Source organism: Tachypleus tridentatus, chromosome 10, assembly GCF_004210375.1.
Source record: "Tachypleus tridentatus isolate NWPU-2018 chromosome 10, ASM421037v1, whole genome shotgun sequence".
NCBI lineage: Eukaryota > Metazoa > Arthropoda > Merostomata > Xiphosura > Limulidae > Tachypleus > Tachypleus tridentatus.
This window is the reverse complement of record NC_134834.1, coordinates 18,129,262-18,201,350: the sequence shown is the minus strand read 5'-3', so window position 1 is coordinate 18,201,350 and position 72,089 is coordinate 18,129,262. Positions and strand designations below refer to the sequence as shown.

Below are 72,089 nucleotides of genomic sequence, written 5' to 3'. Positions count from 1 at the left end.
GAAAACAATAACTGTGTTTGATGATAGAATTCGAATTCGCGATCCGTAGATTTCGAATCGAGCGTTTCGCCAATTCTTCACGAAGCGGTCTCTGTTAGTAAATATAAATATCACGAGACTGGTTGAGTTAGGCAGCGACTTATTTTTTAGAACCGTATCTCGTTTAATGTAATTGTTAGGGACAGTTAACAGTTCCAAAAATCGTTGTATTAACATAAAAAAAAACCCAACAAGTACATAAATGGTTGAGGCGGCGGTGACATTGAATGTACGTCGGGCTGAAACCTATGAAACCGAACTGCAAGATTACGAGGTGCTTTTCACACGTCTTTCAACAGGACCCAAAGATGTCCCACTCTGTGGGCCAGCGGTTGGTTTCGGAAATTACAGCGACTCTAAAATTCGAGATTTGATTCCCCACGTTGGTCATGAGTTAAAACTATATGGCTATCGGAATCATTTGATGTCAGCTGTTAATGACGTCATTATTTCTTCTGGTTTCATTTTAAATTCGAAAATTATTTGATAATACAAAAGTTTCATTAAACTCGCATTTGTATATATTTTTTTCCAGACTGTGGTTTTGTCAAAAACAAAACAAAGCGTAAATGGTAAAGAGGTATTTATTCGCAAGGTAAAATAAGTGTTAAGTGAATAATTCAGCCAGTTTTACTGAATTTCCTTTTTTAAGATTCTAACTTGTGACAGAATTCTACGTAACATTTGTTTGTTTTTCAGGAACAAAACTGTTATTGGTATCTTCATGAATATCGCCTTTGTGTTAGCATCTGCGTTATCTTTAGCACTGGTCACCCACTTCAAACAATTACCTCCATCTGCGTTGTTTGTAAATCCTGATCTGAGGTAATGTTCGTTTTGTTAAAATAAACAAAAGTTAAGTATAAATATCGTGTTAAACAGCAGATAGTGGAGTAAAGACATATTAGAATGTGCGTGATGAAATACATACAATCTCACAGATAGATGGATAAATAAACAAATAGATTTGTAAAGAGACAGACAGGTAAACAGATAGATAGATAAATAGATTTGTAAACACAGATAAACAAATAGACTTAAACTGATACAGGTAAACAGATAAATAAACAAATAGATTTGTAAAGAGACAGACAGGTAAACAGATAGATAGATAAATAGATTTGTAAACACAGATAAACAAATAGACTTAAAATGATACAGGTAAACAGATAGATAGACTAATAGATTTGTAAAGAGACAGACAGGTAAGCAGATAGATAAACAAATAGACTTAAACAGATAGACAGACAGACAAATAGACTTACAAACAGACATATAGGTAAACAGATAGATAGACAAATAGATTTGTAAACACAGATAAACAAATAGACGTAAATAGATACAGGTAAACAGATAGACAGACAGGACAGACAAATAGACTTACAAACAGACATACAGGTAAACAGATAGATAGACAAATAGACTTATAAACAGATACAGGTAGACAAATAGATTTGTAAACAGACAGACAAGTAGATAGATAAACAGACAGAAATATAGATGGATAGACACGTGGGATTTGTAACTTGATCTCTGTTCTGTCATATAGACAACAAGAACAGTTCGCTCGTAATGTGTACTTCCTGCCGTACACACATCTCGGACCATTTGCTATTGGTCTACTTCTTGGATACGCTTACTGGAAACATCCACAGGTGAAATTTTCAAACGTAAGTTATCAAATTTCTAGTCCTTCTTGTACAATTGTTATCAGATTGTTTTGTTCAATTAAACAAAAAAAAAACGTACTCGAATCTATAATTGTGAAACAATAAATCAGAGGGAGTAAGTAATACCCTTCGGTTACTCAACAAATAGGTCCCCCGCTAGTACAGCAGTATGTATGCGGATTTACAACGCTAAAATTAGGGGTTCGATTCCCTTCAATGGGCTCAGCAGATAGCCCGATGTGGCTTTGCAATAAGAAAACATACAAACCAATAAACAGTGGGATTGACTGTAACACCACCACGGCTAAAATGGAAAGTCTGTTCTGTGAAGGGTTTCTAGCCCGAGAACAACAGATTGCGAGTTTATCACACTTACCACCAGGCCACGCCATGCCTCTTATCAAATAGCACATGAAATTCACTTCCGTATTGCATAACCTTAATGATATGTTATTTTTGATCCATATACAAATCTAACACTGAATAAAATATGTAACAACCCCCCCCACATTCAATAACAATATTTTCCACAGACATGGACCATACGCGACTAAGTATTTAGAATGCAAGACTACAAATCGTGTGTTCCTGCGCTTTAAGGTCATGGATGTGTTGCAAAAATAGTGCTCGAGTGATTTTATTTACATATATTTTTACTAGCTATCCTCCCTCTGGTCTACCAGTTCAGAATTATAAATAGCTATTGCATATATGTGTTATATGCAGACACAAAACGTGCTTTCTATCTGCTTTGGAATATTTTAAGATTTTTTTCGTTTAGTCAGTTATATTTGTACCTTTGACTCAAGCACGTAGTTAAGAAAACTGTTTAGGTTTTTATTATGGTTTTGGTTTTGTTTTCTGAACTACGTAATATTCTTCTGTCCATTGCGTTGTTTGTAGAATTAAAACAAGCACTCGATACAGTGCAAGTAGCCTGTCAAGCCTAAGTTTGACAGTTGACTAGTTTTTAGATTGTATTTGTTAAATAAAACAATGAATTTAATTTATCTTACAATCTCACTGCAAGATTAATTATAACTAAGCCTAACGAACTGTTATACATGGTGGTTTGTAAGTCCCTACCCATCCATATGTTATTATGTTATATTCAATAATACTAATAATGAGTTGAAGGCAGCTGTTACCGTGGCATTCGAAACAATAACCCCTGCTTTGTTGAGGAAAATGTCTCACAGAACATGGCGTCGCATGATATTATGCAGCGAGAATGAGGGACAGCACACAGATACACTGGATACATAAGATATATGTATGGGTAGGGACTTACGGGACGCACTGTACATACTAAGCCTAATCTATTGTTATACGTTACGCAGCTAAATTCTAAATTAAAAGCTTATAGCTACCATTTTAGTCCTTAATATTACCAAATCTAGTTATTTTTGTCCCTCAGCTCTAATGAATGGGCGTTAATCACAATTATAGCTTACGAGGCCTATAACTATTGACTGTAGCCGTCCAGTAATATTCTACTATTACTGTTTCTCGGCTAAGTGCTTTTATATGAATCATGCGAGTTTCTCAGAGTTTCAAGAGTGCTCGAAAATGAGCTGTCGTTTTAAAAGCAAATATTGTTGATTCTTACTCTCAAGAATCTTCTACAAATTTACAGAACAGGCCGAACTTGCGCAATACACAGCTAACAATATGTCACATGCAAAAAGAAAACGTAGGTATTCAAATAAACTTATAACGTTAAATCCGTTACAAAACATATTAAAACAAAAATTGTTAGATATTTACAACTTTATTATTATGTTTGTTACAATATATATAGAACGTCAAGATACTAGGATGGCTTCTTGCGGTCACTTTTGGTATGGCTTCTGTGTACGGAGTTTATTCTTGGAACAATGGAGCTGAACAACACCGACCCGCAGTTGTATTGTATGCTGCAACACATCGTATCGCGTGGACGTTGGGCGTTGCCTGGGTAACGATAGTCTGCATCACTGGACAAGGAGGTAGGTTCTGTGAGTAGGGTACAATGTTTGTTTTAGGAATTTCGCACAAAGCAACTCGAGGGCTATCTGTGCTAGCCGTCCCTAATTTAGCAGTGTAAGACTAGAGGGAAGGCAGCTAGCCATAACCACCGCCAACTCTTGGGCTACTCTTTTACCAACGAAAAGTGGGATTGACCGTAACATTATAACGCCCCCACGGCTGGGAGGGCGAGCATGTTTGGCGCGACTCGGGCGCGAACCCGCGACCCTCAGATTACGAAGCGCACGCCTTAACGCGCTAGGCCATGCCAGGCCTGAGTAGGGTACAAAAACGAAATAAATTACATATTTTGCCACAAAGATAGCAACGAAAGTTAAATCACTCAATTACTATATGTCAACTTTTGTATTTTTCATATATTTGTTATAACAAAAATGAAACGTAATATTGCTTAACCCATTGGGCGATTTGCCTGAGATGACTCTGGTACCCTCAGTCTTTCAAAAAAAAAAAATATTAGGGGTTTAATATATAAAACGGGCAGTAAAGAAAGCGAAATAAAAATCTTTACGTTTTTGAGCTCGTTTAAAAAAAACCAAAAACCTGACACGGAAGTGGTTAAATAATTCGCACAAATTCGTGAATTTTTGTATAAAATGCAAACATTAACTTACCTAACAAAACATTAGCTTATCCACAAAACTGCATAAAAAGACACATTTGGAACCGATAAATAGTTTGCTTTCCAGCGTCGTAATGAGCGTATTGTACCTTAAATATGATAATCATTCAAGTTGTTCAGGAGTTGGTTTTTGAATTTCGCGCAAAGCTACACGAGGGCTATCTGCGCTACCCGTCCGTAATTTAGCAGTGTAAGATTAGAGGGAAGGCAGCTAGTCATCACCACCCACCGCCAACTCTTGGGCGAATATTATCAACGAATAATGGGATTGGCCGTAACATTATAACGCTCCCACGGCTAAAATGGCAGGCTTGTGATAACTACTGACATGTGACATCCAGTTTTTAATAAGTTCTTTATAGATTACAATATCTTACAACTTTAATGCCAATACTAACGGAAAGCATGATTCAAACAAGTGTTAAGCCACTCTGTGAAGTGTTTCATAACGTGCAATCTGATCATTTGAACTCGCAATTATTTTAGAACTGTTATGAAACTGAAAACATTTATCACAAAAGTTGTCTGTTTTCACTCAAAGCTACGAAAGGAGCCATTTATTCAGTTCCGCAAATTGTAGCGTTATGAGAACTTAAGGTTACCACTGAGCCACTATGTTTATTCGCTACTAAAAACAAGAAACAACAAACAAACAAACACGGTTATGTTAAATAAATCATCTTTGCTTGCTTGTTTGTTTTTGAATTCGCGCAAAGCTACACAAAGATTATCTGCGCTAGTCGTCCCTGATTTAGTCGTGTAACACTAAATGAAAGGCAGCTAATCATCACCACCCACCGCCAACTCTTGGATTAGTATTTTACCAACGAATAGTGGGAATGACCGTCACACTATAAGACTTCCACGGCTGAAAGGGCGAACATGTTTGGTGTGACGAGGATTCGAACCCGCGACATTTGAATTACGAGTCGAACGCGTCAACCACCTGTCTATGCCGGGCCACATCATCTTTACGGAAGAAAATTCGCGAATCTTTGTTTCAAAAATAGACAACGAAAACTTTGCATTATGGCCCTGAAGATTTGTAAAGAGATAAATTTCCTAACTATAAACATAAATATTACGATAACTAATAAAACGCGTCAACGGTGGTCTTTTTACCATTTTTATGGCTTTCTTTATATTGGTTTCAATTTATTCTGAAATAAAAACCTAAATGCCACAAGACCATTCATAAAAAAAACGTAGAAAAGTTGTTGTATCGGGTTTTCTGTTTCTGTTTGTTAGGTATTGTCAACAAAATTCTGTCCTGGAAGTGCCTGATACCATTAAGCAGAATAACACTGGAGGTCTACTTTATACACCCATTGTTCCAATGGGTGTACATGGCTGCACTCCACGACAGGATCGATGCAAATCATTATACATTTGTAAGTATGTTGTTGTTTTTGTTGTTGTTGTTGTTGTTGTTTTATATCGGTAAGGTGATTACGTTTGTTTGTTTCTGAATTTCGCGCAAAGCTACACGAGGGCTATCTGCGCTAGCCGTCCCTAATTTAACAGTTTAAGACGAGAGGGAAGTCAGCTAGTCACCACCACCCACCGACAACTCTTGGGCTGCTTTTTAACCAACGAATAGTGGGATTGACCGTCACATTATAACGCCCCCACGGTTAAAAGGGTGAGCATGTTTCGTGCGACGGGGATTCAAACCCGTGATCCTCAAATTACACGTCGAGCGCCTTAACACATCTGGCCATCCCGGGCCTCCTGGTGATTACGTAATAAACAAGTTAATATTTCCCATAGAGTGACATTGGAATTTCACCCAATTGACACTTGGTTACAGTGGTTGTAGAAGCAGGGTGGCATTACAAGTCTACCTTCCCCACCCATGGTTACAGTAGTAGTTGTACGTGATAGAGTAACTTGACAAGTTTGCCTTCTTTGCCCATGGTTACAGTAGTAGTTGTACGTGGTAGAGTAACCTGACAAGTCTACCTTCTTCTCCCATGGTTACAGTAGTAGTTGTACGTGATAGAGTAACTTGACAAGTCTACCTTCTTTGCCCATGGTTACAGTAGTAGTTGTACATGGTAGAGTGACCTAACAAGTCTACCTTCTTCACCCATGGTTACAGTAGTAGTTGTACATGGTAAAGTAACCTAACAAGTTTACCTTCTTCACCCATGGTTACAGTAGTAGTTGTGCATGGTAGAGTTACCTAACAAGTCTACCTTCTTCACCCATGGTTACAGTACTAGTTGTACGTGATAGAGTAACTTGACAAGTCTACCTTCTTCGTCCATGGTTACAGTAGTAGTTGTACGTGATAGAGTAACTTGACAAGTCTTCATCCATGGTTAACAACGGTTATGTACGACAAAGTAACATTATATCCTATGTATCCAACGACAAGTGACTTTTGAGTTCTACATCATAAGACAATTCCATTAATTATTTATTTGCAAGTATTATTACGCAGATTTCAATTTATGTCAGCTTTTGTCACAGAAGTCTGCGTCCAGCTTATCATTGAATAACGACAGTTAGAACCCGAAGCTCTCTACATTAGAACATTTTTCAACCAGAAAGAGTCTTATGTTCAAACATAGGAATTTTATTTACATGAATATAAACTTTGGTGTCTATATTTCTTTTATAAATGCGGTTTTATATGTGTTCTAATGTAACCAGAACTTCACAATCATTTCCTTTGGAATGCCGTTATGGTTTCTTAATATTTACTTATACATGGCTGACTATGTTATATTAAATTCATTTTGAGTGAAGAGTTACGTCACCATAACAGCCGGTTTAAAATCGTGGTGGAACGCTATGTATGAAGACTACATTTTGATATTGCTTGGCGTCCAGTAAATAGTGCGCCGCCACTTAAAACTGATCGCTTTGGGGAAGTTACGTAACAGTCCTTTTCGATGCAAAGTATTCGTATACTTAGATTATAAAACTGTCTTCATTTTGGTGATTTATAATTTCGAAGAGAAGGATATTTCTTAAACTTAATGTTTTTTTTAGAAAGTAAGTGAATGTGGATCAACTTAATGTACCAGGACCACCTACAAAAATACCCGCAACAAGTCGAAACCAAGCCATGATAAGCAAAATACGCCGTTTTGTAAAAGTTGAGAATTCACGACACAGTGGTCAGTTGCAAAAATATCCCATGTGCCTTAAGCAACGTTGCTACCATGAACAAGAAATAACTCCATCTACATGAGTAACTCAAATCAATTTTACATTTCCATGACATATTATTCAAATTTTGCACACCGTACGCAACTTGAAAATGAAACAGGAACTCATGCTTTTGCGCATGAAGGCATAACGGTCAAATTGCTGAATATTAACTCATATACTTTTGTGTGCAATCGAACCATTTGAATAAACGTTTAAACAAAAACATCATCCTGATACTAAATGTATTGCAGAAAGTCTCAGAAGGGAAGGGTCTGAGATGAAAACGACAGCCTTAAGACGAAGCTTTTATTTCAATAGAAACAACGTTACAGAGGTAAAGCCAAGATGCCTAGTCGTCTGATAAAGCATAGTCTAACCGACGACGTGAAATACAAACGAGACGTGAGTTGTTTGTTTTGTTTGTTTGGACTTAAACTACACAATGGACTATCTATGCACGACCAACGAAGAGTATGGAAAATTGGTTTCTAGCAGCGTAAGTCCACAGACATACAGCTGTGTCACCGGGGTCGGGGGAGGGATACACCCGTGTTGTACGAAGCGGATTAATACATAGAAAATCTTCACATAGAAAAGGGCCGTAAGCGCGATTCTGATACCGGTTTCTCAGTTTGCTGTGTTATTGTTGTGCGATTTTTGGAGGGTAAAATGTGGCGTTTATTGACACATATTTAAATATGATTTAAAATGTTTGAGAACATTTTTGCCAAATATTATATTGAGTTTTTTTTAATATATTTATATTTTCACATTGAATGATTTTGTTTGGTTTCTTTTCAACAGCTTTATATGTATTTGGGTCATCTCTTGATTGTCTACGTCGTGGCAGTTGTCTGTTGTCTCGCTTTTGATACGCCATTTTATCGACTTGAGAAAATGTTGCTTACTGGAAAATTTAAAAAGAATGAAGAAAGCAGTAAGTTGTAGAGATAAAAAAAAATACTCTTCGCAAAATAATTTTTACGTTTTATGGGAAGCAATTTTCAAACAAAGAGATTGTGAAGTGTTATTTTCACTTTGCTATAAGAGGCCACGAGTTTACTACTGCCGTCTATATAAATAATTATTACAAACAATCGAATTTCGAAACCTTCACAGGTGATGTTTGTTGTTGTTGTTATTTTTCTTTCTAGATTAAACAACTTTATACCAAGAAATTTGTAGTATTTCTTTAATCACACACTTCGCCGTTTCGCTTTACCGCTTCTTCAAGAACATTCCGCTGAAACGCAAACCATAAAGAACATATTTGTTGTTATAAGTTCGTTTGTTACTGGTAATAAAGTTTTTTTATTAACCAATATACACTACACGAGTTAGACAATTAGAGCCCTGTGTTTATTTACTCGGATATTTGACGAAACGTCAAAAGTTAGCAACGCTACTCTACTACAGTAAAGGACCCCAAGCGGGGAAAGTGAAAAACAAACTATTTCTCGTCTTAGTCCATTCGGAAATTATCTTATGATGGTTCCTTATGGTTCCATGCATTCATCTTGGGTCACTGAAGAGTAAAGTGGTGAAAAAAAAAAACAGCGCATTGAAAACGTTTATCGTCTCGTTACTTGTTAATTTTCAAGCTAAGCACAAGGCTGCACAATGGGCTATCTGTGCTCTGCCCACCGCAGGTATCGAAACCCGGTTTACAGCGAGGTAAGTCTGTAGATATACCGTAGTGCCACTTAGGAGTAGAGAAGACTTCCGTTCCTTAAGCTTGTTGCTGTTATTCCAATTAATAATTATGTGACTTGTGACTTCTTCTAACGTGTAAAAGCACTAGACCTTTCTGGTGACCTCTTCGGTCAGAAGTAAAATGGCAAATATAACACGTTCCTTAAATATATCTTGTTACCGATTTTTAGGCTTATGAATAATCATAAGCGTTTTATAAATGTTCCTTATCGTCTGTACCATTTCTCGAGTGCAAATATTGTTTACTTCTAATCCTAAAATTACCGACTTGTTTTTAAACTACACTCCTTCCACTTCGGAGAATCGAGCCCCGAATTTTAGAATTTGAAGTTGGTAAGCATACCGCTGGCCCTTTGTGAAAAACAGAGGTTTGGGCAGGGATAACAACAAAACAGGAACCTATCAGTTCCTCATCTGGTTTTCTTCACCTCAACCGGACTAATAATCATTTTTTTTTAACTTGCTAATCTACGAAACCGCCTTTAAAGTTCCAGACATAAAACAGTTCTTACTAGTTAAGAAACTCGGCATATTTTTCCAATTAAGTTGTGATTTCGCCCGGCATGGCCAGGTGGTTTCAGCGTTCGACTCGTAATCCGAGGATCGCGGGTTCGAATCCCCGTCGCACCAAACATGCTCGCCCTTTCAGCCTTGGGGGTTTTATAATGTGACGGTCAATCCCACTATTCGTTGGTAAAAGAGTAGCTCAATAGTTGGCGGAGGGTAGTGATGACCAGCTGCCTTCCCTCTAGTCTTGCACTTCTAAATTAGGGACGGCTAGCGCAGATAGCCCTCGAATAGCATTGCACGAAATTACAATAACAACCATCAGTTGTGATTTATCAAATTACAATATACTTGTTTTATCTATTTTAACTGCTTCAAAATAAACAAGAAGTCTTTGGAATTTTTTTTATCCCTACACGCAAGAGTACCCACAGCTGGAAATTATTTGGTTTAAACAACAAAGCTAAAGTATATATTTATTTATAAGTTGGAAAAAGGTTATTTTACTTTGAATCCATGTCACGTAACATTTTAAAAGTATGTTTCCATGGAAACGTCTGTGTAACACTGGGGTTCTTTTTTTCTGTAAACAAACTGGTGTTTAACCAAAAGCTACTTATCACCAGACTCGTAACCAGGTTGATTAAATTAATCCAGATGATGAAAAATTAAACAATTGATAACTTTCTTCTCTGCTCAGTTACAGTTTTTGGTTTTGTTCCATGAAAGAATAAACCAGTACGACGATTATTTTAAACACTTGCTTATGTTATTGCACATTCAACAATCATTAAAATTGTTCCATGAAAGAATAAACCAGTATCACTATTATTTTAAACACTTGTTTATTTTATTGCACATTCGACAATCATTAAAATTGTTTAATGAAAGAATAAACCAGTATGACTATTATTTTACACACTTGCTTATGTTATTGCACATTCGACAATCATTAAAATTGTTCCATGAAATAATAAACCAGTACGACGATTATTTTAAACACTTGTTTATTTTATTGCACATTCGATAATCATTAAAATTGTTTCATGAAAGAATAAACCAGTATCACTATTATTTTAAACACTTGTTTATGTTATTGCACATTCGCCAATCATTAAAATTGTTCCATGAAAGAATAAACCAGTACTATGGTTATTTTAAACACTTGCTTATGTTATTGCACATTCGACAATCATTAAAATTGTTCCATGAAAGAATAAACCAGTACGACGATTATTTTAAACATTTCTTTATGTTATTGCACATTTGCCAATCATTAAGATCATTCCGTGAAAGAATAAACCAGTATGACTATTATTTTAAACACTTGTTTATGTTATTGCACATTCGCCAATCATTAATATCATTCCATGAAAGAATAAACCAGTAAGACTATTATTTTAAACACTTGTTTACGTTATTGCACATTCACCAATCATTAAAATTGTTCCATGAAAGAATAAACCAGTACGACGATTATTTTAAACACTTGTTTATTTTATTGCACATTCGACAATAATTAAAATTGTTTCATGAAAGAATAAACCAGTATCACTATTATTTTAAACACTTGTTTATGTTATTGCACATTCGCCAATCATTAAAATTGTTCCATGAAATAATAAACCAGTACTATGGTTATTTTAAACACTTGCTTATGTTATTGCACATTCGACAATCATTAAAATTGTTCCATGAAAGAATAAACCAGTACGACGATTATTTTAAACATTTCTTTATGTTATTGCACATTTGCCAATTATTAAAATTGTTCCATAAAAGAATAAACCAGTATGACTATTATTTTAAACACTTCTTTATGTTATTGCACATTCGCCAATCATTAAGATAATTCCGTGAAAGAATAAACCAGTATGACTATTATTTTAAACACTTGTTTATGTTATTGCACATTCGCCAATCATTAATATCATTCCATGAAAGAATAAACCAGTATGACTATTATTTTAAACACTTGTTTACGTTATTGCACATTCACCAATCATTAAAATTGTTCCATGAAAGAATAAACCAGTACGACGATTATTTTAAACACTTCTTTATGTTATTGCACATTCGACAATCATTAAAATTGTTCCATGAAAGAATAAACCAGTATGACTATTATTTTAAACACTTGTTTACGTTATTGCACATTCGCCAATCATTAAAATTGTTCCACGAAAGAATAAACCAGTACGACGATTATTTTAAACACTTGTTTATGTTATTGCACATTCGCCAATCATTAAAATTGTTCCATGAAAGAATAAACCAGTAAGACGATTATTTTAAACACTTGTTTATTTTATTGCACATTCGACAATCATTAAAATTGTGTCATGAAAGAATAAAATAGTATGACTATTATTTTACACACTTGCTTATGTTATTAAACATTCGACAATCATTAAAATTTTCCATGAAAGAATAAACCAGTACGACGATTATTTTAAACACTTGTTTATGTTATTGCACATTCGCCAATCATTAAAATTGTTCCATGTAAGAATAAACAGTACGATGATTATTTATAACACTTGCTTATGTTATTGCACATTCGACAATCATTAAAATTGTTCCATGAAAGAATAAACCAGTACGACGATTATTTTAAACTCTTGTTTATGTTATTGCACATTTGCCAATCATTAAGATCGTTCCATAAAAGAATAAACCCGTTCGACGATTATTTTAAACTCTTGTTTATGTTATTGCACATTCGCCAATCATTAAAATTGTTCCATGAAAGAATAAACCAGTATGACTATTATTTTAAACACTTGTTTACGTTATTGCACATTCGCCAATCATTAAGATCATTCCGTGAAAGAATAAACCAATATGATTATTTTTTAAACACTTGTTTATGTTATTGCACATTCGCCAATCATTAAGATCATTCCATGAAAGAACAAACCAGTACGACGATTATTTTAAACATTTGTTTATGTTATTGCACATTCGTCAATCATTAAAATTTTTCCATGAAAGAATAAACCAGTACGACGATTATTTTAAACACTTGTTTATGTTATTGCACATTCGCCAATCATTAAGATCATTCCATGAAAGAATAAACCAGTACGATGATTATTTTAAACACTTGTTTATGTTATTGCACATTCATCAATAATTAAAATTGTTCCATGAAAGAATAAACCAGTATGACTATTATTTTAAACACTTGTTTACGTTATTGCACATTCACCAATCAATAAAATTGTTCCATGAAAGAATAAACCAGTACGACGATTATTTTAAACATTTGTTTACGTTATTGCACATTCGCCAATCATTAAAATTGTTCCATGAAAGAATAAACCAGTACGACGATTATTTTAAACATTTCTTTATGTTATTGCACATTCGCAAATCATTAAAATTGTTCCATAAAAGAATAAACCAGTACAACGATTATTTTAAACACTTGTTTACGTTATTGCACATTCACCAATCAATAAAATTGTTCCATGAAAGAATAAACCAGTACGATCATTATTTTAAACATTTCCTTATGTTATTGCACATTCGCTAATAATTAAAATTGTTCCATAAAAGAATAAACCAGTACGACGATTATTTTAAACACTTGTTTATGTTATTGCGCATTCACCAATCATTAAGATCGTTCCATAAAAGAATAAACCAGTACAACGATTACTTTAAACACTTGATTATGTTATTGCACATTCGTCAATTGTTAAAACTGTTCCATGAAAAAATAAACCACTATGATTATTATTTTAAACACTTGTTTATGTTATTGCACATTCGCCAATCATTAAAATTGTTCCATGGAAGAATAAACCAGTACGACGATTATTTTAAACATTTGTTTACGTTATTGCACATTCGCCAATCATTAAAATTGTTTCATGAAAGAATAAACCAGTATCACTATTATTTTAAACATTTCTTTATGTTATTGCACATTCGCAAATCATTAAAATTGTTCCATAAAAGAATAAACCAGTACAACGATTATTTTAAACACTTGTTTACGTTATTGCACATTCACCAATCAATAAAATTGTTCCATGAAAGAATAAACCAGTACGACCATTATTTTAAACATTTCCTTATGTTATTGCACATTCGCTACTAATTAAAATTGTTCCATAAAAGAATAAACCAGTACGACGATTATTTTAAACACTTGTTTATGTTATTGCGCATTCACCAATCATTAAGATCGTTCCATAAAAGAATAAACCAGTACAACGATTATTTTAAACATTTCTTTATGTTATTGCACATTCGCCAATCATTAAAATTGTTCCATGAAAGAATAAACCAGTACAACGATTATTTTAAATATTTGTTTATGTTATTGCACATTCGTCAATCATTAAAATTGTTCCATGAAAGAATAAACAAGTACGACGATTATTTTAAACACTTGTTTATGTTATTGCACATTCGCCAATCATTAAGATCGTTCCATGAAAGAATAAAGCAGTACAACGATTATTTTAAACACTTGTTTATGTTATTGCACATTCGCCAGTCATTAAGATTGTTCCATAAAAGAATTAACCAGTACGACGATTATTTTAAACTCTTGTTTATGTTAGTGCACATTTGCCAATCATTAAGATCGTTCCATAAAAGAATAAACCAGTACAACGATTATTTTAAACACTTGATTATGTTATTGCACATTCGTCAATTATTAAAACTGTTCCATGAAAAAATAAACCAGTATGACTATTATTTTAAACACTTGTTTATGTTATTGCACATTCGCCAATAATTAAAATTGTTTCTTGAAAGAATAAACCAGTACGATGATTATTTTAAACATTTCTTTATGTTATTGCACATTCGCCAATTATTAAAATTGTTCCATGAAAGAATAAACCAGTACGACGATTATTTTAAACACTTGTTTATGTTATTGCACATTCGCCAATCATTAAGATCCATTCCATGAAAGAACAAACCAGTACGACGATTATTTTAAACACTTGTTTATGTTATTGCACATTCGCCAATCATTAAGATCATTCCATGAAAGAATAAACCAGTACGATGATTATTTTAAACACTTGTTTATGTTATTGCACATTCACCAATCAATAAAATTGTTCCATGAAAGAATAAACCAGTACGACGATTATTTTAAACATTTGTTTACGTTATTGCACATTCGCCAATCATTAAAATTGTTCCATGAAAGAATAAACCAGTACGACGATTATTTTAAACACTTGTTTACGTTATTGCACATTCACCAATCAATAAAATTGTTCCATGAAAGAATAAACCAGTACGACCATTATTTTAAACATTTCCTTATGTTATTGCACATTCGCTTATAATTAAAATTGTTCCAGAAAAAAAGAATAAACCAGTACGACGATAATTTTAAACACTTGTTTATGTTATTGCGCATTCACCAATCATTAAGATCGTTCCATAAAAGAATAAACCAGTACAACGATTACTTTAAACACTTGATTATGTTATTGCACATTCGTCAATTATTAAAACTGTTCCATGAAAAAATAAACCACTATGATTATTATTTTAAACACTTGTTTATGTTATTGCACATTCGCCAATCATTAAAATTGTTCCATGAAAGAATAAACCAGTACGACGATTATTTTAAACATTTGTTTACGTTATTGCACATTCGCCAATCATTAAAATTGTTCCATGAAAGAATAAACCAGTACGACGATTATTTTAAACATTTCTTTATGTTATTGCACATTCGCAAATCATTAAAATTGTTCCATAAAAGAATAAACCAGTACAACGATTATTTTAAACACTTGTTTACGTTATTGCACATTCACCAATCAATAAAATTGTTCCATGAAAGAATAAACCAGTACGACCATTATTTTAAACATTTCCTTATGTTATTGCACATTCGCTAATAATTAAAATTGTTCCATAAAAGAATAAACCAGTACGACGATTATTTTAAACACTTGTTTATGTTATTGCGCATTCACCAATCATTAAGATCGTTCCATAAAAGAATAAACCAGTACAACGATTATTTTAAACATTTCTTTATGTTATTGCACATTCGCCAATCATTAAAATTGTTCCATGAAAGAATAAACCAGTACAACGATTATTTTAAATATTTGTTTATGTTATTGCACATTCGTCAATCATTAAAATTGTTCCATGAAAGAATAAACAAGTACGACGATTATTTTAAACACTTGTTTATGTTATTGCACATTCGCCAATCATTAAGATCGTTCCATGAAAGAATAAAGCAGTACAACGATTATTTTAAACACTTGTTTATGTTATTGCACATTCGCCAGTCATTAAGATTGTTCCATAAAAGAATAAACCAGTACAACGATTATTTTAAACACTTGATTATGTTATTGCACATTCGTCAAATATTAAAACTGTTCCATGAAAAAATAAACCAGTATGACTATTATTTTAAACACTTGTTTATGTTATTGCACATTCGCCAATCATTAAAATTGTTTCTTGAAAGAATAAACCAGTACGATGATTATTTTAAACATTTCTTTATGTTATTGCACATTCGTCAATCATTAAAATTGTTCCATGAAAGAATAAACCAGTACGACGATTATTTTAAACACTTGTTTATGTTATTGCACATTCGCCAATCATTAAAATTGTTCCATGAAAGAATAAACCATTACGACGATTATTTTAAACACTTGTTTATGTTGTTGCACATTCGCCAATCATTAAGATTGTTCCACGAAGAAATAAACGTTGTTGTATAAATCACCTGATGAACAACTAAGACTCTAAACATTGTTGTATAAATCACCTGATGAACAACTTATACTTTAAACGTTGTTGAATAAATCACCTGATGAACAACTTATACTCTAAACATTGTTGTATAAATCACCTGATGAACAACTTATACTCTAAACATTGTTGTATAAATCACCTGATGAACAACTTAGACTCTAAACATTGTTGAATAAATCACCTGATGAACAACTTATACTCTAAACATTGTTGTATAAATCACCTGGTGAACAACTTATACTCTAAACGTTGTTGAATAAATCACCTGATGAACAACTTATACTCTAAACATTGTTGTATAAATCACCTGATGAATAACTTATACTCTAAACATTGTTGTATAAATCACCTGATGAACAACCTAGAGTCTAAACATTGTTGTATAAATCACCTGATGAATAACTTATACTCTAAACGTTGTTGTATAAATCACCTGATGAACAACTTAGACTCTAAACATTGTTGAATAAATCACCTGATGAACAACTAAGACTCTAAACGTTGTTGTATAAATCACCTGATGAACAACTTATACTCTAAACATTGTTGTATAAATCACCTGATGAACAACTTATACTCTAAACATTGTTGAATAAATCACCTGATGAACAACTAAGACTCTAAACGTTGTTGTATAAATCACCTGATGAACAACTTATACTCTAAACATTGTTGTATAAATCACCTGATGAATAACTTATACTCTAAACATTGTTGTATAAATCACCTGATGAATAACTTATACTCTAAACATTGTTGTATAAATCACCTGATGAACAACTTATACTCTAAACGTTGTTGTATAAATCACCTGGTGAACAACTTATACTCTAAACGTTGTTGTATAAATCACCTGGTGAACAACTTATACTCTAAACGTTGTTGTATAAATCACCTGATGAACAACCTAGAGTCTAAACATTGTTGTATAAATCACCTGATGAATAACTTATACTCTAAACATTGTTGTATAAATCACCTGATGAATAACTTATACTCTAAACATTGTTGTATAAATCACCTGATGAACAACTAAGACTCTAAACGTTGTTGAATAAATCACCTGATGAACAACTTAGACTCTAAACGTTGTTGTATAAATCACCTGATGAACAACTTATACTCTAAACATTGTTGTATAAATCACCTGATGAACAACTTATACTCTAAACGTTGTTGAATAAATCACCTGATGAACAACTTATACTCTAAACATTGTTGTATAAATCACCTGATGAATAACTTATACTCTAAACATTGTTGTATAAATCACCTGATGAACAACTTAGACCCTAAACATTGTTGTATAAATCACCTGGTGAACAACTTATACTCTAAACATTGTTGTATAAATCACCTGATGAACAACTTATACTTTAAACGTTGTTGAATAAATCACCTGATGAACAACTTATACTCTAAACATTGTTGTATAAATCACCTGATGAATAACTTATACTCTAAACATTGTTGTATAAATCACCTGATGAACAACTTATACTCTAAACGTTGTTGAATAAATCACCTGATGAACAACTTATACTCTAAACATTGTTGTATAAATCACCTGGTGAACAACTTATACTCTAAACGTTGTTGAATAAATCACCTGATGAACAACTTATACTCTAAACATTGTTGTATAAATCACCTGATGAATAACTTATACTCTAAACATTGTTGTATAAATCACCTGATGAACAACTTAGACTCTAAACATTGTTGAATAAATCACCTGATGAACAACTTATACTCTAAACATTGTTGTATAAATCACCTGATGAATAACTTATACTCTAAACGTTGTTATGTAAGTCACTCTCTATATCAACATCTTTGTTATTTTGATTACTTATAATTATTCTATATGTGACTTCTACTCTTCAGTAACTCAAACAGTTAAAGTGGTATTAAACTCATTGTATAATATTAATAGTTTCAAGAAATGTTTCCAAACCAATCTACTTGTCACAATGTTGGTCTTACCGGGTTTCAGTTACGGTTTTACTCTCCTCAATGTAGGACTGTTGTTAACGAAAATTATTATAAACACCGAGATGTGTCACAGTATGCTGTGTATCGAAACTTGTATTTTATTTTTGTGATGCCGATGTAAATATTATTGATTTCGTTTCGAACAACACGTCTCTTAAATTTTTAACATTATTTATTAACATTCACATGTTCCATTTATTTACAACATGAAATCCGAAATCAAAACGTCAGTGAAAATGAAGTTATTTCGCCCTAAAATGCAACAACAACAAAAATCTGATATTTTTTACGCTTATCACAAATCAGAATACTGATATCATTACGTTTTAACACATTTTGTTTTCCTTAACCCCTAGCGGCGATATTTGTAATGCACCAACACCTCGAGATTTAGCCTCGAATCTTGTAAGGTAACACTTTGTTGAAGAATCGATGTTTGACACATCAACACTTTGTTTGTTCATTCTTCTGATAATGTCGACTAAGAACCAGTTTTTGGAGACGATAAAACGGTGCCTCGAAAGCCAGACAACAGGCAAATGAAAGGGCATAAACTATCACCAGGTGGCCAAAGTAAACGTAGACCTTCGGAAAGATAGAATGACAAGTAAATAAACATGTAATAAAATTACAGCTCTATTTAAATGTTAATTAATCATCTGTGACAAATTATAAGTCGTCTTCCCAATGATAAAGATCGTATATGAAAAATGTATCTGATATTCACAAAACATCCTGAAAACGCTGGACACTTATAAGTGAGACTAAGTTTTAGAACACGTGACCATAACTTTATAGCACTATATAAGTCAGTATTAACATCTTTATTTATTAAACAACTCCCTATAAAATTTCAGAAAGGCAATGTTTAATAATTAACTTAATTGAATATTAACATGTTGAATGCCAAGTATTTCAGCTGCTACAATACAACTCTAATGCTTCTTCATTTTGTAACTTTTTTCGTGTCGCCATTTTGGATCGAAAGTGAAACAGTTTGTAAGTAGGTCAAATGCATGTATGGTGCTGACATCTAGCGTTGAAATTAGGTATTATTGAGAACGAATTAACTCGCCCGTGGAACTATGTTACCGATCGGCTTAGACGAGTTATCTCGTCTACGGCACTGAACAGGTTAATTAATTAATGAGACTTATGCTTTTCCGGTTCAGGTGTGTTAGTACGGCATAAGACCTACTTTGTACACTTGTCTCAAGAACAGTGAACTTCTTAGAATCGTCTCTGATGCATTATAGGAACTAATTTCTACCGTTGTTTGTTGTTACAACACCTTAACACTTACTCAAGAAACTAACTGTTATAAACAATAAAACTTATCGTATTTGTTTCGGGACCATCACACATGCTCCTTCCTTCTTTTTACAAGTTATCCTGTCCCTAGTACAACATCTATGACAATCCAATGTGGATTTAAGTTTGTCCAACATCATGGAACTTTGGATTCTCTCATTCCTTGGGAATCTTACCTTTATTAATATAGGCGGGAAGCTACTCCATGCCATATTAATGTTCACTCAAACCTTGTACTGTTATAAACAATAAACAAGATGTGATTATGACAAGGCCAAAACTTTGTGCATGTCGCTCTATATAGAACTGGTCTATTGGCTTCACCACATCATTCGTTCTCCAGAACTTCTGTATAAACTATTTCCCATACGTTTCTTTTTTTATACTAAAAACCGCCAATATTTCACTCTGATTCACTTTGCTTCCTGTTTAACGTTTTTGTTAAGCGGGAATCACTTGACTTTTAAATCTTGTTTCAAGTATATTTTCTTGACCACGCATTCCTGGCTCATTTGTACGAATCATCAATCTGGATCCATCCTCTGTAGGTTACTGGCTCAGTTGAACGAGTCATCAATCTGGATCCATCCTCTGTAGGTTACTGGCTCAGTTGTACGAGTCATCAATCTGGATCCATCCTCTGTAGGTTACTGGCTCAGTTGTATGAGTCATCAATCTAGATCCATCCTCTGTAAGTTACTGGCTCAGTTGAACGAGTCATCAATCTGGATCCATCCTCTGTAGGTTACTGGCTCAGTTGTATGAGTCATCAATCTAGATCCATCCTCTGTAAGTTACTGGCTCAGTTGAACGAGTCATCAATCTGGATCCATCCTCTGTAGGTTACTGGCTCAGTTGTACGAGTCATCAATCTGGATCCATCCTCTGTAGGTTACTGACTCAGTTGAACGAGTCATCAATCTGGATCCATCCTCTGTAGGTTACTGGCTCAGTTGAACGAGTCATCAATCTGGATCCATCCTCTGTAGGTTACTGGCTCAGTTGAACGAGTCATCAATCTGAATCCATCCTCTGTAAGTTACTGGTTCATTTCGTAAAGTGTGGCTCTTGATGCACAAAGTTTGCTAGGATCTAAGAACACCAAAGAGAACGAAGGAAAAGAAAGATAACAGAAAATAAAAAGTCCTGCCTCGAACGAAAGCATTCAGAAAATTAACCATAGTTAATTAGATGATGGGATGACCTACAAAGTCAGCAAAAAAAGAATCATTAAATCAAATGCAATACCGATGTCCACAGTTATTATGGTGGCAATCCAGTTTGAATCCAGTTTGTTTCACGTTGGAAAGTAACAGGTTTTGAACTGGTCACTCAAAACCAACATAACGAAATGTGAAAAATAACCCATATCAAAATGGCTGCTACTTCTCAACGTCAAAGATGGCAAGCCTTGCAGATGTTATTACGTTCTTCTGCCTTTTAGGACATTGTAAGTTCTTTTTGTGTGTTTACATTTACACAGTTCTTGAAAATAAACACAGATGGGTTTGATGAATATCCTTCGAAGAAGTTTTCCTAAACTGTCTGAAAACCACAATAAAATCCGATTTTTTTTTTCCGTTATGGCACGAGATGCCCTTTAGGCAACTTGAACGATCCCATCTGGTGGCATCCAAAGTCTTAGCTGGTCGATACATCACAACTCACGAGTAAATGGTCAGCTTGCCAGACAGAGCAGACTTCTGATGCAAGAATTTGTTTGAAATTAAGAACAAAGCTGTGCAATGGATTATCTATGCTGTGCCCACCGCAGGTGTCGAATACCAGTTTCTAGCGTTGTAAGTCCGCAGACATACCGCAGAGCCACTGGGGGACATGCATTGATGCAAGAAGAAATTGTTGCGCACTCAATTTGAGACATAAAAGAGCAACTCGAAGATGAAGACATGATTACACTTGTCATCGGTTGTCAAACATTACACGTTATCAAGAGATACCAGCTTCTACTGACGTCAATGTGTGGGCTACATTCACAAAGGTCTGGACTTCAGATGTCATTCTAACCGCATTTCTGTCTCGAATAAAACAGATCCATTACATATCAGTAACTTTGTGTCGTATTTTTTTTGTCTGTTTAATAGATTTACTTGCTGATAAGCAAGGTAGTCCATACAGGTCTACAGCCACGAATACGTTTTACAGAAGGAAAACAGTTAGAGTATAGCAGAAAACGTGATAAAACATTAAACAATCTTGTCTCTAAGGTTTCACATAAGAAACACTCGAAACGTTAATATGTCATTATATGACTACCTTACTGTCATCGAAAGACACTTACAGCGTTATAATGGCTTATATAGATCCTGTCATGAAGTGAAGCAACGTACAACCACTGCAACAATGGGTGAAGAAGGTAGACCTCCAATGTTACCCGGCTTAACGGGACCAAACACTTCCAAGACAGAATGTTGTTCACGATACCTAATAGAAATAAAACATTTTAACATTTCTATGAATATTTTAACATTTATTTATAAAGAAACTAACATGTTTTGTCCTAATTATTAGATAGTAATAATTTCCTGTGTTCGTTTCCCGACATGAAAATAATAATACATCATTTATTATCTTTGTAAAATACAAAATGCATCCTTTTAACTGTATATATAATTCGTCTTTGGTTTATTATTCAAACATCGTAATATCCTCTCCTAGCCCCCCGCTAGTACAGCCGTAAGTCGACGGACTTACAACGCTAAAATCAGTGGTTCAATTCCCCTCGGTTGGGCTTAGCAAATAGCCCAGTGTGGCTAAAAAAACACACACATCCTGCCCTATTTATTTATCTTCACGCTAAGACTTCTTACAAACGTTATATTTGCTTTATAACAGTTCACTTATTAACACTTGTAACATACATTGCTAAACATTTAGTCCTCCAATGGATATTCTTCATTAGTTATTTTAGACTTGGACCACATTACGTATCCATACCACTTATGTAATACTGTTAAACAACTTGTTACACATTCATACATGTCACATCTCTAACCTCCTTGTCCAATAATGCAGACCATCGTTACCCAGGCAACCCCTAACGTCCAGGCTGTACGATGTGTGGCAGCATAGAATATTGTTAAAGGTAGGGTAGGTTCAGTCCCGTTGTTCCAAGGGTAAACTCCGTATACAACAGCCAGATTACAGGCAGCTGCCAACAACCATCCCAACACCAAAACGTACTGTAAAAATATTTACATGTAAAGAAAAAAAATGCTAAGTGAAGACCAGCGTGGTTTTTACAAAGCTTTTTGTTGAAAGTTTAAATACCATGTTAACCACCACCATCCTGTACTGGAGGTTTATACCATTGAAATCCTGGTTTCGGTAGGTACAGCACACATATAGCACCGTACAGCTCTGTGCTGAACTATTATTATTTTAGTTAAAGACAACTTTAATTGAATAATTAAACAAAAGAAGTGTGCTTTGTTCTTGTGTTTACTTTGGAAACCGACTGCTCTAATACAAGATGACCTATTAGGAACAGTAACGTAGCACAAACAGATGTACACTTGATTGTTTGTTTAATTGGATAATACCTGAGGAAAGAGGTTGCACTGTGTTCATTTTAATTACATGTTCTTCTATAACTCTCCAAGAACTAACTGTGTGACATAAAAACTTGGAACCACTAGGTAGAGTTTTCTGTTGTTTTTTCTACAAAAATATAGTTGGTTTGTTTTAAACTTCGCGCAAAGCTACACGAGAGCTATCTACGCTAGCCGTCCCTAATTTAGTACTGTAAGACTAGACGGAAGGCAGCTAGTCATCACCACTCACCACTAATTCTTGGGCTAGTCTTATACCAACGAATAGTGGGATTGATCGTTACATTATAACGCCCCCATGGTTGAATTGGCGAGCATGTTTGGTGTGACGGGGATTCGAATCCGCGACCCTCGAATTACGAGTCGAGTGCCTTAATCACTTGGCCATGTCGGGCCCACAATCCAGTGCATTTAAGTCAGAGAATCCGTATATGCTGTATTCACCATCGGGAACCAAGGCATTGAAAACTGTGCGTGGTTTTAGAAGTTAATGTGTGGATCAGAAGGTTCAAGGGTCGAGCCCCAACGGTCTAGTTGTGGTTGCGTTAGAAAAGTAAGTATGAATGACGCTATTCATTTACAGTAACCATGTAGACGATGGATGCTGCTGAACGATTAACCTCCCTTCCGTCAGCGGTTCTAATTTCGGAGTCTTTCCGTGTGCTGTTTGTTACATAAAATGTAGTTCAGGTTTCAAAAACCAGAGGGCCAATCTCGCATCAAAATGCTATTCTTCATCAATTATTTAATACGAAATATAACACTTTTACGTTCACTAAAGCAATTTGCTCTTTCTGCATTATGTACACAAGTACGCTATCTTCTCAGAAAAAACATAAATAAATATCATATACGCATATTTTGATTATTAAAACTTCACAAAATTGACAAGAATTGGTATATTGTTAAACTGGACGTTATTTTTTTTATGAAAACACATTTTATTTCTATTTATTGCACGTAACACGATGAAAGTACCCACTTCTCACAATACGAACCTTACCTTTGGCAACACCAGGTGGCGTCTCTTCCAGGAAACGTAACCAAGTAGCATACCAACAGCATAAGGGCCAAGGTGTGTGTATGGTTTGGAATAGAGAACTTGAACAATTTCGTTTTGCTGGCTGGGTAACACAAGACATATTATTATGTCCGTTTTACTCTCGTGACAAATTTGTGGTACTTAGAAAACAGAAAAGGTCTGTATTTAACTTTTTACAACACTTTATTACTTAACCTATATGAATATTTTCAAACATGTTACCTCAGATCAGGATTTATTAGCAGCTGTACTGGTGGAAAGTCTTTAAAGTACGTTATCAGAGCTATGGACAGTACTGATAACAAGATGAGGCCAAAGTTTACACAGACTGCAATGACCAGTTTGTTCCTACAAAAATACAGCGAACGTTTGTTTATACTGGATAACGGTTATGTTAAGCCTAAAAAAAGAACAACTGCTCTTGTAATGAGAAAGTTTACGTTTTACCCGAAATGCAATATTTATTTGACGAAATTATGTAGAAAAACGAACGAGAAACGCTGAGAACAATTTTGAATATATCATATTTTTATCAGAAAAAAAAATAAAGTTTTGTTTTTACAAACAGCAACAATAATACGGTAAGTTTATGATCCACATATTATTTATTCATTGGAATTATAAGTAACAAATTTTAAAACAAACTCGTGAAATAAGCTAGGTGGCGCTTACGACAAAATATAAAAATATATCAAGATTTATCAATTTAACGTCTTCTTTCGAACTAAATATCGTAAAAAGTAAGAGATAACGTTTATTTGGTTTATCTGGCGCTAATAAAACACAGTTAAGATAATAATAGAATTTATACGTACCTGAGTAGAGGAATTATCACGAAGATACTGAGCAGAAACAGTTGCAAGTCACAACACAGATACCAGGAATAACCCATGCACTAAAACAATCAAAATATCTAAATGTAACGTTTTGCATCTACAGCAGACAGTATATCGAAACCACACACTAGGCTATCTGCACTCTGTCAGTTGAGGGAACATAACTCTGAATTTAATGCTGTAAAGTTCATATTTTTACCGCTGGGGACATCAGGATGTATAAAAACTAAAATTTTACAAATGTACAAGTTGAAATATATATAATAACTTGTTTGTTTTTTTCATTTGAGCAAAGCTACACGAGGGCTATCTGCGCTAGCCGTCCCTAATTTAGCAGCGTAAGACCAGAGGGAAGGCAGCTAGTCATCACCACCCACCGCCAAGTTTTAGGATACTCTTTTACCAACGAATAGTAGGATTTACCGTCACATTATTACGCCCCAAGGGCTGAAAGGGCGAGCATGTTTGGTGCGACGGGGATTCGAACCCGCGACCCTCGGATTACGAGTCACACGCCTTAACCCACCTGGCCAATGTATATAAAAATAAACCTATTTGGTCAAACTTATAACTCAAAAACGTGAGGCTCGATAGCATTTTACAGATTTGTCTCTAAAGGCACAAATAAATATATAAATAATAATTTACTTATATATATAAATATAAACTATCCACACTATTGAAACTAGATAACATAAATCTTACTGTGAGGATTTTTTTAATAGAAAAGTACAGGAAGTGTAAACATATTTACCTTTATATCATTTGTTATCCAGCGCATCAAACATTTGTGTGATTGTGAAACTACCAAACACAATTGGTTTTGTTTCTGTGAGTGTGTTAAGGCCTAAGCTCAACTATGTCTGAACGAAACCTTGTGCTAAACAAGAGACGAATGATTATGTCAGAGAGCCAAGGTTCGAGTACTGTCATTCCTAATTTTGAACTGCTGTTCAGAGGCAACAAATCCATGGCCTAGACAGTTACTCTTTAACCAAACACATGGATTGACGGTCACATAATAACGACCCTAGGGCTGAAAGGGCGAGCATGTTTAGTGTAACCGGGATTCGAACCAGGATATATATATATTTTATTTTATTACTGGCAAAGTCAGCATTTAACTTAACACTGAGGAAATTTCTGGTGCATAGTAGTAGGCAAACCAAGATAGGACTGATAAAATCTATTAAGATTATACTATTGATTGGCTGCAGATTTACAAGGAAATTACCCCTAACTGCTTTTTTGTTGGCTACACTTAACGGAAAATGTGATCGAATAAGTTATATTTCGTAGAATCTAACGTAAACAAATTGCATTAGCAAAAGCAACTGAGGAAAATTCGTTTTATACAGACCAATAAGCGGTTTAAAACCGGTCTTTCGAGATTAAATTGTGTCTTTGTTTAGAATTTTCCGCAAAGCTACACGAGGGCTATCTGCGCTAGTCGTCCCTAATTTAGCAGTGTAAGACTAGAGGGAAGGCAGCTAGTCATCACCACCCACTGCCAAATCTTGGGCTACTCTTTTACCAACGAATAGTGGGTTGACCGTCACATTATAACGCCCCCACGGCTGAAAGGGCGAGCATGTTTGGTGTAACCGGGATTCGAACCCGCGACCCTCGGATTCCGAGTCGAGTGCCTTAACCCACCTGGCCATGCAGGGCCTAAAATCAATAGGGCGAGAGCTTAGTAGATGGATATTTTAAAATCAATAGGGCGAGAGCTAAGTAGATGGATATTTTAAAATCAATCGGGCGAGAGCTTAGTAGATGGATATTTTAAAATCAATCGGGTGAGAGCTTAGTAGATGGATATTTTTCTAGGAAGTGGGCAACAATTTCAAATAAAATCGCGCAGAAGTTAGATCTTTGGATTTTGATTTGAATTTCGTGCAGAGTACTGTCAGCACTAGTCCTCTTGAAGAAAAAATTAAACTTCGTAAGTCCGAATAAACATACCAGATAGTTTGGGTATAAAAACAACAGAGGAACAATAAAGGTCTATTTTTGTCATCAAATGTCGAAAAATGTTTAAATCTACCTTAAGTCACTCTTGGCTGGCTATATTGACGTTTCGTCATTAATTTTGTCAACGAAAGTCAGAGTCGTGAAAATAAATTCGAATAAAGGCACTCGCTGAACATTCAGGGATTTAACTTTCGTAACCACATTGAATCCCCAATAAAACGAAACACGAACTACAATAAACCCAGTATTCTACCTCACAGACAGCCGGGTTTATGATGGATTCTAACAGCTTGTCACTACAGAACTTTATTTTATAAAAAATTAAATTGTATTTAGATGTTGAAAGTTACCACACTGCGTAAGTTTACTCTCCATGATATGAAGTTGGGATTTTTTCACTGGATTTACTGATATTTTACCATCAACGAAGGCGTCGCTTCTATTGGAATATATGCTGTTTCCACCACTGGGAACTGATTCCCGAATTTTAACTCTGTAATAAGTAGACTTACTATTACCCCATCTGAGGGCGCGTTTCTATTGGAACGAACAAACAGCTCAGCCGCACAAGTGTTTTAATTTTTTTCTTTTGTTTCCCCACAAGCAAAATTCATTTGGTTTTAATAGAAAATCGCAAACATTATTTTCTAGTTGTTGATGACGTGGAGCCATAGGCTGTACAGAGCTACGTATATTACTTAAGAGTTCTTCTTTGGATAGCAGGCGGTCAAGGCACTCGACTCGTAATCCGAAGATCGCGGGTTCGAATCCCCGTCACACCAAACATGCTCGCCAATTCAACCATGGGGGCGTTATAATGTAACGATCAATCCCACTATTCGTTGGTATAAGACTAGCCCAAGAATTAGTGGTGAGTAGTAATGACTAGCTGCCTTCCCTCTAGTCTTATACTGCCAAAGTAGGGACGGCTAGCGCAGATAGCCCTCGTGTAGCTTTGCGCGAAATGCAAAACCAACCAACCTTCTTTATATTTTACTCAAGTTACTGACGAGTTAAATTATCCAGCGCAAGAGAGAGCATTTAAGAAATTTTATTTGTCATTCATTGGACAATTTAAATTAGTCTTCATTTTATAAATAAACGTAAATACACATAAACACGGTTCACGAACGACTGCATATTCATCAGACTAACTGACTCATAGATCAGACTCATATGGTGCTCACTCAGTAGGCCCGTACTCAACTGATGGACACGTTTATAAATCAAGTGTATTTAACTCAAAAATAAAATGATCCTACCTTCTGGTGCACTTCCCCTATAAAATTATTTAAAAGAAGAGCATTCGTCCACCACCAGTTTCTACATCCCTCCACCAGGGGATCCAGTGTCTCGTGCCAAATAGGCCCGGAGCCTAGTAAAGGAAGAAGGAAAACCAAAGACGATATCATCAGGAGAGTTGGGGTCAAACTGGAAAATAAGAGGTAAAAAAAATATAAATGGGTAAATAGCTAAAATAGGGTTAACAACTACTCATCTGTGGAACAAATTGTTTAAAAATCGGCAGTTCGCGAGCCAGCTATCAGTTCGATCGGTTTTATATTCTTTTTTTGGCAGTTACCAGGAATGCAAAAATTACACAGATAAAATTTTTATTCGTTGGTTTATACAACTAAGATTATCCGTACTGCTAAAACGTACGACAAAAATCTAGTGTCCAAATCTTTTCCTGTTTTTCGCAAAATCAGCTTTGAATTCACCACAGTTATTTTCTTTCGAGTGGTTCAGAAAGTTCTAAAGCTAAAATTAACTCTTGTAAAAACAAGAGAACAATTCCTGCTAAATCCTTGGTTTGTTTTTAATTCAAAGCAAAGCTACACGAGGACTATCTGCGCTAGCTGTCCCTAATTTAGCAGTGTAAGACTAGAGGGAAGGCAGCTACTCATCACCGCCCACCGCCAACTCTTGGGCTAGTCTTTTACCAACAAATATTAGGATTGACCGTCACATTATAATGCCCCCACGGCCATATAGGGCCGCTATATCTGTATGTTTTCATAATGTTTGTAGAAAATTATTGCGTAACTTTGTAGCTGATAGGCAAGAGAGAAGACACCTAGTGAACAGTACAAACTCTTAAGCAACTTATGTTTGTCACTTTTGTAGTTCGTCCATGGCTGAAAAATATAGAGCGCGCTTTTAAGACAACGGACCATGAACCATGAATCTTCTGATTTACAGAGCACACACATACCACCAATCCACATCCTTCTCGCATGCTAGCGATTTCTTACTGTGTCAGTGATAACAATAATAGTTATACGTGTTTGCTTAATCGTCAGTAATGTATAAAAATAAAATACATTTTAAAATATCGCACTTCTAGGTGAGAGAAAATGGAATAACCTCAGAAGTGTTACTTTGTTTTTACAGCTAATTAATCAAAAACAAATATTAAACATAAATAACCACAACAGCCTTTTAAATATGCAATAATTGGTTATGTTTAACGTAAAGTGTAGGAGAAAGGCACGAACACTATTTATCAAGTCGTAAATAATTCGTTAAAACTGAATAATCCTAATAAAGTAAACACACAGAACATATATGTATGTATATTAATGACGAATAAATTATAGTTGAATACATTAATAAAATAAACTTATGTAAATGTTAGAGCAGAGCCTCTTAAAATGAAATTGTCATATGGATTTACGTAAGATAATGTGTTCTAAAACAAGAATATGCTTTATCCAGGTTGGGAACGAAATAATAATGCATTGTGGCGCCATCTATTACATGCTAAAACAAACACAAATCTATAAAAAAATTCACACTTTGGGTTTTCGAGAAAAATAACTGTGATATGTCCAATGACACGTTTTTTTATAACAGAACACATTTTAATTAAACGTACTCTCTTCATAACAATAACACAACTAGGACTGAACGTGAAGTTTCATTATATCTTCACTGATGTGATTTTTAAACGTGGTACTGAGAAACTGAAGTTGCTAAAAGTATATTACTTTTTCAATGAACGGTACCACTTTTAATGTGTACAAAAACATTATAGTTTGTGTCAGTAAAGTTTGTGAACACTTTGAGCTCTGCACATTGAATTATTTTGATGCAAAAAATTACGTATGACCAAAGAACGCAATCCGAACACTTTTCAGGTGCAATAATTGCCAGAAAAAGTCCGTTTTTAGAAAACTTTACTTTTTCCAATGAGGTATCAATACTAATATTAATAGTACAAAATTATGTCCATAGGGGGCGTTTCTGCTAGTTAATATCAGTTGGTATAAGTGGTAAAAAATAAAGTTATTTCATGCGAACATCAGATTATTGGATAGTGATAGAAGGAACTCCTTTTCTCTGAGAGCTGATACATTGAAAGGAGTATGTTGGCAAAAATCTCGTACAAAGATTTACATTAAGTTACATCGTACATTAACTTACTTAGGCATCATGTTGTAAAGGGTTTCTACTGTAGATGTTAATAAAAACAACCTTTTAAAATGGCTAAGTTCCTTGTGGTACTCGGACGTTGCTGATAAAGTATTATACTCACCGAAAATAGCGGTGTAAAACAAACACCAAAACATTGAATCGTCCATTGTACTTCTTCACACTTTCCATCGTTGTGTAAATCACGAGAAAACCGCTGAAAAGAAACAAGTTAAATCAATGGATACAGTATTTTATACAGGTGACGAGTATACCGGAAGTAAGTCAATAGATTGATACAGTATTTTATACAGGTGACGAGTATACCGGAAGTAAGTCAATAGATGGATACAGTATTTTATACAGGTGACGAGTATACCGGAAGTAAGTCAATAGATGGATACAGTATTTTATACAGGTGACGAGTATCGGAAGTAAGTCAATAGATGGATACAGTATTTTATACAGGTGACGAGTATACCGGAAGTAAGTCAATAGATTGATACAGTATTTTATACAGGTGACGAGTATACCGGAAGTAAGTCAATAGATGGATACAGTATTTTATACAGGTGACGAGTATACCGGAAGTAAGTCAATAGATGGATACAGTATTTTATACAGGTGACGAGTATCGGAAGTAAGTCAATAGATGGATACAGTATTTTATACAGGTGACGAGTATACCGGAAGTAAGTCAATAGATGGATACAGTATTTTATACAGGTGACGAGTATACCGGAAGTAAGTCAATAGATGGATACAGTATTTTATACAGGTGACGAGTATACCGGAAGTAAGTCAATAGATGGATATAGAATTTTATACAGGTGACGAGTATCGGAAGTAAGTCAATAGATTGATACAGTATTTTATACAGGTGACGAGTACCGGAAGTAAGTCAATGGATGGATACAGAATTTTATACAGGTGACGAGTATACCGGAAGTAAGTCAATAGATGGATATAGAATTTTATACAGGTGACGAGTATCGGAAGTAAGTCAATAGATTGATACAGTATTTTATACAGGTGACGAGTACCGGAAGTAAGTCAATGGATGGATACAGAATTTTATACAGGTGACGAGTATCGGAAGTAAGTCAATAGATGGATACAGAATTTTATACAGGTGACGAGTATCGGAAGTAAGTCAATAGATGGATACAGTATTTTATACAGGTGACGAGTATCGGAAGTAAGTCAATAGATTGATACAGTATTTTATACAGGTGACGAGTATACCGGAAGTAAGTCAATAGATTGATACAGTATTTTATACAGGTGACGAGTATACCGGAAGTAAGTCAATAGATGGATACAGTATTTTATACAGGTGACGAGTATCGGAAGTAAGTCAATAGATGGATACAGTATTTTATACAGGTGACGAGTACCGGAAGTAAGTCAATAGATGGATACAGTGTTTTATACAGGTGACGAGTATCGGAAGTAAGTCAATAGATTGATACAGTATTTTATACAGGTGACGAGTACCGGAAGTAAGTCAATGGATGGATACAGTATTTTGTATGGATCACATGTATCTAAAGTAAGCCATCTGAGTATGTGTTCAAAATAGGAATATCAGAAAATATATGTTACTGTATTTAAATAATCTCCAATTTAACTTTTGACACATAATAACAAAGGAGAATAGAATGGTTTAGCAGTTTGTTATTTAAAACGAACGAAACTTTTCTGAGTTGGATCTTTGAAAAGTTAAGTTAAAAAGATTTCTATTTAAGTTGAAAATTGAATCCAAATCCCTTTTAAATCTACAAACGAGATCCTGAGAATCACAAAACATTAACCTGACTTATTACAGCATATTATCTTCACTATAGATTAGAACAACAGTTCATTTCAAAGCTATAAATTGTGTGTGAAACAACAATATATTTAGGTATTTCAAGGAGCCTTTATTGAATATAAAAATAAAATAAAATTGCACATATAAATTTAAAACTTTTACCCGCTATTTGTGAGGAACATTAATAAAATGAGACAGACTGGCATTTTCTAATTACTGTCATTCTATTCTCAATTGCTAAGCCTCGTTTAAACGATCCAACAGTACACAAATAAATAAACAAGGTTATTTATTTAAGATGTCCGAGACAATGAATATGGATTCATATCAAACAACTATTTATAATGATTCTTTTGATGCTAGCTTAACATTGCATTTATTCCACCAAGCTTTAGAATTCATCGATAATTTAAATCTATTAGTATTTTAAATAACTAATATCTTGAACTTGCGAATACTTTAAACCCACTTATATTTTAGATTCATTCATATCTTAAATGTTCAAATACCCTTTTTCTGAGAATTTGTCAGGTTAGAAATAAACAATTGATGTAATGGTTCATTTCCTGTGTAAGTTTACGCTTAATCTTTTACAGTAAACAATTGTTAAGATGGTCACGTTATTTCTTTATACAAAAATAACATTTTAAGGCTAACTATCAAAGAGTATATTCGTATATATGAAGAGATAACATTGTGGCAGACGACACTGACGAGCCAATGAGGGGAAAGCTCGTGAGGTTACATTGATAATTTTATAAGATGTCAGTACTATGTTCTTTCACACGGTGAACGTGTTCAGTGTTGAAACGTTTTTTTTTTATTTGTGTTTGTCTTACCTCACAAAGAAAAACGTGTCTACCGAAACAAAACCGTTCGATATCGCTTGAAAGGCGAAGTCACTTGCAAATCTCGTGCTTTTCTTGAGATTACCTAAGAAAACAATTACAAAGATATCCGGTATATTAAATGGCAAACACCATCCAGCACATTGAATTGTAAACACCAATCGATATATTTGTTTATTAAAACTTTGAAGTGTTCTTTCACAATGAATATACACTTACGAAGGGCTTGGAAGTTCACAAATAGGTAGGTGTGTCCCAAAATGATCCAATTCATACTGAAGAATTTTAAGCCATGCAGAGCACGTAAATATTCTGCAGAAGACTTTGCATTAAAGAGATTCTTGGTGTTGGTGTATATGGAGAAAGTAGACACCAGCTGTACAGCTAAACCTGTAATGATTGCATTTCTAGTGTCAATAAAATCAATAACAGTTGGATGAAATCAATAGCTAAGGGAACTTACTTATATTACACGAGATTGTTGAGAAAGAAATGGTATTTGTATTTCTTTGATTGATCTACAGGGAGTAATAAAATCCCTTTACCTTCTGAACACTTTTGTTGAAGGAAGTAATCAATACATTTCCTGGTAGTTAATTAATACATTTCCTGTTAGTTAATCAATACATTTCCTATTAGTTAATCAATATATTTTCTGTTAGTTAATTATTACATTTCCTATTAGTTAATTAATACATTTCCTGTTACTTAATTAATGCATTTCCTGTTAGTTAATCAATACATTTCCTGTTAGTCAATTAATACATTTCCTGTTAGTTAATCAATACATTTCCTGTTAGTTAATCAATACATTTCCTGTTAGTTAATCAATACATTTTTGTTAGTTAATCAATACATTTCCTGTTGGTTAATTAATACATTTCCTGTTAGTAAGTAGAAGTTATGATAAATTAAGTGTACATGTTTTTATCCGACTTTAAACGTCATTCATCTAGCGTAGTCTGAAATATACGTATAATTATTAAAACATCTAGAAGCCATAAGCTAGTTTGTAAAATAGGAAAACGGTTAAATTTCTTTGTTTGTGTTTGAGTTTCGCGCAAAGCTACTCGAAGGCTATCTGCCCCTAATTTAGTAGTGTAAGACTAGAGGGAAGGCAGTTAGTCATCACCACCCACCGCCAACTCTTAAGCTACTCTTTTACCAACAAATATTAGGATTGACCGTCACATTATAATGCCCCCACGGCTGAAAGAGAGAGCATGTTTAGTGCGATGGAAATTCGAACCCGCGACCCTCAGATTACGAGTCGAGTGCCTTAACCACTTGGCCATGCTGGGCCTAAGCGGTTAAGTAACCATAGAATAAAATATATCAAAAATAAAGAAATACTGATCCATTTGTGGGTCGAGAGTAACTTTGACAACCCAGAACTTACATCAATTTGTTTCCGGGTGAGAAGGTCATATGTTAGAGAGAAAAAGGGACTGAAACATGGATATTTGGAACTTTGACTTCGGGTTTGGTTTGCTACAATTAACCCCTATGGCACAGAGATCAGTCTGTAGGCTTATAAGACAAAAAACCGAATTTCAATATCTGTGGAGAGCAGAGTACAGATGGCCCCTTGTGTATCTTTTCGGTAAACAAGAAACAAACAACATTTAGCAAAAATCATTATTTGTAATTAATTGGAAGTTTTAATTGTGAAATACAAATAAGCTAAAATAAATTATATTTACTAGTTTATAACAGCATTTCAACTCCAGCCTATTTGAGTTGTGGCTGAACATAAACTTACACTGACATGTAGTTTGAGAGGTGATTTTTTGCACTCGCCACAAAATGGTAACCAAATCATATTGCATAGCATGTTCTTGGAACTTGGCAATCCATCAAACGCTATGTTAATTGCATGGTTTTAATAAAAGTAAATAAATTCTATATAAAAAACTTTGCGATGTTTAGTAATTGCAAACGATAGAGAGTTTGACAATTACAAATCCGAAGCTATATAAATCAACAAGACTTGGTAACACTGCGTATCTTTAAATATTATTTTAATACAAATGTAGATGGCGCTGCAAATGAAAAAATATATAAACTCGGGATTGTTGCAACCACACATTTTGTAAAACATTTGAAACAAATCGTACCTTGTTTCTGAACGGACTGGTCTTTCCACAATTTGTAGAATAATTCAATGATGGTACCTGTTATTAATAAAGCAGCGAAGACACCAAGGACTGCTCTAGAAAAGGATAATTAAAATTCGTTTTCAGTTACATTTAAGCCTAATAATAACAGAAATACATCCTCATATTACACAATAGAATTCCAAACATGCCTACACCAAGTTATTTGCTAACGATAAAATCTAACTGAATTACGGTTCACGAAACGGAAATGATAATCCCAAACGAAACGTCATGTTGTGGGCACTTGGGATTGAGCTACCAGACCAGGGTGGTCCTCACGATTCAAACGTAATCACATCACATACAATTTTGAATCACTGATAAGAAAACAGGCAATCGTGCAGTAACTTCTGTCACAACAATGACTTTGTCTGGCGGTTAGAACAGAATAATAGAAACGACCTCTGCTTTTTAAATTTGTATCTCGAATTACACCGTAAAATTACAAAAAAAAAAAATCGTACACGTGAACACAAACGGTTGATCGTCGACTTGAACTGAAACAGTTTTATACGTATTATGATCTAAAAAACCACAAAGCTTTCCGATTTATAATAATCGTGTTTCCTCTGACACTTAATTTTAATAAGAAATTAGATTTCATATACTTATGTTTACGTTGGGTTATGACGACTTTGATTTTCTAAATACATCGTGCAAAGTCTTGACATAAAGAAACATTATAAACTTGATATATATTATACTTAAAAGAAATTGACAAGAAAAACATGTACAGTAAAATGTTCATTTACTAATGCTCTGTACATTAGCCTAAATACCTTCTTCTCGTTTTACAAAAGTATTTGCGAAATTCTTACATCACGGCAAGTTGCCCAGTTGTTGACGACAGTTTCTCTTTCACTTCACATCTGGACACAGAAGCCTGGAGTCCAAGATACTTTCCAACTGTAAACAAAAAAGGCAGAATACATACGCCAGTACAAAGTTTGGAGAGGTAAGTAAATTGGTAAAATCAGTTTTATAATTTTGCCTTCTTTCAGGCCCGGCATGATCAGGTGGTTAGGTTGCTCGACTCGTAATCTAAGGGTCGCGGTTTCGAATCCCCGTCACACCAAATAAGTTCGCCCTCTCAGCCGTGGGTGCGTTATAAGTTACGGTCAATCCCTCTGTTCGTTGGTAAAAGAGTAGCTCAAGAGTTGGCGGTAGGTGGTGATGACAAGCTGCCTTCCCTTTAGTCTTACACTGCTAAATAAGAGACGATTTTTCAGATAACCCTCGCGTAGTTTTGCGCGAAATTCAAAAACGAACAATACTTCTATTTGTAAAAATAAATACACGTCTTTAAATATGAAACTCTCGGAAAATGAATATTTTCATAATTTCTTTTCAACCAAATTGTGCTCCCAAGTTAAGAGTGAAAACACACAAAAAAAACGACGTTTTTGTTTGTTAGTTTCTTGGTGCAATGGTAAGTTTATTTGTTTAATTTCGCGCAAAGCTAGACGAGGACAATCAGTGCCAGCCGTCCGCAATTTATCAGCGTAAGATTAGAAGGAAAGCACCTAGTCATCAACACCAACCACCAACTCTTGGGCTACTCTTTTACCAACGAATAGTGAGGTTACATTATAATGCCCCCACGAGCATATTTGGTGCGACAGGGATTCGAACCCACGCCCTCGGACTACGAGTCGAGCGCCTTAACCACCTGGCCATGCCGGGGCCCACAATGGAAAATAAAAATGTCTACGTTACCAAAACATCTATTTCGTCTTTTGAAATATGTAATGGATTATTTTTGACGAACCCATTATTTATAATACTGTATAATGAAAACCACTATCTCACACAGTCATTCACTGGGATATTTTATATGCGGTTGAAACTAATGATGAAGATTTTAACCTTCATTGCCCCTAAAAAAAGTCGTTTTTTTATTTTTAAAAAGCAATATTTTCATGAACTGTTACGGGCCCCAACACGGCCCAGTGGGTTGAAGATTTCGACTCGTCATCTGAAGATCGCGGGTTCGAATCCAACTCGCACCAAACATGCTCGCCCTTTCAGCGGTGGGGACGTTATAATGTGACGGCCAATCCAACTATGCGTTGGTAAAGGAGTAGCCCAAGAGTTGGCGGTGGGTGGTGATGACTAACTGCCATCCCTCTCCTCTAGTCTTACACTGCTAAATTAGGAACGGATAGCGCAGATAGCCCTCGTGTAGCTTTGCGCGAAATTCAAAACAAACATTAACTCTTTTTTTTCTCTTTCTTACCTGCAGTTGCAATGTTTTCAATGTCCTGCCTTTGACAAGTTGATGGAACACAAACACCCAGTCGAAACGACAGGAAGTAGAAAAATTGAGCATTTCCGGCACCAACTGTACTAAAAAACTAAAATTCAAATACGTTAGTTTATCAATGTAACATTTCTCTCTTATGACCACATGACTATAATCTTTATTTATTGAGTAATTACTGGTTATCAACAATTGTCCAGTTTTAACTGTTCTTTATCATTCAGCCATTTTGTCTCAAGGTTGCCCAGCATGACCAGATGGTCAAGGAACTCAACTAGTAATCTGAGGGCTATGGGTTCGAATCCCCGTCACACCAAACATGCTCGCCCTTTCAGCCGTGAAGGCATTATAATGTGTTGGTCAATCCCACTATTCGTCGGCAAAAGGGTAGCCCAAGAGTTGGCGGTGGGTTGTGATAACTAGCTGCCTTTCTTCTAATCTTGCACTGCTAAATTAGGGACGGCTAGCGCAGATAGTCTTCGTGTAGCTTTGCGCGAAATTCTAAACAAACCAAATAAACCGAGCATAAAGCTACACAGTGAGCTAAGTGTCTGTGCTGTGCTCACCACGGGTATCTAAGCCCGATTTGTAGCGTCGCAAGCCTGCAAACGTACCGTTGAGCTACTGGGACCCCTCACCCTTGTTTTCTTAAAATAATAAATAATCACTAAAACCAAATTATATATTTATAATGTTCACGTAATGAGGGTCTGATATCACTGCACAACAAAGTTTTTCCTTCTTGAACACTGTTGGGTGTTCCTTATAGATTTTTGGCTGCTGATCACGAAAATCACATCCAAATTTGCCCATCACGTACCGTTTCATCGAAATCTTCAGTTTCACCAGAACATTGCTACAATGGAAAAACGATATCAGGACAACTGGAATCCGTCAGTGCTTGCCCACTACTGTTGGACACTGCAACGTGATGCATCGGATATTGAATACAAACGAAAATCAGGAGCAAAACACTTTTAATTATGTTGAACTTAATAGCGTATTAGAAACATAAACGCAATTAAATACGTTATTGCCGGTACACAGTTAACTGTGTATTTCTCAGAGTTCCTACGTGATGAAACAAAACCAAAACTATATTTATACATACCCACCAGGTACCTGTCACGATCAGCAAAAACTTTTCAGGAAGCAAAACTTGTTAAAAAAAATTGTTGTGCAGTGTATTACATAGTCCCTAAACTGTAGATCGAGGTGGAATTTTATTCAGGTGAGATGCTATTACGCACGTTTTGCTTATTGGCGCGTTATAAGAGTAGCAGTCAGTCACGTTATTCGGTTCTAGGAGCAGGACGCAAATCCCCTGTGGCAATGAGTGATGCTCACTGAGTGTCTTACCTTAGTTCAAAAATACAGACAGCTAGACTGCCTTGCAAAAGTATAAACCCCCTCAGGCAAAATTTTCAAATTTTGTTGCCTTCTTAGCTTGTAGTCATTAAAAATGTACTTTATATTTGGAACATACACAACCTGCTCCAAACTGAATAAAAGATTAAAAAAACACGTTGAGTGTTAGGTTTAAAAAATGTGTGTGTGTGTTTTTCTTATAGCAAAGCCACGTCGGGCTATCTGCTGAGCCCAGAAATCGAACCCCTGATTTTGCGTTGTAAATCCGAAGACATACCACTGTACTAGCGGGGGGCAGATTTAAAAAGGAAAAAAGGATTATTCTCGATTGCCTTAGTACTCAGCCCCTTACCTACGATAACTCTAAATAAATTCAGGTACAAAATATTATTTTGGTCACAAAATTATTGTAATGGTCTCTCTGTGTGTGCAATCAAGTTATTGTAATACTCTCTGTGTGTGTGCAATCAAATTATTGTAATGGTCTCTTTGTGTGTGCAATCAAATTATTGTAATGGTCTCTGTGTGTGTGTGCAATCAAATTATTGTAATGGTCTCTCTGTGTGTGCAATCAAATTATTGTAATGGTCTCTGTGTGTGTGTAATCAAATTATTGTAATGGTCTGTGTGTGTGCAATCAAATTATTGTAATGGTCTCTGTGTGTGTGCAATCAAATTATTGTAATGGTCTCTGTGTGTGTGTGCAATCAAATTATTGTAATGGTCTTTGTGTGTGCAATCAAAGTGGTTTAACTTGACTTCAGAGTCGATACATCTGTTCAAGACACAACTTTTACAGTGATACAACAAACAACCATAAAAACCAAGGAGGTTTCCAAACACATCAGAGATAAAGTGTTAGAGAAACACAGATCGGGAGAAGATTACAAGACAATTTCAAAGTCACTGGCTGTCCTTTTGAGAACGGTGAAGTCCATCATTAAGAACTGGAATGTGTTTCATACCACACAGTCACTATCCAGATCAGGCAGCCCTTCCAAATAAACAGGAAATTGGCTAGGAACGCAACTGTGAAGCCATCAGTGACTTTTAAAGATGTGCAAAGTTCCATATCTGAAATAGGAGTCAATAATCATACATGGACAATATCCTAGCCCCTACACAAACATTACTTGTATGGGCGAGTAGAAAGAAAGAAGCAATTAATGGAAAAGAAAGTCAACTTTAATCTAGTATGGAGTTTACGACACAAGATGTAAATGATACTGCAGACATGTGACAGAAAGTTTTGTGACCAGAAGAGAAACAAAAGTGAGTTTTATGTTCTAAGTTTAAAGTGTTACGTCTGGTCCAACAATAATCACCCAGTGAACACCTTTCCAACTCTCAAACATGGTGGTGACATCATGGTGTTATGGGATGTTTATCACCTGCAGGAACTTGTCCAGATTGAGATGATGATTGATGGTGCAAAGTACCTTCGATTCCTTGAGGCAAACCTCCTTGAGTCAGTCAAGGATCTAAAACTGGGTGGAAAGTTCGCATTCCAACTGGACAATGACCCAAGCACAAGGCCAAAACCACACTACAGTGGTTTAAAAGAAGAAAGTGAATATCCTAAAGTGGCCCCAGTTAAATTCCTCACTTGAATCCAATGATTGTCCATTAACAATTTCCAATGAACTTTTTTGAATTGGAGCAATTCCGCCAGGAACAATGATCATAAGTATGCCATCCCATTGTACAGAGAGACTTATCCAAGAGTACTCACAGCAGTAATTGTTGTTATAGGTGTTTCCATAGATTGCTAACTTAGGGGACTGTATACTTACGCAATCAGCAAATTTCAATTTATATATTTACTTTGGAGGTTTTGGTTTTGGTGACATACAACATCCTTCAAACATAACAATTAAGTTTGATCACTAGAGTTGTAAATACAAACAAGTTCACTAAAAAAGGTGTTTGCATTATTTGGATTTCATCACAATGTGACATTATTGGTAGGGGTGAATACTTCCAGCAAGGTACTGTATACCTGAACCATGTTACCTGGGCCCAGCATAGCCAAGCTTGTTAAGGCGTGCGACTCGTAATCTGAGGGTCGCGGGTTCGCATCCCGGTCGCGCCAAACATGCTCGCCCTTTCAGCCGTGAGGGCGTTATAACGTGACCGTCAATCCCACTATTCGTTGGTAAAAGAGTAGCACAAGAGTTGGCGGTGGGTGGTGATGACTAGCTGCCTTCCTTCTAGTCTTACACTGCTAAAATAGGGACGGCTAGCACAGATAGCCCTCGAGTAGCTTTGTGCGAAATTCCAAAACAAACAAACAAAACTATGTTACCATAAAATAAAAATACAATACTGATTTATGCAATAATGTTTCCTTCACTTTACATTATTACCATAAAAAATGCTAGATCTAAAAATCACGTAGAAATTTAAAATAAAATTATATTTTAAAATTTAAAAACAAATTGCAGAAATAATCCAAACTGATTCGTGTAAAATGTGTTCTATATATTATCTGTTTTTCTTCGTTTGACATTATTACCTAGGACTAAAACAAAAAGTCCCACATGGCCAGGTGGTTAAGGGCTCGACTAGTAATCCGAGGATCGCGGGTTCGAGTCCCCGTCGCACCAAACATGCTAGCCCTTTCAGCCGTGGTGGAGTTATAATTTGTCGGTCGATCCCACTATTGATGATGGGTGATGACGACTAGCTGCCTTCCCTCTAGTCTTACACTGCTAAATGAGGACGGCTAGCGCAGATAGCCCTCGTGTAGCTTTGCGCAAAATTGAAAACAAACCAAGCCTAGTACAAACACTAGACTTAACTCTATGTAGGTGTGTGTTCACTACCTTGTACTTAATACGTTTTATCTTATCATCCCATTATAACACCAGGACAAATTTTAAAATGTAACATATATTACGTTATCATGCCGTTATTACATCAGGGTAATAACTTACGTTTAACTTACTTAAACGTAACACAAATAGTTGCCATTATGCTGTTACAGAGAGTTTGAAGACGTCGTAATTTTAAAAAGTCGATTTTATTGAAAGGACAACTTTTTATTTTCAACTTAAAAATTGCCTTAAATTATATTGAACTATCTGTTTTCTTGTGTTTCAGAGACTGGAATCTAAAACCTTTGTTAACATAAGTACTAAAATTTCATTAACCGGACTTTTGTTTATTTGTAATTAAGCACGAAGCTACACAATAGGCTAACTATCTCGACTCTGCTCTCCACAGAGTATCGAAACCCGATTTCTAGCGTTGTAAGTCCACAGACATACCGTCGTGCCACTAGGGAAGGGTATTTATTCATTAGTTTATTTATTTGTTTTTGAATTTTGCGCAAAGCTACATGAGGGCTATCTTCGCTAGCCGTCCCCAATTTAGCAGTGTAAGGCTAGAGGGAAGGCAGCTAGTCATCACTACGCACCGCCAACTCTCGGGCTACTCTTTTACTAACGAATAGATGGATTGACCAAAACATTATAACGCCCCCATGTCTGAAAGGGCTAGGATGTTTCGTGCGATCGGGATTCAAGCCCGCGACCTCCAGATTACGATTCGAACTCCTTAACCCACCTGGCTATGCCGGGGCCCAGGTATTCATTAGACTAAGTCTGAAACAAGCACGAAATTTCACGAGTGGCGCGACACGAGCTAGACGGGAGTAAAAACATATTTAGATATAATGTGTTAATACATTTCTTTATACGGTTACTTTTTATAAGATAGTGAAACAACACTTTTGTAGGCTTCTGTTAAGACACGTACAGCTGCTGGGCCTCGTTTTTCTAAAGTAAAACAAAACTCTACGTTTCACGGAAAGACAGTACACGTTAAGCCTATTCATCAGGTTAAAGACTTAACTTAAAATTGCTTCTAATTAAACAGAATTCTTAGATATGAATGACCAACAAACCAGATGATAGACTTATAAGTAACAAAGACCACCCACAAGTAGAAGCTCTCGTGGTTTACTCACTGTTTGTAGAGTGCAATGACTCGGTTGCCAATAGAAAACAATAGTTTATATTTCAGCCTGTAGGGTGCAGCAGCGTTCGGTTACCTCAAAGATAAAGATTCCAGAAACACCAAGGTCACTTCTCTCGTCTGCAACTTGGTGGGACTGGCTTAAACCAGTACAACTTTGTGAAAGTAGAGCAATATTTCGATTTTACTTTCTTACGAAATCCGTTCACATCATGACTTTAGCAATGTCAAAACTGCCTAAATAGTTTATAATGGATAGTATGTAGCCCCACGCTAGTACAGCGGTATGTCTTAGGATTTACAGTTTATAATAGGTATTATGCAGTTGTCCACTTCTATTCAGAAAAATGTAACACTATTATGGAAACTAAATGAATGTGTGTTTGTCAGTCACTTCGAATACTGGATATAAAACCAGTTTAACAGTGTAGAAAATGTGAATTGAAAGGTTAATTAAAGGTACTGATTTAGTTTTATAGACTTACGTACTCTTGCTATTTGAATGTACTTAATATTCTGAACGTTACGGATTTACAACGCTAAAATTAGGTGTTCAATTCCCCTCAATGGACTCACCAGATAGCCAATGTAGATTTGCTATAAGAAAAACACATATACTTATTCCAGCCGTCTTAAAGAAACCACAGTTCGCATCTTAAAACCTGGTGTTCTTCCTGTCAGACTAAAGTATTAGAAACATGAAAAATGATACCAGTCAATGTTCGCGACCGTATTGACACTTGTATTCTGTGTTCAGCATTGCCAGGTAGCTAGATCGCTCGACGGTCGCGAGTTCGAATCCCCGTCACACCAAACATGGTCGCCCTTTCAGCTGTGGAGGGCGTTATAATGTGTCGGTCGATCCCACTATTGGTGATGGTTGATGATGACTAGCTGCCTTCCCTCTAGTCTTACACTGCTAAATTAAGGAAGGCTAGTGCAGGTAGCCCTCGTGTAGCTTTGCGCAAAATCAAAATTCAAAAAACAAACAAAATACGTCACGACAATTAGAGTTCTAGCTACTGGCGACATCTGATGGTGAGAATATGAACACCTAAATTGTAAAGTTCAAACCAGATCGACCTTTCGCAACGGATTAAAAATTCTAACCTAAGTAAATAAACTTTAGTTATTTGAATCTCTCATCATTTACGTCACGTGTTCTATTACTCACTTTCTTTGGTGTGTTTGTTGTTAGGCCTAAAGCTACACAATCCGGGGTTTAGTGTTATAAGCCCGTATACTTACTAGTGAGATAGTGGGAAACACTCCAGTTTTCATCTCTTATTTGTTATTGCATGTCGTTCACCGATAGCTTCCATTATAAGACTCCTATATTGTTTCTACACTTTTTACTCGTATCTAACACTGACCTTTTACTTTAATATATAATCAACGGTTTGCAGTGAAGCTCGAATAAGGGTGAATGTGTTCTAAAGGTTGCTTTGACTTGTTAATTCAGTTTACATAATGTTAAACTTTTCTGTAAGCGTTTAGAGCAATTATGTTTTTGTTTGCTGTTAAACAACATAGTGGGTTATATACGCTGTCTTCACTACGATTAACAAAGCCTTATTCGTGAGCTATAAGTATTCAGTTTTGTTTAGGACTGATAGACGAGAGGAAAGGCAGCTAGTGAACACGACCCGCCGCCAACTCTTGGGCTGCTCTTTTGCTAATGAATATGGGGATTGGTCGTACATTATAACGCCCTCACTGCTAAAAGGGCGAATATATTTAGTGGTGGGGAGTCGAACACACGACTCCCATAAGACGCTGAGCAAATAGAATCTGATTCATTTTTAACTCTACAAAATAAATTAATATATCAATAAGTAAATAAAGAAAGATATGATGGGTGGATAGTTGAGCACGTAATTATTAGATATTTAGGCTTAAAATTATTACATCTTTGTTTAGCTCTGTCAGTTTTGTTTTATGCCCAACTCTGTAAAATAGCATAACATCCATACTTTTATTTAATAATTCATATTACCGAGTCGTCGTCCTTCTGGAACTCTTCGAGGCCTTTTAGTTTTTCATTAATACTATAAAATCTTGGTTTTGGAGGTAAAGATGGTCGAAAATCAACTGTACAATAGCTTCCTCTAAACAATTCTTTTTGATTTTGACTTGCAACAATGTTCACACATTCGTCGTAGGAACCAAAACCCGTGAGTGTTCCAGTCAAAATGCCCCCTGGTGGTTTTCCTGCAGCATCAACCACTGTAAATTGAATCTTCATTCGTTAAAATCCTTAAGACAAAATAAATTCAAATTTGTCAAGTTTCTTGAGTGTTAACTGAGTTTTAAATAAATTATCAAAACAGATATACAATAGTTTTCTTGGTTTTGAATATGAATTTCAGTTTAAATTGCAAATAACAGCGTCTCAAAATCAGTGACAAACAACATATTTGAATTTTAATTGACTAAGCCTTTTGTAACAAGATACTCTTAAAACAAAACAAAAATAATGAATCACCCAAATCTTATTTTTTTTCAAACTTTTGTTTCTTTGAAATTCTCAAATTCACCCTGTACGATATTGATTCAAAATTGTATACTTCATATGATGTCATTTGGGGTCATGAACTGCTCGCTGCCATTATAAATTTGAAAACAGCGTAACGTATAACAATGAGCCACTGTTTCCACCGCAAAAACTCTTGGTCGATTTTAAATATATTTAAATATTAGTCACATGGAGTCGTTTCTGGAGATGACGATAGCTAACAACTCGAATACAGTAAATTACTGTATCGTTAAATAAGACACTTTCAGGGTGTGGTAGAGTGTGACAGTTTTGAAATACACAAATGGGCTAAAGACAAACTATAACAACCTAAAAATTCCACCATGCCCATATGTTCTTTAGAGGACATTTCAGCTCCCTTTGATAATCCCTTTGTTAGGGGATACCTCATGAAGACAAATATACCCCCGGGGCACATTGAATCCACCTACCAAGTGTGGTCCCGAACAGTGGGAGGAGTCAGTACCCGACTTACCTAAGACTTACATTCCAAAACCTTTACGTAAGTCGGAAAGGCCTAGAAGAGATATGTGCTGATTTAATGGTTTTATATGCCAACCTTGGTTTACATAACGCAATGCTTAATTAGGTTATGTATGAATAATAAAAAATATCCAGCAAATGCATAAAGAAAAAGGAATTTATCAGAAAGTGAAGAACAATTCATTTGGGGCACGTTTGTTTATTACCACGAACACCAGAGGGGGCGAACACATGGTAGTATGCCTAAGGGTAACTCATTAGTTTGTGGAAATGACCACGTGGCGACAAAAGTAGCAACTTTTTGCAACTCGACAATTTATCAATGACTTTATGAGAATTCTTTACGTAAGTGTAAGGTTACATGAGTCACATATTATGTAAGTCAGGGACCATCTGTATAATATATATAGATAAATAAAAATTTATAAGCTGACTTAACAAAGGAAGCTTTAATAATTAATATTAGTATTAATGCTCCATGTACGTCTTATCTACGTTATTTTAATATGAGGAAGCTTCAAAGTCTCATTAAAATACTAACATTCCATCTATACCTTACTTACATTATTTCAATGATGGTAAACGTGTCCTACCGAAAATCAGGGCCTGACATGGCCAGGTGGTTGAGGAACTTTACTCGTAATTCGAGGGTCGAGGGTTCGAATCCCTCTCGCACCAAACATGTTCGCTCTTTCAGCCGTGAGGGCGTCATAATGTGACGGTCAATCCCACTATTCGTTGGTAAAATAGTACCCAAAGAGTTGGCGGTGGGTGGTAATGACTAGCTGCCTTCCCTCTAGTCTTACACTGCTAAATTAGGGGTGGCTAGCGCAGAAAGCCCTCGTGTAGCTTTGCGCGAAATTCAAAACAAACTAAACCGAAAATCAGTTACTAGTAACACAGCCTGCATAATCTCGTTTAGTATTATTTTAGATCTATATTATAGATGAACTCACTTCGTATGGCCCATTCCTTTAACCGTTGAATTCCGTTTAAGAATTTCAATCCACTTCCAAGACATGCAGAAGAAATGTTTATATCTGATCCAGATCTGATAATGAAAGGTAAGAGACGGCGGACGATATTCCTGGCTGTGTCTTTAAATATCTTCTCGGTTTTCTTCCACTGTTTCTGTATCGCAGGTTTCTGGGTTCGTGTTTCCCCTCTCTCCGTCGCAGAGACGAGAACGTTTGTCGTTTCGCCTTCGGCGGTTGTTAAAGAAAGCGAAACACGTTTCACTTTCTCAGTTGCGCTGACGGCTCCTCCTTGGTCAGTCGAGGAATGAGGACTTTCTTCGCTTGTCGAAACTGGGTCACTGTTAGGTCTCTCTCTTTCAGTCGAATAAATTGAAATGTCACCGAAACTGTGGACTTTCTCAGCTGTGTAAGAAGGGCCACTTTCAGTCTCGTTTCTTTCGGTTAAAATAGAGAAATCACGAGAAAACTTCTCCAATTTCTCCGTTGCGAAAACGGAAACACGAGTTGACGTTTCTTGTTTTTCATTCAACGTGTGATTGTGGCCTATTGTGGACAAAAACCCATCATCTTCGACGGTGACTTTAACTAAAGAAAGAAGGCACAAAATTATCGTCAGATACGTCATTTCTTTTCCACCTTGGTTCGAGAACGAGAGAGAAAAATTCGCGTCAGAACTATTCTGTTCACTTGTTACAAAGAACTCCAATTCAAAACCTGTTCCGGAGCCGTAGTCGGTGCGCTTTCACCCCCAAGGCCAAATAGCAATCTTCTTACACGTTACAGACCTCAGTGTAAGTTCAACAATAATTAAGTAATCTGAACATGCAAGACAATGTTCTCAAATTTGTAAATACAGGTCAACCATATGGATGCGTTGCGTAACTGAAGCTTCATCAATGATTTAAGCTTAGCAAAAAATATCTACTTCGAGCATATTAAGCAAGCTATTTCTCCATTTGTTGCGTAATTCGACATCCATTTACTTCAGATAACACAGGGTGTGTTAAACGAGAATATAAAAGAACATTAAAATAATTTATCGCACATAAAATGATAAATATACATTAAAAAAAAGTGTCTACACTATACTCGCTTTCGATAACTTGTTCTCCAGTGGGACAGCTGTAAGCCTACAGATTTACAACGCTAAAGTCAGGGAACTCGATTCACCTCGAAGGACACAGCATACAGCCTGATGCGTCTTTGCTAAGAAGCACAAACTTTTACTATCGCCTCCAGGTGGCTCAACAGTCTGCGGGCTTAATCCTCCAAGTAAAATATTTCAGTATTCACGAGGGCACAGCAGAGATAGCCCATCGTGTAGCTTTGTGTTTAACAACAAACAAATAAACAACCACACAAACCTTTATAACACAAAACAACAATAACATTTCTAATTATGTTCTTCTTTTACCAGGACGTTAAAAATAGAAAAATAAATCAAATAAAAACAATGTGGAAGCACCATACTTTTGTTTACTTACTAAGAGAAAAATAACACTTTTAAGTTCGTAGTATTTATTCACGTGTGAGAACTTTCAGTTTGTTTTTTTTAGTAGAGGACATCACTAAAACAGTGACATGTATCTGGAGTTACCCAGTCATGTCGAGAATATATGAAGTTACTGTTTCTCTAAAACTCAGTTTCTTACCGGTTTGTACAACATACTTTTAAGTAAAACGTATTGGTTACACTGAACTATATAGAGCTGTCAGAAACTATTACAACTTATGCAACCACCTTGTACCTTAGAAACTAGTACAGAGAGAAAGGAAATCGACATATATGATTAGATTGGGGGAAGGCCAAGAGAGAGTGAAAATCTGACCTAAATATGTCATAATATCTTACGTCATTATTTTATTTATTACAATAGAAAGTTACAAGTAAAGATTTTTATAGGTTCTTTCTATAGTGGAATTAACATGTGATAACGTTACAGACAATTGTTTTTGTAGTAATATTAACACGAGATAACGTTACAGACAGCTGTTTCTGTAGTGGTATTAACATGAGATAACGTTACAGACAATTGTTTCTGTAGTGGTATTAACATGAGATAACGTTACAGACAGTTATTTTTGTAATGGAATTAACATAAGATAACGTTACTGATAGCTGTTTCTGTACTGGAATTAACATGGGATAACGTTACTGACAGTTGTTTCTGTAGTAGAATTAACATGAGATAACATAACAGACAGTTATTTCTGTAGTGGAATTAACATGAGATAACGTGACAGACAGTTGTTTTTGTAGTGGAATTAACATGAGAAACGTTACTGACAGTTGTTTCTGTAGTGGAATTAACATGAGATAACATAACAGACAGTTATTTCTGTAGTGGAATTAACATGAGATAACGTTACAGACAGTTGTTTTTGTAGTGGAATTAACATGAGAAACGTTACTGACAGTTGTTTCTGTAGTAGAATTAACATGAGATAACGTTACAGACAGCTGTTTCTGTAGTGGTATTAACATGAGATAACGTTACAAACAGTTGTTTCTGTAGTGGTATTAACATGAGATAACGTTACAGACAGTCTTTCTGTACTGGAATTAACATGAGATAACGTTACAGACAGTTATTTTTGTAATGGAATTAACATAAGATAACGTTACTGATAGCTGTTTCTGTACTGGAATTAACATGAGATAACGTTACTGACAGTTGTTTCTGTAGCGGAATTAACATGAGATAACGTAACAGACAGTTGTTTCTGTAGTGACATTAACATGAGATAACGTTACTGACAGCTGTTTCTGTAGTGACATTAACATGAGATAACGTTACTGACAGCTGTTTCTGTACTGAAATTAACATGAGATAACGTTACTGACAGTTGTTTCTGTAGTAGAATTAACATGAGATAACATAACAGACAGTTATTTCTGTAGTGGAATTAACATGAGATAACGTTACAGACAGTTGTTTCTGTAGTGGAATTAACATGAGATAACATAACAGACAGTTATTTCTGTAGTGGAATTAACATGAGATAACGTTACAGACAGTTGTTTTTGTAGTGGAATTAACATGAGATAACGTTACAGACAGTTGTTTTTGTAGTGGAATTAACATGAGAAACGTTACTGACAGTTGTTTCTGTAGTAGAATTAACATGAGATAACATAACAGACAGTTATTTCTGTAGTGGAATTAACATGAGATAACGTTACAGACAGTTGTTTTTGTAGTAATATTAACACGAGATAACGTTACAGACAGCTGTTTCTGTAGTGGTATTAACATGAGATAACGTTACAGACAGTTGTTTCTGTAGTGGTATTAACATGAGATAACGTTACAAACAGTCTTTCTGTACTGGAATTAACATGAGATAACGTTACAGACAGTTATTTTTGTAATGGAATTAACATAAGATAACGTTACTGATAGCTGTTTCTGTACTGGAATTAACATGAGATAACGTTACTGATAGCTGTTTCTGTACTGGAATTAACATGAGATAACGTTACTGACAGTTGTTTCTGTAGCGGAATTAACATGAGATAACGTAACAGACAGTTGTTTCTGTAGTGACATTAACATGAGATAACGTTACTGACAGCTGTTTCTGTACTGGAATTAACATGAGATAACGTTACTGACAGTTGTTTCTGTAGTAGAATTAACATGAGATAACATAACAGACAGTTATTTCTGTAGGGGAATTAACATGAGATAACGTTACAGACAGTTGTTTTTGTAGTGGAATTAACATGAGAAACGTTACTGACAGTTGTTTCTATAGTGGAATTAACATGAGATAACGTTACAGACAGTTGTTTCTGTACTGGAATTAACATGAGATAACGTTACTGACAGTTGTTTCTGTAGTAGAATTAACATGAGATAACGTTACAGACAATTGTTTTTGTAGTGGAATTAACATGAGAAACGTTACTGACAGTTTTTTCTATAGTGGAATTAACATGAGATAACGTTACAGACAGTTGTTTCTGTACTGGAATTAACATGAGATAACGTTACAGACAGTTGTTTCTGTAGTGGTATTAACATGAGATAACGTTACAGGCAGTTGTTTCTGTACTGGAATTAACATGAGATAAAGTTACTGACAGTTGTTTCTGTAGTGGTATTAACATGAGATAACGTTACAGACAGTTGTTTCTGTACTGGAATTAACATGAGATAACGTAAGAGACAGTTGTTTCTGTAGTGGTATTAACATGAGATAACGTTACTGACAGTTGTTTCTGTACTGGAATTAACATGAGATAACGTAAGAGACAGTTGTTTCTGTAGTGGTATTAACATGAGATAACGTAAGAGACAGTTGTTTCTGTAGTGGTATTAACATGAGATAACGTTACTGACAGTTGTTTCTGTAGTGGAATTAACATGAGAAACGTTACAGACAGTTGTTTCTGCACTGGAATTAACATGAGATAACGTTACAGACAGTTGTTTCTGCACTGGAATTAACATGAGATAACGTTACAGACAGTTGTTTCTGTAGTAGAATTAACATGAGATAACATAACAGACAGTTATTTCTGTAGTGGAATTAACATGAGATAACGTTACTGACAGCTGTTTCTGTACTGGAATTAACATGAGATAACGTAAGAGACAGTTGTTTCTATATTAGAACGAAAGTAAACATATGTTAAATAAACTGATTTAATGGTAAGATAAAACTCACTTCAGGGGCGGTACAAACAGTAAAAGGATAAAAAACACATGTCTGATCTTTCACTTATTTTTTATATCCCTTGTAAATTATTTTGTGATCTTTGGATCTTACGTATTGTTAATTCATTATTTTTACTAATTAGCCACATATAATTATTTCATGGCTAGTAACATTATCAATTTTTGTTGTGTTTCGTAGATGTAGAAGAGGACATATGAAAACCGATCCATGGTATAGTGTTCTATAACACTGTTGCCATTAGTAACCTTCGGTCTTACTTTTAACATTTTTCTCACTTTTAACCTGCTTAAAACAATCCTCGCTGTTAACCATAACATTATCGACGAGTTGTCTCTCATAATCCCTGATTATTTTTAATGTAAACGCCTAAGTTTCCAATAGATCTTGAAGTTCTCGGATCTTTCTGACAATTTGAACTTCTTAAACGTGTGAGTTTTATCCCAATTTTTCACTTTTATGTTTTTAATAAGTCTAGTTTTAGGAAGATGCTTATCTAACGTTAAGAGCGACTCATTTAAATAATAATATTTCACAAATGTATCTCACTATTACCTTTCAACTCATTTTTCCAATCCACCAATGATAACTCTTGTTTCATATGCTCATATCATAAATAAGAGAAACACAAAAATCAACTTTTCTTAGTTTGTTTTTATTTTTCGCGCAAAGTTACACGAGAGCTATCAGCGCTAGCCATCTCTAATTTAGCAGTGTAAGGCTAGAGGGAAGACAACTGGTCATCACCACCCACCGCCAACTCTTGGGCTACTCTTTTACCAACGAATAGTGGGATTGACCGTCACATTATATCGCCCCCCACGGCTGAAAGGGCGAACATGTTTGGTGCGGCCGGGATTCGAACCCGCGACCCTCAGTTTACGAGTCGAACGCCTTAACCCACCTGGCCATGCCTGGAAAGATGTTATTGTATGCTCATAACTGGCTTTCTGGAAATTAGAAATTCTGTAAATCAGTAACTAAGACTTTCATACCGTTTGGTTTTCCTCAACAGATCGTAAAGCATCAAACCCAATTCACACATATATTCCCAGAATTCCCTCATATAATTCAACAAAATGAAAAACATCAGTGGTTTATATTCATTTATTTTTATGTAACAATTACAGTTAAAACTGTTCAGGTGTTAATTTTGATATTCAAGTTGCTCTCCAATTCCCTTAAAATTATTTGTGTTAACAAAAGTTTAACAGATACGTGTGAAACTTGTCAAATCATGCGGTGTTTCTCCAGAACATTGTGATTGTTAGATGTCTGTAGTTCCTTTAAAAAAACGATTGATAAAAATCTCATTAGAGAATTTGAGACCAGGTTTTCATACTGCTGAGACATCTACCACCAGGGGAAAGTCGTTTTTTTTAATTCAACAAATCATTTAAAAAAAAATCAATGAATAAATTTGAAAAGATAACAGAAAAATATAAAAGAAAGTTTCCAATACTAACATGATCGTAGAGTTGGGTGTGTCAGTTCATGCGAACATGTATAAATATCGGTAAATACGAGCACTTGAAACGTTTGATTGATATATTATCCTCTTTGCGGCTCGGCATGGCCAAGGGTGTTAAGGTGTGCGACTCGTATTCTGAGGGTCGCGGGTTCGCATACCCGTCGCGCCAAACATGCTCGCCCTATTAGCCGTGGGGGCGTTATAATGTGACAGTCAATCCCACTATTCGTTGGTAAAAGAGTAGCCCAAGAGTTGGCGGTGGGTGGTGATGACTCGCTGCCTTCCCTCTTGTCTTACACTGCTAAATTAGGGACGGCTAGCGCAGACAACCCTCGAGTAGCTTTGTGCGAAATTCAAAAGAAACAAACAATTATCTTTTTTGCGTAAGAACATAGTTACACAATAGGCTCTCTCTGACCTGTGCCTATTATGTGTATCGAAGATTTTTAGCGTAAGGAGCGCGCGGATTTACAATCTCCACGTTTTTAGCGATGGTTTGTTTCTTGTTAATCACAATGGACTGTCTGTGATGTACCTTTCAGTTTAACAAAGCGGAGTATATTACTTAATAACTAGATGGCGCCAGTTTAGCATGATTTGGATAGTGACTTGGTTTATTTTGAATTTCGCGCAAAGCTACTCAAGGGTTATCTGCGCTAGCCGTCCTTAATTCAGCAGTGTAAGACTAGAAGGAAAGCAGGTAGTCATCACCACCCACCTCCAACTCTTGGGCTGCTCTTTTACCAACAAACAGTAGGATTGACCGTCACATTATAACGCCCCGACGGCTGAAAGGGCGATCATGTTTGGTGTGACGTGGATTCGAACCCGCGAGCCTCAAATTACGAGTCGAGTGCCTTCACCACCTGGCCATGCCGGGGCCTTTTTGTTCTGAGCGTAAAACTACATTTGTTATACATTTGTTTTGTGTTATTTAGTCGCCGATGTATCCATGGTAGAGAAAAGGGTTTGTTACCAACGTTTTGGACAGACAGACTTGACAAGTGCGTTAAAATTATCCATTCCTATTTAACGAGGACTGAAGAATGACTCAGTACGAACAAATATAACAAACGTTCCAGTTTTACATTTTCTAAACTATGCTGATTGAAGTAACTTACTCATGAGGATTATAATTTCCTCAAACCACTTTAATTAACTGAATAATACACGGAACACTGAAGACAAAACTACGCTTACATATTATTTATTCGCCAAAATTTGCTGTATTACAGACGAGGAGATACACACGCCATGTGTGCCAACAAATTTTCCGGAAAAGTTAATTTTGGAATAATTGTTTGTTTGTTTATAATTTCGCACAAAGCTAGTCGAGGGCTATCTGTGCTAGCCGTCCCTAATTTAGCAGTAAGACTAGAGGAAAGGCAGCTAATCATCACCACCCACCGCCAACTTTTGGGCTACTCTTTTACCAACGAATAGTGGGATTGATCGTCACATTATATCGCCCCCACGGCTGGGAGGGCGAGCATGTTTGGCGCGACTCAGGCGCGAACCCGCAACCCTCAGATTACGAAGCGCACGCCTTAACGCGCTAGGCCATGCCAGGCGTTTTGACATTGTAAAACATGTTATTAAATATTATTTGAACTAAACATTGAATAACACATTTTAATAATTATTTTAAGGTAAATTTAAAAAAATTGAATCACTTACAAAGTCACGCTAAAGAAAATTTTACTCAAACGTTTCATTTCGGTCGCAAGTTCGAATCCCCGTCACATCAAACATGCTCGCTCTTTCGGCCGCGAGGGCGTTATAATGTTACGGTCAATCCTACTTTTCGTTGGTAAAAGAGAAACCCAAGAGTTGGCGGTGGGTGGTGATGACTAGCTGCCTTCCCTCTAGTCTTACACTGCCAAATTGTGGACGGTTATCGCAATTAGCCCTCTTGTAGCTTTGCGCGAAATTAAAAAAGAAATTTATTTCGGCACCTCGTGATAAACTTGCTTACAAAAGTCCCTATAGCAATATAGGTTACTTAGAGAACTTATATCTCTGATTGGTTGGTCGGTAATCAACCAGTTAATGCTCCGCCCAATTGAACAGTATATTGGATTGTAAAGGTCCGTGTCTCGTTGTCAAATTCTCGTGAACTCCTTTAGAACCATGTCAACGCATTTTCAAGTCCGCCCTTTTAAAAAGAAAGACATTAACCAAGAAAAGTCCGTCGTTTATCAGAGTTTTCGGATAATCACTTGGGTTTATCGACTCTTTGGATCTTCGTCTTTAGTTGGATTGAAAAGAAGTGACTCGACAAAATTACGCGCCAAAAGATGCAGTTTCTGGTTGATTTATTTCTCCTTCCTTTGGTTTTTGTGCATTGTTTTTGTTGTCGCTGTTTCGTTTCTCATCATTAATGAAATGAAGGTTCAAACTCGGGCCTACTCGTCGTTTATTCAGATCTTTAGTTTAGGATTACTAGCACTAAGTGGAACTTTCTTTTGCGTCATGTTCTGGTACAAAGGTCCAAAAATTGTCGTTGTTCTTAAACAGATTATTGTTCTAGAGAATGACCTTACTCTTTCATTGAAGTCAAAAGTTAGAATAAAGTACTTTGTAGGATTATTTATATTCTATGCCTTTGTTTCTTTACCTGCTATAACGTTTGTGATTGTCTACGTCAAGGTAAAAATTAACTTCACTTTTTTTTTTGATTCAGCGCATTTCACCTATCTGCTATGTTTCACAGTTACGTATCTTTTGAATATTTGGGGAGGTATATTTTTCATTTATTCCGTTTATTTTGCTTTGGTTTTTACCAGTTTCTTTGAATCTATAAACTTTCAACTTCGAGAGGAATTGAATGGTAGGGAAATATTAGAACCTCATAAATTGGAACGGTTTCGAAAACTTCATTTTAAACTCACGGAACTCGTGGATGTTGTGGATGTAGTGTTGTCGCCCTGTATTTTTCTCTTCTTTCTTGTTGGGGTTCAGTACTGCTGTATTTGTGGAGCATTATGGTACCATGGTGAATCATTCACAGAGCCGTATATTCTATTGTTCACATTTTTTTCGCTGTTCTTTTCAATGTTTACAATCTGTATGTTTTCAAGTGGTATGACAGAAAAGGTAAGCCGTATCAAATAGCTTGTCACGAAATGCACAATTCAGTAACAACCACAACTCTTCAGCCAATCACACATTTGTTATACAGAGTGAAACAGTGGTATTTTCACACGTCGTCAGATTAACTCACGATTTTTTTTCCTCAGTGTATAATGTTAACAAATGAAGTTAGCTCTTGTAGTATGTTTTTCCTGTCTCTCCCTCAATCTGTCAGATTATTCGTTATTTTCTTTCTTAGCGTAATTTCTGAAACTACCCCTTTCATTTAAAACGATTTTTATTCACTAATTTTGCCATCTTTTTTCCTGATTTGAGTACAAGCGCTTTGATAACTTTAGGTCACACAGAATAATTTCCTTTAGAGTTCACTGATATTTAACGTTAAAGTAATATTTAGCCAAAGTAAAATCATGCTTGTATGGACACACTTTATTGGGTCATCTACAGTGGTGGAAACATTTTACTGCATCACTAACTTTTGTTGACACTTTTATTCGAAGCAATCTTTTATTTTGAGGCCACGTAGGTGCAACTAACCACGTAGGTGCAACTGGCCACGTAGGTGCAACTGACCACGTAGGTGCAACTGAATTTTACAGATGACGGAGTGCAGTGTAATTCTTACGCCAGCAGTCTTATAGACTGTTCGGGTATTGCATTAATCGTTTCTTGGCTGTAAATAGACATGATTACTGGTTAGAAGCCAACTTCCTACAACATGCGTTTGATACGCATGTTGTATAGCATGGCAGATTGAAATAGCTTTGTGCGAAATTCACAAACAAACAAACAAACTTACTAAAGACAAATATATGTGTTTGGATGACTGAAATATGAAACTAGTTGTAACGCACAGTATTTGTAACTGTGTATTTGTAACCGTATAACACTAGTTCTGACACTACAATAATGCACAGCCTCGTAACAAGTTACAGGAACTAATAAAAGTGTGAAAAACATTGGATGATCCAGTAACTGTTTCTCCCAACGTCTCTCGACGTCAAAAAATCAAAATTGTTATTTTTTTTTTTTTACTTTTCCTTTTTGTTTTACTGAACAATTAGGTTGAAGCCACGACCATCTTTATCATTACCTTTGGTTTAGCAGATATAAAAGAATGTGGTTTAGTTCGGCTTGTCCATTCATATGTTCTCCGTGTGTATGAAAACACTTCTAAAAGAATCGTTAACTTCAGAAAGTAACATTGGCTGTTTTGGTAAAATACGTTACGTCATTATTTTTAAAAACTGAAGAGCAAATGAAAATGTTGATGTTTTATACTGACATAACTTGCCATCACATACTATAGTATTCCCGAAACTGTAATAACACCTTCAGAAAATGTTTTGATGTAAGAAGTGATGTAGAAATATAATTATTCTTGTAAAAATAAGAACTGGACAACACAGCTGTTTTAAACTATGGACATATCATGGACGATATGAGAAACCTATAACTGATTGTTCTTTAAAAAAACACTTTGATGTTTGTTTTAGCTTATTGTTCAACTTCCTTTTAGGCTAATCACTTCTACAAGATTATAGAAGAAATCCCAGTTGGTCTACTTCCTCAGAGATACATTCAGCAGGTATGATAGATGTTAGTTCCAACCAAATCATGTCTTGTTTCCTTCCAACTTTACAACCATCAACACTGAGATTCCTACAACACATCAGGTTGTGTTTTTCCTCTCACTTGTAGGTGATATGTTCGTAATATTTTCACAGTGTTTATGAAAACGTAATTATCCTCGTTTATAGTTTCACTGTTTCAGGTCAATGTGTTAAACTTGAGATATCCGTTACTCTCACGTTACGGAACTAACGTTAGTCATAAGGGGTGTTAACATTTGTATAACACCTTTAAATACGTGTTATATATAATTTGAAAAACATCGTAATAAAGTCCAGAATTTCATATAGCCATTAAATACTTTTTAGTGGTGTTAAAGGTTATATATAATTTTGAAAACATGTTAGTAAAGTCGAGGATTTCATATAGCCATTAAATACTTTTTAGGGGTGTTAAAGGTTATATATAATTTTGAAAACATGTTAGTGAAGTCGAGGATTTCATATAGCCATTAAATACTTTTTAGTGGTGTTAAAGGTTATATATAATTTTGAAAACATGTTAGTAAAGTCGAGGATTTCATATAGCCATTAAATACTTTTTAGTGGTGTTAAAGGTTATATATAATTTTGAAAACATGTTAGTAAAGTCGAGGATTTCATATAGCCATAAAATACAATTTAGTGGTGTTAAAGGTTATATATAATTTTGAAAACATGTTAGTAAAGTCGAGGATTTCATATAGCCATTAAATACTTTTTAGTGGTGTTAAAGGTTATATATAATTTTGAAAACATGTTAGTAAAGTCGAGGATTTCATATAGCCATTAAATACTTTTTAGTGGTGTTAAAGGTTATATATAATTTTGAAAACATGTTAGTAAAGTCGAGGATTTCATATAGCCATAAAATACAATTTAGTGGTGTTAAAGGTTATATATAATTTTGAAAACATGTTAGTAAAGTCGAGGATTTCATATAGCCATTAAATATTATTTAGTAGTGTTAAAGGTTATATATAATTTTGAAAACATGTTAGTAAAGTCGAGGATTTCATATAGCCATTAAATATTATTTAGTAGTGTTAAAGGTTATATATAATTTTGAAAACATGTTAGTAAAGTCAAGGATTTCATATAGCCATTAAATACTATTTAGTGGTGTTAAAGGTTATACATAATTTTTAAAACATGTTAGTAAAGTCGAGGATTTCATATAGCCATTAAATACTTTTTAGTGGTGTTAAAGGTTATATATAATTTTGAAAACATGTTAGTAAAGTCGAGGATTTCATATAGCCATTAAATATTATTTAGTAGTGTTAAAGGTTATATATAATTTTGAAAACATGTTAGTAAAGTCGAGGATTTCATATAGCCATTAAATACTATTTAGTGGTGTTAAAGGTTATATATAATTTTGAAAACATGTTAGTAAAGTCGAGGATTTCATATAGCCATTAAATACTATTTAGTGGTGTTAAAGGTTATACATAATTTTTAAAACATGTTAGTAAAGTCGAGGATTTCATATAGCCATTAAACACACGAATGTAATGGTGTAAAAGTTTTTGTAATCAACAAATACATGTGATTAATGTAACGGATTACATATAACCAATAATTAAAACGTTAGTAGTTTTAAAGATTAGATATACCTGTTAAATGTGTTGTAAGAGTGTGTTTTAAATTTCACTTTGATTGTACTCAGTGATCTTCGGGATTTATTTGTTTTGGTAAGATTTTGTTTACTTGGTCATTTTTAACCTATAGGCGTCTAATTAAGCTTAAGATATTATGTGTTTAATTAATTAGTTTTTGTCCTGATATTCCAGATAACTAACTCTGCCTTGAGGGCTGCAGAAAATCCAATTGCTTTCAGTGCGTCTGGGTTTTTTACTATCAATCAGTCTCTTATCACAACGGTTAGTTACATCCAGTCACTCCCTTACTTTCTATTTCTTTGTAGTTAAAGGTTTCATTAAAAGTCTCCACACACGAGTAAAAATTTAGAAACATTTAAAGGAGAAATAGAGATGTTTGACTTGGTTTGTTTTTGAGTTTCGCAGATAGCCCTCATGTAGCTTTGCGGTGGGTTGTGGTCACTAGCTACCTTCCCTCTAAGGATACTCTTTTACCAACGAATAGTGGAATTAAACGTACATTATAACGCCCCGACAGATGAAAGGTCAATCACGTTTGGTGTGACGGGAGTTCGAACGGGCAAATCACCTGGCTATGCCAGGACTATTTGATTTTGTTTACTATAAAATGGTTAACTATCTATTTATTTTTAGTACAAAATTAAACAATGGACTAACCGCTTTCTGTTTACCATCTGAAATCCATCCCGGGATTTTAGACTTTACGTCCGTGAAGTTTTTCCTGACCCACTAGGTGGCAGTTTATCTGAACTCGTTTTCGTAAATCTAGTTTTTTAATAGTTACAGAATTTGTATCAGCTAACACTGAATTACATTTGCTTTCCGTTGTCCACGACCTTATATTCTCTCCGACGGTAAGCTTGAGGGTTTATAATGCAAAAGATTGAGATCTAATCCCTACGCTAGACACGGCAGCATTAGACAGTCCACGTTTTAAAGTTTGATTCTATTATCCCTATTCTCTGGTTTTAATTCGTAATAGAAATAATTTCATTCGTCTGATACATAATTTTCAAAGTTGTGATTGTCGTTTATGTAGTTTTGTCGATATCTTTATGTTTATCGTTTAATTATTTATGGTAACGAATTTTTTTTCATTCCAGAAATTGTCTTTTTCTCCTTGTAACTAAAACCATTTCATTTGTTCACATGTGAACATCTGTTAGTGTCCAGCAGAGAGTGTAGTTGTAACTAAGCACAAAACTACCAATGGGTATCAAAATCCGGTTTCTAGCGGTGTGAGTCCGCAGACATTCCGTTGTGCCACAGAAGGGGCCCACCAGAGAGACTTAAGACGCTAAAATGTGGGGTTCGATTCTCCGCTGTGGAGACAGTAGATATCTTAACATAACCTTGCTCTAAAGTAAAGAAACAAACCTATCAACAGTATAAGCCAAAAAGCAGACCCGACATGTTTAGGTAGTTAAGGCACTCGACTCGTGATCTGAGGGTCGAGAGTTCGAATCTCCGTCATACCAAACATGCTCGCTCTTTCAGCCGTGGGGGCGTTATAATATGACGGTCAATCCTACTATTCGTTGGTAAAAGAGTAGCCCAAGAGTTGGCGGTGAGTGGTGATGGCTAGCTGCCTTCACTTTAATCTTACACTGCAAAATTAGGGACGCCTAGTGCAGATAGCCCTCGTGTAGCTTCGCGCGAAATTCAAAACAAAAAGCGATTTCACTCGCTTAATTTCTTTCAATTGATGTTTTGTTATTAGGTTAAACTCGACGTTTTTCTGTTGGATTATATCTTTAAGACATTCAGCGGTTTAAGTCTAAAGGCATATTATTACTTTAAATAAAACGAAATTTGATAGTTTGAATGTAATTACGTTGTTCTTCCTCATAAACAAAGTGCGAAGAAATGCAATCTAATATTATAAAACAGATATATTACCGGGAAAATCAGTTCCAGATAAACCTCTTTGTCTTTTCTTGTTTCTCTCTTTTATCAGATAACCGGTGTTATACTGACGTACACAGTAATTTTGATTCAAACCAGTAACACCGTTACTGTTCCAAGCGGCACCTGTTCGACATCGCCGAGTGCACCAATTAATTCGAGACAGTGATTTTTGTCTTATGATTAATCTAAAACCATGAAGTAATTGCATTCATTTTAATTAAAAGCTTTACTGTATCCCAAAACCGCTTAAGTAGGCTGATATTCGTTTCTGGACACTCTTGTTGACCATCACTCCGGCTGAAGATGGACATTTTAAGATTCTCTGATGATTATATCTAGCCGACAATAACCTTACTGCTGACCTCACCTGGCTATCAATGGTATTTTTAAGATTTTCTGTTGACCACTAGGTCATCATGGGCTTTTCAAAGACCTCTGTTGACCACTAGGTCACCATGGGCTTTTCAAAGTCCTCTGTTGACCGCTAGGTCACCATGGGCTTTTCAAAGACCTCTGTTGACCACACCCAATGAACCTTGTTTGTCATATTTATATTTAAACTATTTCTATATTTAAACACACGTGTTATAAAGTGGCCACGTGCTTAAAATCCTTTACATGTATTTTGTATTATTGCTTGCACTGTCAATACACGTTGGTCAATAAAGTACAGTACACATGCAATGTTTCAGTGCGTTTCTATATTTAACTCTTAAAGGGACCGTTTAAAAAAAATGGCACAACGATATCACGGAATAACATTTTTAATCTCTCTAAACAAATCACATTGAATCCGATGTCAATAGAAAACGCTGTTAGTTATTCAATTGTTTTGCTACTTATAATGTTTTGAAGGATCGTCTATTTTCAAACAACTATATAAAGGTTGTTAGAGTTGTCCGTTAAACCACACATCACTAACAACGAATAGTAAACCACCCAAAAAATAAACACGACATTAGGATTTGATGGATCGCTTGTCATTGTCGTACCATGTTTATCTAAAGTCATTTATTAATTACCTTTAATAAAGATAACCATGTCGTAATCACTGGCACGACTTTGCAAGAAAGTAAATATCAGTTACCTTAGAAGACGTGCACGCCCTAGCAAAAACATATTAATGAGGTTTGATAAACATGAAATTCTGACGAGAGACTCCAACTGTTTTCACTGTAAGGAAATATTCCAAGACCAGTCGGTCCAGCAGAGCCAGCTTGTTCGGGTGCTGGAGTCGTAATCTTAGGGACGAAGGTTCGAATCCCCATCAGACTAAGTACATCACACTAGGGCTTTATCCCTACCTGATTCAGCCACGTAAGACTAAAGGGAAGACAGCTGGTGATCACCACCTTCCGCCAACTTTTGTCAACGAACAATGGGACTGACTTCTACAATTACAACGCCCCTACGGCTGCAAAATAGCAAGCATGTTTTGTGGGGCAACAATTCGAGCCCGCGAGATGTGCACCTGATCACGTGATCATGCCAGGCCAGAGATTATGTAGAAGTATGCTGTAGTTAGAATCTAGTTTTGGAAGTGTTCTGATTTGAAAGGCCCAGCACGGCAAGGTGGTTAAGGCGCTCGACTCGTAATTTGAGGGTGGAGGGTTCGAATCCCCATCATACCAAAAATGCCCGCCCTTTCAGCCGTGGAGGCGTTATAATGCGACGGTCAACCCCACTATTCGTTGGTAAAATAGTACCCCAAGAGTTGGCGGTGGGCGATAATGACTAGCTGCCTTCCCTCTAGTCTTACACTGCTAAATTAGGGACGACTAGTGCAGATAGTCCTCGTGTAGCTTTGCGCGAATTTAACAAAAAAAAACAACAAAATCTCAGCTATGAAACGTCTGATGTACATTATTAGTATCTGAAGTTCTGATGGGAAAATTTTATATTTTGAAATTGTTGAAATGAGATTTGAATTCTGAAAAGAATGTGAGTATAAACAAACGTCATAAAATATTTTAATTATTTTAATACAAGGAAAAGAAAGAAAATAAAGGCAAATATTGGAAAGTGTTAGAATGAAACAGATATTTTTAATCGTGAAACAAATACCGAGAGATAAAAAAATTGAGTATTTGCGTTTAACCTTCAGTTTAGATCTAAAAAAAAACACAAACACTCAAACTAAGGTTGTATTTTATTTCACAGATGACGCTTCATTGAGAGAGCTCTCTCTCACCCCACCAGTGGCACAGCGTATTGTTTGTGGATCTATGCTGCTACAAACCGGGTTTTGCAACCAGTGGTCGGACAGAGCACAGATAGCCCCTTGTGTAGCTTTGTATTTAGTAAGAACCAAACAAACTTTACTGAGAGAAGTGTTCATACGTGATAAGCGTGGTTACTTCCTTACGTGTGTGTACATAGCTTTTACAAGTGCGGAAACGTGTTTCTAACTACTTTAAAACGACCGTTTATTATGCACTACTCGTGTGCTGTTCGTTAAACTAAAACCATTTCACGGGAAAACTTTCTATTATGCTACTGATAGTATTGTTAACATTATATAATGTTTTCGAGTATTAAACAAATAAATTATAGGCTGCGATGAATTATGAAGCATGGTTACATGATGGCTATTTTCGCTGGCCGCCCCTAATTTAGCAGTGTAAGACTAGAGGGAAGGCAGCGAGTCATCACCACCCACCGCCAACTCTTGGGCTAGTCTTTAACCAACGAATAGTTGGATTGACAGTCACATTACAACGCCCCCACGGCTAAAAGGACGAGCATGTTTGGTGTGACGGGAATTCAAACCCGCGACCTACAGATTACGAGTCCAACGCCTTAACCCCTCTGGCCATGCCGGGCCGAACGGGTTAGAAGAAATGTCTTTCAGTTGGTGCAGGTCTTACCCTTCTAAAGACTTACAAAACTCAAATGGGGCTCGGCATGACCAGATGGTTAAAGGCACTCGACTCGTGATGTGAAGGTCGCGGGTTCAAATTCCCGTCGCACCAAACATGCTCGCCCTTTTAGCCATGGGGGCGTTATAACGTCACGGTCAATCTCACTATTCATTGGTAAGAGAATAGCCCAAGGGTTGGCGTTGGATGGTCTTACGCTGCTAAATTAGGGACGGCTAGCGCAGATACCCTTCATGTAGCTTTTGCGCGAAATTTAAAAAACAAAACTCAAATCGGTTTGTTTATTTTTGTATTTCGCCACTATTCCAGGTTAACAGTTTTATTCTGATAATGGTTTCTTGTCACATTGCTCGGTTCTATTCATGATGTGTTTTAAATGTACCGACAGTGGAACTATGAAAATAATTTTATCAGTGCATAAAAAAACACCACACAAGCAAAAACTGTTACTACATTTATTATGACGTCATCACAGATACAGGCGCACCCTATATTACTTTATTAAAGATTTAAATAACACCCAAGCCAACTTGTTAACAAGCATTACTTATAAATCAAGCTGCTGCTTTATATACAGTTAATATTTCTAAAAACCGAAATACAGATAAATTAATAGTAGGAATCTCAGCTTGAGTAAAAGATAGTTTTAATAGGATGCTAACGTGTATAAAAAACTTATTTTTCCGCTGAGCACTCGGTTAATAGAAATTAACCTACAGAATACGATAAATAAGACTTATAGTTTGAGCATACGGAATACCACAAGTAAGGCTTCGAAATCACACTTACAGAATACAGTGAATAAGGTTTGGAAATCAAACGTATAGAAACGCTTTTTTTTAATCTCTTACAATAACAGTAAGTTTTAAATTATTAACACATATGGTACGTCAATTTTCATTTAATTATTACACATGTACACTGTTATATCACGAGAATTATTTAACACTGCTAGCTTAGTATACGACATTAGGACTAATCTACATCACCTAAATTGGTCGTACTTGGTGTAGTATTATTGGGATTATGGCCGAAAATGTTGATAACAACGAAGGTATCCAGTTGATGAATCAATACATTCTAATCATTACAAGTTGTTGAGTCTTTTAAGACGCTGCAAATTCGTGGGTAGACCAGCATTTTTAACTAGTTACATTACGCTATGTAACACAAATTTTGTTCCTGGATAGTATGTGTTATTTCTTAATTGCTTATGTTGTAAAAGTATAGAAAATTTGTACATTTTCATTTGCATAAGGTCTGAATAAACCAACATATGAATGAATATTTACATGTATTTATACTAAATTTATACAAAAATGTTTAGAAATGAGTAGTTTTTTGTGAGTTGCGACTGTAATGTATATCACTTTCACGTATCCCAAATATCGTCTCCCATCTTGTTTTCGTTATACGCTCCCTGGTCACAAAAGTAAAGTTTGAAGAGCAAAATAGGTCTTTTCTATTTACTTTAGGCTTAAGCAATTGGGAAATAACACTTTCTGTCCAGGAACAAGAAACAGTAAACATTTTGTTGTTACTAGCGGGGGCCGATGTTATTAACGAGATAACATTTAATTATTATTGTAGAACCGATGACGATTCACAACTCCCGATTCTGGATCAAAATGACGGTGTAAGTAAATATCGCTCCAGTTATCTGAAAAAGGATAAAGAAAAACTGATTTGACAAAACGTTTTATACGATTTTTTTGAAAATTTCTTTAAGTAATTCCTGAAATACTAGATTCACATGTTATTTAACACACATTTGTGTGTTAGTTCTACGTGTTGTTTCTTAAAGCAGTAAAGATTATGGTTACTTGGAAGACAGATGTAAATATTCACAAGGTAACTAAAAATACACGTGAAGAACAGTCAGCTCAACAGAGAAAGTATTACGTCTTCTTCCTTTATTGGACTTGTTGACATGTTAAAGTAGACAGGAGGCAGCAAATACGGCCAACCATTGTTGTTGTTGTTGTCGTTGTTGTATTTTTTTAAATCTGGATTCTAGGAGCCACTGTCCGGCAAGCTGACCAGTAGGTCATCCTGATTTTGTTTTAAGCAGACGTGTATCAATTTGTATAAACTAAAATACTAAAGAATCATCGTTCATATAAACATAACATGTTCGAATTCTATATGTTGTAAGGATGTTTTACCACATTTTATCACTAAAGCCTACAAAATATTTATCTAACTTCGCTTTACCGTTGTCATCAAAGCACTGTTAATCTTGAAGAACCCTGAAGCAGTGAAGTGCACTTCTCCGTTTGACGTCATCAGAACCGAAAGAGGCATCTGAAAAGAACAAGGTTTGTCACTGGTGAAAATCATTCAAGAGACAAAATCACTGACAAAACTTTCTAATAAAAAAAATAATGAAACATTTAACTGTAAGAAGAATCTTAGAAGAGCTATGGTTTGATTATTTAAGAAATCTACTTTAAAAGCGTTTAAAAACAGGATTTCGATTGGTTTGTTTTTAATTTGGCGCAAAGCTATATGAAGGCCATCTGCGCTCGCCGTCTCTAATTTAGCATTGTAAGACTAGAGGGAAGATAGCTAGTCATCATCACTCACGGCCAACTTGGGCTACTTTTTTTACCAACGAATAGTGGGATTGGTCTTAACATTGCAACGTCCCCACGGCTGAAAGGACGAGCATATTTGGTGCGATAAGTATTTTAGAGCAGTACAGCTTAACAATTTGTCTGCAACGGATGCTATAACGACTGAAATAATATCCTTACAACTCTAAATTATTGATTAAAATATGTAATTATTACGTTAAATGTAATTATTATTACATACATTTTTCAGTTATTTGGGCTTCTGTGTGTTTGATCCGTACTTTAATACGTAGTAAACACTGGTAGTCAATTCCACTTACTTCAGTCGAAATACGGGCCCGGCATGGCCAGGTGGGTTAAGGCGTTCGACTCGTAATCCAAAAGTCGGAGGTTCGAATCACCGTCACACCAAACATGTTCACTCTTTCAGTTATGGGAGCGTTATAATGTGACGGTTAATCCCACTCTTCGTTGATAAAAGAGTAGCCCAAGAGTTGGCGGTGGGTGGTGATGACTAGCTACTCTATCTCTAGTCTTACACTGCTAAATTAGGGACGGTTAGCGCAGATAGCCCTCGAGTAGCTTTGCGCGAAATTCAAAACAAACAAACACTCAAAATCCACACACACACACATATACAAGTAAAACAAATTCGCCCAATTCATTGGTCAACTGTTTTGTGACGTTTTTCCCAGAGTTCATGTAAGAAGTTTCTATGGTGTAATATAGTCAACAAAACATTTGAAACGCTTTTAAACACTTTAACATGTTGGTTGTGCTTATTAACTTTGTACAGCCTTCATTGTTCGTTTTTTATTCAAGTACTTTTTTATCTCTATTCAAGTACATAGAATTAACCAAAAGTGATATGTCAGTGTTTTCCGGATGTAGACCTAACGCAGAAAATAGTACAGTTTGTACATGTGATGTTGGCCCGGCATGGCCAGGTGGGTTAAGGTGTTCGATTCGTAATCTGAGGGTTGAGGGTTCGAATCCCCACCGCATCAAACATGCTCGCCCTCTTAGCCTAGGGGGCGTTATAAAGTTACGGTCAATCCCACTATTCGTTGATAAAAGAGTAGCCCAAGAGTTGGCGGTGGGTGGTGATGCCTTCCCTCTAGTCTTACACTGCTAAATTAAGGACGGCTAGCGCAGATAGCCCTTGAGTAGCTTTGCGCGAAATTCGAAAACAAACGTACGATATACTGAGGTCCTATTGATGTAAAGTAGATAACAATAATAAGAAGGCATGTGTGTCAGCCTCCTATTTGTGTTTCACAGTGCAATTTCATTCCAACCCACGTTGGACATGGGATCGGACAGAGTCAGTGGAGGGATAGAGTCAGTGGACGGACAGAGTCAGTAGACTGAGTGGTGATGGAGAATGAGACAGGAATAAAATAAGCATGTTTCGGGGGTATGTTAGGGGTATGTGGATAAAAATGAGTTGAATGAGCGCGCTAATTGTTTGAACAGATTTAAATGATTTATCATTGAGTGTAATCACGAGAAATATCAACTTCAGATAAGAGCACCGATACATGTAGAGATTTCCACGTAATGTAGTAGCTAAACTTATTACTCATGGAGGTAATGAAAAACAAGATTTCCATATAAAAAACATCGCTGAAACTCTTTGATACGTGATGCCTTTAGATGGACTAGAACTGATGGAAAGAAGATCCCTTAGTTGGACTAATGTATTAATTTTGTTATCTCGTTCCAGCTCTAAGGACCGAAGGATTATTAGAGGATTGCGGCCTCTCTTTGCCCAAGAGACAGTGTCATAATAACCCTCCAAAGAGTGGTTATGTAGTTCTGTAAAACTGTAATTCCACTTACTTGTTGCATGTAACTCAGAGGAAGATTTCCTGGAGAAGTTCCTTCTACAATTCTGAAGATCCGTCTTACCTGGATAACGTACGTATGCAATAATAAAGATAAATTATATGTATTGTAAAATATAAACATTGCATATAAAAACAGACATAATTTTTAATGCACTGTAAAACTGATAATCCATGGAAGGATTAGGAATCATAACAGGTAGATCAACTGCGATTAAACAATCTAATATTTTTTTAAGATAAAAAAAAATTATTTTCAAAAGTGAAATCCGCTTTCTTTAGATGAAGAATTGAACCTTTTAGTTTTTCAATTGGTTGCTGATCTAAACTGTCTATAACAATGACTGTAATAAATAAATAAAAGTACCTTCTTTCCCAAACATTCAGAATAAGAGGTCATCATAAACATGCCTACAAAACTGTTAGTCAATAGAAACAGTACAAATAATCTCGAAATAATATTCAAAGATCCATTCAACATGGATCCCCAGATGCAACAAAATATGGTTCCATTGGAAAAGTAAATAAATATTCCAGGAGATAAAAGCCTATCAGTTTCTTTCATGATGCTGGACAGACTCGAATGAAGTTTCTTGAATCTCTGCATTTCTAAAAGGTCTATTTTCCCCACTTTGTCTAACATCTCTTCAACTTGACTGTTCAGAGAATCAAATAATCCGATAAACACAACAGCGAAATAAAGGACGTACAAGATGTAATGTTCTCCCCATGCCAGAAGGAAAAGGAAACTTGCGAAACCAAATAATGTGTGTAGTAAGTTTCGATACTCCATATATGAATATCCTGCCACTGTCACGCACAATACTGTGATAAAAGGTAAAAAAAGGTAAAATAATATCAAATACATCTTTGAAAACCTTTTAATTTTTGTTTCGTTTGCAGAAGAGAGTCCAAGTTCTCTCTCTAGAACAAGAATTTGTTTCAAAATTGAAACGCAGTCAGGTCCTTTGTACCAAGACACCATAGCGAAACCAAAGGAACCGAGACCCATAAGCACGATCGCTGAAGAGTTGATGAAATTTGTGAATGGTGAATAAACATCTGATTCAAGTGTATGTAATATCGTCACACAACAGCCTGATAGCATAAGTAACCATATGATAACAGCGTAAATTGTCACGAAACTGCATCTTTTCGCATAAGCATTCTCTGGACCACTTTCCGCTAAGCCTTCCACACAAGACCCTCCAAAGATTCTACAGAATCTCAAAATTGTGCGGAAAGTTTGGTAGATGGAGCTACGGGCCGGTTCGTTTTTCTCATTCTCTTCATTCAAATAAATTGAGGTGATTCGACTATGAAACGCCATGTCAATCTTCGATATATTAGTCAACGCCAGAGAGCTAGGTGTTCGTGTCTTTCAGAGAGAATTTATCATTATGAGCTCGTATGCTATGCGCATGCTCCGTTCCTTTATAACCAATCATCAAATATTTGTTCTTCACGTGTATCTAGGTCACTTCTAATAGAGAAAAAAAAACATGTATATTATTAACTAAAAATGTATTCGTAAAAATTTTGTTTATTTGTTGCTATACGCGAAGGAGCAAATGGGTTATCTCTGTTAAGCCCACTACAAAGATGATCGACCCAAAATATTAGGGTTTTTATCCCTTAGTCTGATCCACTAAAGGTCACAAGAAATATTAAAATTATGAAACATTAAATAATTAGTATCCGATAGGGTCTTATACCAAGATTTGAACTTTACTTTAAATAACAAAGATTTGTGGGTTACAGTAGCAGAATCAATGCCATATAAGAATAGAAACTACTCATGCATAGGGCACTTAATATGAAGATAACAATGATAACTGGTATGATAACCGAGGGCTGAAATAAGACTTGTTTTTTAATTTCAAAATTGTAAGTGTAACCACGTAAACCAGATGTAAGTGTAACCACATAAACCAGATGTAAGTGTAACCACATAAACCAGATGTAAGTGTAACCACATAAACCAGAAATGGAAATATTAAGTGGGGTTTTGGTTTTGATTTATTTGTTTATGTGCGCAAAGCTGCGCAGTGAGCTCTTTGCGCCGTATCCATAACAAGGATCGAACTCAGAATCTTAGCCCTTGTGAGTACTGCTAAGCAGCCACGAGCAAATTTTGGAACAATAAATGATAGAGAAAGGTCACTTGTTTTTGACCAACAAAGCTACACAAAAAGCTATCTGTGTTATGTTCACCACTGGTATCGAAACCTCGTTTCTAGTGATATAACTCCTCAGATATACCATTATACCAGGTAAAGAGGATAATAGAATAGCAATCAATATATACTGTAAAAAAATAACTTATCAGTACGTAATGATAAGAACCTTAGAATTGTTAAGCTTACGTGTGTATGAAATTCGGTTTAAATTATCATTAACTGATATATCTTATCTGTCGTTTAATCCAGGGTACTGTTAAGGGAAGATCATTTATATCCATATCAATCGATTCTGTTCCAGTGGGTTTATGTGTAAGGTTTTACGTTCAAGGATCCGATAATATGATAGATTAGCTGCACATTAAAACAAAGTGGTTTTGTGGCTGTCAACTTACTTCTGTGTATACACTGAAAAATGAATTTGAAAGAAGAAAATTGCAGAATCTTGTCGCTTTGGCAACGATTAATAAATATTTTATGTAACTAAGCAAAACGAATAAACGATCTGAATTGCAAAACCCAATTTTACAAATTACGGCTAACAACTTATTAGTTGGCTCGGCGTGTTTTATTGGGTAGTGTGCTCGGACTATGAATCCAAGGGTTCGTGGTTCGAGGCTTGTTGCTGCACTTTGCTGTGGTGGGTAAGAAACAAGAAGAGTGCTCAAATATAACTTTTCGGTCAACAGGTGGCGAAGACTAACAGTTTTTCCTCTAGTCAATCAGTCAAAGTTGGAGAATATTGCTGTCCTATAGCACGAGGTCACAAAACCAATAAAAGAAATCATATCCTATGGTCATCCATCTTAAACAATATCAACAACCACCCCGCTTAGCGCGGTTAAGCGATGAGACATAGTACACACTCAGTATTAGCCATCAAGGAATTAGGCCATCTTTTCATAACCCTTTTAAAACTCCTCAGAAGATGTTGTCTTTTTTGCTCTCGTAAGCTTTGTGACTATTATTCTTATCACTTATAACAGTGTTGGAATGACCAGTTATTTAACTGATTCAAACAAATCATTCAGTATACTACACATAGTGAAACGACCGATAAAGAAAACTGCATTACAAACGAATTGTCTTAAGCCTTTCGTAGATCTACGACACCCATGATATCAGTAAATAATTTA

At 35.6% G+C, this 72,089-nt stretch overlaps 4 protein-coding genes across 6 annotated transcripts in view; 2 read left to right on the top strand and 2 right to left on the bottom strand.

Moving 5' to 3' along the window:
- Positions 1–8,714, top strand: part of LOC143228825 (nose resistant to fluoxetine protein 6-like) — a 91,948-nt gene extending 83,234 nt beyond the window's left edge. For both annotated transcript variants that reach the window (XM_076460201.1, XM_076460202.1), the window contains 5 exons: positions 739–864; positions 1,589–1,709; positions 3,511–3,697; positions 5,608–5,750; positions 8,326–8,714. In XM_076460201.1, coding sequence (XP_076316316.1) covers positions 739–864; positions 1,589–1,709; positions 3,511–3,697; positions 5,608–5,750; positions 8,326–8,469 — 721 coding nt within the window. In that variant the 3' untranslated portion in view covers positions 8,470–8,714. The remainder of the gene's footprint in view (positions 1–738; positions 865–1,588; positions 1,710–3,510; positions 3,698–5,607; positions 5,751–8,325) is intronic.
- A 9,953-nt stretch (positions 8,715–18,667) lies between these two features.
- Positions 18,668–48,248, bottom strand: LOC143228824 (nose resistant to fluoxetine protein 6-like). Its single transcript, XM_076460200.1, has 15 exons — positions 47,061–48,248; positions 45,082–45,311; positions 37,716–37,833; positions 36,298–36,385; positions 35,438–35,532; positions 33,540–33,710; positions 33,312–33,405; positions 30,784–30,876; positions 28,508–28,676; positions 25,251–25,330; positions 24,658–24,783; positions 24,397–24,517; positions 22,838–23,024; positions 22,124–22,266; positions 18,668–19,098 (listed from the first exon to the last, which is right to left on the bottom strand). The coding sequence occupies exons 1-15, from the start codon at positions 47,704–47,706 to the stop codon at positions 18,958–18,960; spliced, it is 2,502 nt and encodes an 833-aa protein (XP_076316315.1). The 5' UTR covers positions 47,707–48,248; the 3' UTR covers positions 18,668–18,957.
- A 7,107-nt stretch (positions 48,249–55,355) lies between these two features.
- On the top strand, positions 55,356–62,133 carry LOC143228018 (uncharacterized). 2 transcript variants are annotated; one of them, XR_013015149.1, is made up of 4 exons: positions 55,356–56,331; positions 57,848–58,025; positions 59,735–59,824; positions 61,521–61,549. XR_013015149.1 is itself a non-coding variant. In XM_076459363.1 (4 exons), exons 1-4 carry the CDS (start codon positions 55,366–55,368, stop codon positions 61,635–61,637), a joined length of 1,242 nt encoding a protein of 413 aa, XP_076315478.1. In that variant the 5' UTR covers positions 55,356–55,365; the 3' UTR covers positions 61,638–62,133. The 2 variants fall into 2 exon arrangements, 1 of the variants encoding a protein (XP_076315478.1); XM_076459363.1 differs by having other exon boundaries at positions 57,848–57,916; positions 61,521–62,133.
- A 2,693-nt stretch (positions 62,134–64,826) lies between these two features.
- On the bottom strand, positions 64,827–70,115 carry LOC143228017 (uncharacterized). Its single transcript, XM_076459362.1, has 4 exons — positions 69,141–70,115; positions 68,769–68,837; positions 66,565–66,654; positions 64,827–66,010 (listed from the first exon to the last, which is right to left on the bottom strand). The coding sequence occupies exons 1-4, from the start codon at positions 70,101–70,103 to the stop codon at positions 65,954–65,956; spliced, it is 1,179 nt and encodes a 392-aa protein (XP_076315477.1). The 5' UTR covers positions 70,104–70,115; the 3' UTR covers positions 64,827–65,953.
- Positions 70,116–72,089: the final 1,974 nt, after the last annotated feature.

Coding starts and splice junctions, on each gene's coding strand:
- LOC143228824 (XM_076460200.1), bottom strand. CDS start 47,706: ATGACGTATCTGACGATAATTTTGTGCCTTCTTTCTTTAGTTAAAGTC. Junction 33,406..33,539: donor TGTGAACTTCCAAGCCCTTC/GTAAGTGTATAT, acceptor TTGTTTTCTTAG/GTAATCTCAAGAAAAGCACG. Junction 30,877..33,311: donor GACACGTTTTTCTTTGTGAG/GTAAGACAAACA, acceptor GTTTCTTTTCAG/CGGTTTTCTCGTGATTTACA.
- LOC143228018 (XM_076459363.1), top strand. CDS start 55,366: ATGTCAACGCATTTTCAAGTCCGCCCTTTTAAAAAGAAAGACATTAAC. Junction 56,332..57,847: donor CAAGTGGTATGACAGAAAAG/GTAAGCCGTATC, acceptor ACTTCCTTTTAG/GCTAATCACTTCTACAAGAT. Junction 59,825..61,520: donor ATCAGTCTCTTATCACAACG/GTTAGTTACATC, acceptor CTCTTTTATCAG/ATAACCGGTGTTATACTGAC.
- LOC143228017 (XM_076459362.1), bottom strand. CDS start 70,103: ATGGCGTTTCATAGTCGAATCACCTCAATTTATTTGAATGAAGAGAAT. Junction 68,838..69,140: donor CTGAATGTTTGGGAAAGAAG/GTACTTTTATTT, acceptor TACGTTATCCAG/GTAAGACGGATCTTCAGAAT. Junction 66,011..66,564: donor ACAGTGCTTTGATGACAACG/GTAAAGCGAAGT, acceptor ATCCTTTTTCAG/ATAACTGGAGCGATATTTAC.